Below are 72,089 nucleotides of genomic sequence, written 5' to 3'. Positions count from 1 at the left end.
TCTGAATTCCTTTCCTACCAACCAGTTCATCAAAATATTTGGTCTCTGAAAATATTGGAATTGTTGTACACATGGGCTTAAAGGCTTTTTTAATTCAAAACATTTGCAATGTCATAAATTTATATTTGCAGAAACATCACTCATTAAATTATCTCAGGAACATGCTTCTAGGTTTCAAATTAAAAGGACAAATATACTGGATAATATGCAGTTATGGTACTGTTTAACCCATTTTTAAATACATATATATAATTATCTTTTAACTTTAATACAATTTTTCTTCAAAAACTTAAAAGAAGTACAAATTTAATTAGAAGTGTCTTTGTCATTTTATTCCCTGAATTTCTGTAGGATGTGATTAAATAAACAATCAGGAAGAATAAACTTTAATCATGGACCAAAGAACAAAGAGATATTTCAACTATGAAGAATATATATGGGAAGTTTCCAAATTTCATTAAAAATAGCTTGTGAATTGAGCTTTGCCAGCCAGCTGTTTAAAACAGCTTTTAGAACTTTGAAATCATTGACATTGGTATAACAGGTAACAAGCTAGATAAAATATTCAAAGGGAAGATGTTGTTGTTACAATACAACGTACAATACAACCAACTAATCTGGCCAGGGGTTAGGTATAATAGAACTTGGGGATGCAATTATACTCAAATTGTTATGTAAGCCCTAAAATACATTTAACCTAGTTTTTTATCTAAGGCTCCATCCTGTCCCCCATAAAAAGGGGCAAAGGAATTCCAGATTCTGCATATGTTCTGTGACAGCCTTACCTGTCATTGCTCTACTACAGTAGCCATTTCTCTTTAGGAAAAATAAGTCAAATGTGACCCCAGTCACTAAAAGCTTGGTTATGTTTAAAAACTAAGCATGGAAGAGTAATAAAGAAATACATTAGAATATGCAAAAATACAAAGTAGAGAGATTAAAAACCTAGGCAACTCTAAGGGGATAGTGGAATACTAACAAGAAAGAATTAAAAACTATAAAATCTATTAGCAGTCTTTCTCTTTCTTTCTCTTGCTTCATCTGTTTAGTCACATCTGATATTGAGAAACTTTATAGATTAGTTTTCCCCTTTCTCCTTTCGCTTCATTTTATGTTTCTAGTTTAAAACAGTATCTTACTTGATGATATCTATGTTGGAATTATCAGGGGTCAACTCAGCATTGTCTCATAAGCATGAGGAGGTCCCTCTAGCAAACACATCTCTATTGTGCTTGTGGGATGTCACATGGGTCACCTGATTTCCACTTCCTCCTTCTTCTTGGGCTTGGGGATTAACAATCTCCATTACCCTTCTGGCAGACATGCAAGCAGGAGGTGCTGCTGTGTGCAGCTCCTCCCCCTACCATCGCGCCTGCACGCAGACTTTCTATTCTGCATAGAAAGTGTCTACAAAGAATGAGTGATGATTAAATGCTTTCTACTATGAACCTACCTGTATCCAGATCTACTGAATAAAAGTAAGCTATCTCTATTTTCCTCATCTAACTACTGTGTGAAGACTGGATCTATTTCTGAACGTAATTAAGCTTAATGTGCAAGTTCGTCCTTTGGTTCATGCTTCTACTCTGCAGGATTGCTGTTAGCTGCTTGGATTGCTGTTAGCTCTTTTATTAACCTTTAAAAACTCCATCAATCTATTCAGTATGTTCTTGGTCAGCCATGTTTTCTAGCACCTCAAATCATTTCTAGCATAAATTATTTTTCTAAGGAATTTGATTGCATGGCATGGCCCAAATGAAACCATTAAATCAATTAAAATTAAGCAACGTACAACATAAAAACCAAGAAACTCTAAAGTGTGTGAACCAGCCAACTTAGCTGAGAAACCATGACTGCATGTGATATGAGAAACTAGGCTAAATAAAGAGCAAAGGCTCAGGGTAATAGGTTCAGGATAAAGACCCTATTACATTCTTATTTAATACATCCACTTCACAGAATAACTATATTATCTCTAAAGCAATCACCATAAATTTTATTAAAAATTAGTAGCAATTAGTCCTGCAATGTCTCTGTCCTAACAGCCAGGAACCACGCTGAGACAAGGAATAGGTCTCTAGTGTTTTATTACTGCTACATAACAGAGAATCCTAACAAACTGAAGAAGCGTGGGAAAACTCAGACATATAAACACCAAAGACTAAGGCGGGCCCAATCTGTGTCTCTTTGAATGGCCACCTAATTCCTCAGTACTATGCATGCGCTTTACAGCCTGGATGGGAGCCCCCTGCTCGCCATCCTCACTCATGACAGTCTCTAATGTACTGTATTATAAGGTATCTTGCATATAGTTTGGCTTTCTTCTCATGTCATATTTAAATGGATCAATTTATGTATTGTAGAGAACACCCAAAAGGGGTAAACTGACTTTCAAGGAGGTTAAACCTAACCCCAAACCTACCCAGTCATCCCCAGGGCTAAACATATAAGCCTATATATGTCATGTTCACTGATTCAATGTAGTTTATACATCATAACGTTTCACATGCCATGGCGCTGATGCACGTTTCTGTTTGGGAGGGAGCTGCTGTGAAACCTTGTACCAAGCTCTGTATCTGTGTTCATTTCAATGGAATGTGTTTGGGTTATGTGCTCCGTTCAAGGACTTTTCCCGCAGACCATCAGAAGCCGTTAGGAGCTCCTGGGATTGTGAACTTGAGAAGATTCTACAGGGGAAGGGATCTCATTTGCACCGAGGGTTTTTAGTTTGAATTTGGCGCGCTTTCATCATTCTCAGCTTTCTCTGTGATCCTGCATACTATTCTTTAATAAATCAGATATCTTTGAATTCCTGCTCACGAGTCTGATAGTGTTTTAGAATAGGCAACCATTACAATATGCAGAGTTGTCTCAGAAAAAAAGTTGGAGAGAAAGAACAGTTTAAAAAGCAAGGCTTTCCATTAGTAACTTCACACCGAAGCATGTGGCACAGAACACACTTCCCAGACACTGCTTGCCTGCCATGCCTGAAATATAGCTTCTGCTACCTTTCTGGGAAGTGGGAAGAGAATAGTGGTTTAATAAAGCATGGTCCATACTCTTCTGGTACTTGGAGGAAGTTGGCAGGGACTTTTGACCCACTTAGTATGATTGTGTGCTGCTAGAAATAACAGTAAGGTGATCTGACTGGCTTTAGTGTCTGGCTGGGTTCTGGGTTCATGTTGCTGTACCTCAACAAAATTACAAGGTATCTTTTTCCAATTCTGAATGGAAAAAAAAATCATAACAAAAAAGTATTTTTCCTTTGGTCACTCTCAGCTGTTATTGAGTAAATTAGGCAATATCAGTATTTGCTAAAGTTAGTATTTCGTATTATGCTTTTGTTCTCAGCAATGGTCTATTCAGTATGAAGGATCCTAAGAACATATTTTAAGAATATATTTTTAAAGTTTCCTTTCATTGGGTTTAATCAGACCAGCAGCCTTCCTATCTCCCAATCATTCACAAAACAATTTAAAACCAACTTTTTGCACATTGTCTTCATTATTTCCAGATCTATGCTGAGATTACAAGACTATATTTGGGCTTCCATAGTTTCCAGAAAACACTTTCAGTCAATTTGAGCTCACCCTCTTGATTTCCAAGCTGGCCAATAGCTGAATGCCCCTCGCCCCCAAGCTACCACTAATCATGAAATAACAGATACTGCCTCACTATCACTCCATACATGAAATAAAATAAATCCCTGGTGTACAAGATTCTTGTACTTCCCCCCATGTTTTTTTCCTCATTCATTTTTCATTCATATTAGTTGAGAAATATTATTCTGCAGTTTTATCAAGGATGGCTAATCAGCTAGATTGCTCTATGCCTAAAGTTTCATCTGTCTGTATAATTCATTCATTCATACATACATTCTGGCTTTTCTTAAAATATTTGGTCTAGCAGATGAAAACTATTAGCTGCAGATTAAAAAATAACAGTGGCTTTTAACTGCAGCAAATCAACTCTATCACACTACTTGATTCTACACCCTACGATAAGTATAGGGATTTGATAAAACTAATTCGTTTTCAATTAATCAAAACATATTTGTTGCACTGACTAAGTCTCCGAGCACATATGCAGAATATTTCCTGTTAACTATTTCAGGAAAGGGTTGGTCCTTTTCAATTGTTTCATGTACAGTGATGGTTTTAGCAATTACAAAGTATCTCATGCCAGATCTCAGTTCTTATTGATGCTTTTTTTTAAGTCTTTGTGATCAGTAATAATGACAGACAATAATCTCACAACTATCTCTCTTTCTCTGCTGTTTACACTTCCCAAAGTGTAAACTGTAGACAAATCTGACTTCCCCAACAGAAACATCTGCAGTGTATTTCCTGTAATTGTGTGAATGAAATTAGTTGCCTTATTAATGTACAGATATTTTATGGAACAGAAAGATGGCTATTTATTTGAAGGATTTTTTTTCTGTCATAAGACATAAGATTACAAAGAATTTATCTGAGAGTTATAGAACAAGCTAGTATTCCGTGTAGTTTGTGAAGCTGCTAATCAGGTTAATGAGATTTAGAAGTTACAGTTATGAAGCTCAGTTTTCTGTTTCTATTGTTTAGAGCTGAAATAAAATGTAAAGTTATATTTAAATCCAAGGAAGCATCTTCAACTAGTCATATACAAACATCTGGAAAATATGCCCTATGGATCTGTTAAAGTTACTCCTGTTGTAAGATGGTGTTACCTGTGGAGTCCTTGGTGCTCTCTGAGCCTTGTTGTTTTCTTGCAGACATTTCATTGCCAGACTAGGCAACATCTTCAGATCATCTATAGCCCATCTCTAATGTATAGTTCCAGTCTTCCTGTGGAGTTGGTTTCCTGATGTTGTCTACATCGTAGGGCTGACATCAGACGTGCAAGCCTAATTGTGCTTTACCTTCCCTCTCCCATATTCCACAGTGAACCAGGAAGGAGCCTATCTGAATTCAAATACCACCTTGCTTCCCAGGACTTAAGGAAAGTTTCAGCTTTCTCTCTTGTAAGGAAAGTTACTCCCTTTCTCTATGTAATGGTTCTTGCCTGTTTCCAGCAAGAGCATCTTCCTGACACTCTACATGGGGTGGCTAAGGTGTGTGTGTGTTTCATTGTACAGTCATCTCCCCAGTGATTTGGTAACCCCCAACTTCTGGATTTTGGGATTTCTTTACCTTAATTGGTTAATAGTGAATTTTAACTGTTTTTATCAAGTTCAGTTAGTTTCATTCTTAGCTGCTTTGGATGTTCCTCTGAATAGAAGCATCCAGAGTGAAATATGAATCAAATAAATATTTATTAAAACAATGAATAATAAATGCATAAATAAATAAATAAACTTTTTCTTTTGGGAATATCAACTAGACTTCTGCAAATTATTCAAAGAGGCGTGTTGCTCACTTGCAAAAAATGCATTCTGGACTCATTCCGAAGCTGCAAAGCAATCATAGCTGCTCTACATGACAGCCTTGAAGTCCTTCTGAGCTTTTCTGGGTACTTGTGCCAGTATCCTGGTACCATTTCCTTCCATATAGTGTGCTCAGAAGATTGCAAGGAGGCCTTGAAGCAGCTGCACTAAAAATTTGAATAGCTTTGGCTGCTTTATGGCTTTGAGAAGGTGTTTGCAAAACCATTCATGGAATTATTTGCATAGGTGTAGTCCAAACTCTGAGAAATAAAATTCTCTATCAGTGGAGCCAGATTTCAAGAAAATACTTACCTGAGAAGTGGCAACATGCTTATAAATATATTAGCAAAATATATCCATGATGCAACCATCTTCTATATTGCAAGCAGATAAAGAGCATTCCAAAAATTATCTTATAGAATATAAGCCATTGCATACTAGAAACAGAGAACATATAAACAAACTGTTGATGGATGAAAGGAAGGCCAATATAGTTTAAATAATCTGACCTTTGGAAGATCTTCAAACAGGAAAGGCATGATGCTGATGAAAATATCAAGTGTATTATCTGGGTTTACTCACATCTTAGGCCTGAAATAACCATTTCCTGTTTTGCTGTATTTCCAGTCAATTTTCCCCTGTCAGTTACACAGCATTAAAACTTAAAAGAGTGAAATTGAGATTTAATTTAATTTTGGAATGGTGCATGGACCATAGCACATGCCATCTTTTATCGGTTATCTGTAGGTCCTTCCAGTTTCACAGTATTGTTCTGGTATAGCTGAGCATTTTCAAGACAAAACTTCCTTATGTTGAGTTCTAGACAAATTTAACTATCTAGAGCAGTGTTTCTCAACCTTGGGAACACTGGCTGGAGAATTCTGGGAGTTGAAGTCCACACATCTTAAAGTTCCCAAGGTTGAGAAATACTGATCTAGAGATTGCTGCATTTTTTAAGAATTACATTTGCAGGAAACTTCTCAGGAATGGTCCTGTATAGTGTGCATTCTAGAAGTCATCCCAGTGCCTTCACAACAAATAAGTTGTGCTATTTTTGCCTTCATTTGTTTATAGCTTTTAAATAATTTTGTAATGCATCCAGTGAATGTTGGTTATTAAGGCATGATGGGAACTATATGGAATAGCAAGAATACTGACAAAACATTTCTGTAATATAAAATAAAAATAAAGGTGAGCATGAAAAAAAAGTCTAAAATATTCTGGAGTGGCTGCTCATTGTTCTTCTCACATTTGCAGCTTTTCTGCATAAGCTTCCATTGTATATTTTAAAAAAAATAACTGCAAATTCAGGGTTTTTTTTGCTTTTTTAAAAAAAAGGCGGGGCAATGGGGCAATGCACTAAAGTGTGGATCAGCATTTGTAATCATCAGATCAATCAATATTTTTCATTCAAGGGAACAAAACAGGCAAGCTCAACTCTAACAACAAGAGTTATTTCAGTATTTCAGATTTTCCCACACACTCTCAATTACTGGGCTAATGACTTCAAAGCACAGAAGACAATGGAGCAAAGAATTAGACTGATGGAGGATAAAGCAAGAAGAAAATAGGTGGGAGCATGTGCTCCTATGATCATCCTGCCAGTGGGCCTCTCAAAGGCTTTAAAAAGCCCTATATTAAGTGGGACAGAAAGGAAGAAGTCTGGCTGATTCATTTCACAGCTGCCACTACATCCTGGGGTCCACTTAAATACTGGGAAATTAAATCACTTTTTATTTCTCATAGCAGACAGAAAACTGGAAGCTCTCAGTGACTTCTCTGCATAGACTAATCCCCCATAACTTGACTTTGAAGTCTACTCTGGATTCCTTCCATCTGCTGCAAATTTTTATACATAAATAATTGGTAGCTTCATCACTAAAACTTTATTCTTACATTTTGATCAACTGCTTTTAGTCACATTAGTGCTACTCTTTCAGCCGCATGAATAGTTCTTGAGAAACTTTGGTGAGTAAAAATAACTCATTATTTTACAGTACTACAGGTAAAGAAGCACAGTATCATCCTTCTGGAGAAAATACCATCATTTGTTTTAGTTCAAAGATGTCTACTCCTCCAGAAATAGATCTCAATTACCTACCAGTCCTTGTTTTTAATGATTGCGCTAAATTGAAATACTTCACTTTAAGTGAAGTCTATAACAGCATGCCACCCCCAAAAAAAGGGGAAAAAAAAAGATGGCAGCTGCAATGCGCTATCAAAGCCCCAATCCCACTTTATGCATGTGGCACCACATATAAACATGGATTTGATCACATGGTTGTTGCTGCCATCTCAACTTTTTTGACACCTTCCTGTGAACACCCCTACCCCAGTCCCAAAATAAGCAAATAAAAACCTTGAATAGCATACCACTGAATTTTTGAAGTGCAGGACACTTCTAAGGATGGGTAGGGAGGACTCCTTATAAATAAAATGATTGGCACAATTATACATGTCAGTGTTAAATGCATCTGGTCTGCATTTAAGCTATTTGCTAACTAAAAAAATCACAGATTTTATCAAATGCTTTGTTGAAATCAGGTTTTGAACAGAATGTCTATGTTCAGCCTCATGATTTAATTACGGTGTAAAGTAGCAGAATCTTATACTGACTGGTTTCATGTGTCAGTGATATGAATGAATACAGGAAACAGCCATGAGTCACCCTTCCTGTGTTCGTGCTGCAATTAGAAATCTTCAAAAATGTAAGATAAATTATTTATTGAACTCTACAAAACTCTTCAACATGAGTCAAGTTGAAGAATAAAGGCAAGAATTCTTTTCCTTCTAGTAGCACAACAAAGATTATTTTGGGAAGAAAAGTAAATCAAAATGTCAGTACTAAAAAATAACCACAGTTGGTTGTATCAGCTTTTTGCGCATACAGTTATAATTATTATTTTAATCCTTACAAATGTTTGTGGCTGTCTATATGCCAGGAGATGGCGCTCCTTGCATAAAAAATAAACGGTAAATTTCATTTCTGTTGTTCACTTTGCTTGAGGCAAAATTATAAAAGGATGTTAAAAGTGGCATTCTTGTACTGGGCTGGAAAGTCTGCAGGCTCAGCACAGGGCAAGAAAGCTTTCTCTAAACATCCCAGCAATTGCAGGAAAAGTTGGAAAAAACAGCTTGCCAACAACAACAAAAAAATCAAAAGTATTGAGCAGTGGCATCTCTATAGCTATTATTACATAAACTGTTCATTTCATATTGATACTTTTCCATCAAAATAAATAAATTAGTATGCTAAAAAGCAGTTACCAAGATTTTTTTTTAACTGTTCTAAGCCCTTCAGGGAGTTTGAGGTTCTCCTTAAGACTTTAAAATGAGATTGAATAAATTATTTAAAATTCAGTCATCTTCTGTTCTATAAATCACTCTTCACAGAAAAATTCAAGCCCAATCTGCAATAAATGATTGATAAATTATTTTAAACTATAATATTCATTAAGGAAGATGGTAAAGAAGAAGAGGATATAAATATGATATGATAGACACAAATGATACAATAATAATTAACTACAGTAAAGCATGCTTTACTTGTTGATCCCAATTTTCTAAGTACATATCACATCGCAGCTAAAATATGGTTGCCTAATTTGTGATGCAGGGGATCGTGACCACAACCTCTTTGAATCTGAATTCTTCCAAAGCTTTGTTAGTGATTTGAAGGAAGACAGAAATCCTGACAAATTTGATATATTCCTCCCCAAGTTCTCCCTATACGGGAAGAGAGCAAACAAGCAAGGACAAGAGCAGAGGTCCTGTGGTTTTGTATTGGATAATTTTAGTTTCCCAGCATTGTGAATCATTTTTCAGGACTCTCCAATCACGATGTTTTGGGAACTGAGGTAGCATATCACAGGACTGTACTAGGACAGACTGCTCTCTGCAATTTTTCACTCCTGGGTGAACAAACATCAAAAATAGTTTGGGTGGGATCTTAAATGGTACCTCAGTTGTCAAAACAGGTTTTGTCTGAAACAAAAATATCATTCTAGGCAAAACATTCATTTTATCACAGAAATTGTCCCCAACAGTGACAATTTTAACATCTCCCATCTTAGCATGTCCTTCTTAATTTCATTCCATGTCTTAACATAGTTATTTTGAAATAACATACAATTCAAATTTGTCACAGTAATACCCAAGTATTTTACTTTTTTTCAATCTTACAACCAGTTTTCTCCATTAGTTCTATTTGATCTTCTATTTTCATATTTTTTGTTAACATCTTCGTCTTCTGATTATTACTCTTAAAACCTGCTAGCATACCAAAGTCCTTTAATTTTCCCATTAATATTTCTACTCCCTCTAACAAATCCTCCAAAACTACCACCAATTCATCAGCAAATGCCCTTAACTTAAAGGTTTATTTTTTAATCTTTACTCTCACAATTCTCTCATCTTGTCTTATATCTCTATTCAATACCTCAAGAACTAAAATGAACAAGACTGGAGACAGTGGGCATCCTTGTCTCATCCCTTTTTTGAATCTCACTAGGTTTTGTTAATTCTCCATTAACAATTATTTGTGCTTTCTGTGAGGTATAAATTGATCTACCCATTAAATAAAATTATCTCAAAAGTTCATATCTTCCAGAAGTCTAAACAAGAAAGTCCAGTTCAAATTATCAAAGGCCTTCTCTGCATCTAAGAACAACACTGTAGCTTGCTTTTCATTGTGTTGCTCCAAATACTCCAGAATATCCAACGAATTTCTAATATTACCTCATAATTGTCTTTTAGGCAAAACCCCATCTTCATGAATAATCTTCATGAATAAAGTCCTATAAAATTATTTTCAACCTTTCAGCCAAAGTCATGGTAAATAACGTATAGTCATTATTCAGTAAAGATATTGGTCGATAACTTCTTGTTAAAGTCAGGTCTTGGGCCTCTTTAGGTATTCATGCTATATTGGCCTCTTGACAGCTGTCAGGAATCTTTTGATTTTGTAAAATAATATTTATAGTTTGTTGTAAAGGTTATAAAAGTTCATCCTCAAAACATTTATAATAATGTTTTGAGGCTTGCAGACCATCTGGACCAGGTGCCTTTCCTGTTTTAGTCTTATTAATAGCTTCACAAGCTTCCCTTATTGTTATAGGTCCATCTACTTTCCTTAATAATAATCAACATTCCCATAAAAGTCTTGGCTGTTTTTCTAGTTAATTAGTTAATCTGTTTTTAATCTAGTTAACCTGTTAATCTATATTAATCTAGTTAATCTGTCTAGTTAAGAGCCAGTTTGGTCTAGTGGTTAAGGCAATGGGCTAGAAACCAGGAGTCTATGAGTTCTAGTCCCGCCTTAGGCATGAAAGCCGGCTGGGTGACCTTGGGCCAGTTTCTCTCTCTCAGCCCAACTCACCTCACAGGGTTGTTGTTGTGGGGAAAAGAGGAGGAGGAAGGAGTATTGGGTATGTTTGCCACCTTGAGTTATTTATAAAAATAATAAAGGCGGGATAGAAAATAAATAAATAAATTCCCAACAAGTTATGAAGAAACAGGTTGACGTACAGTATTGTGTTCTCAGTGCCCTTTGGATCCTGGCCAAGGATATAGTTTCCAATGCCCTCCCAAACAACAGAAATAATGTAAGTGTTTAATCAAAGTTAACTGTGCTGTGAAACCAAACCAACAAAAATAAGGGGACTTTATTTAAAACTTATTCAAGCAACTGATGTCTTCCTCACCCTTCTTTATTTTAATTATCTGGTTTTAAAAAGTTTATAATCTACTCCTCCTGAGAACTACATTTACAACTTCCCCACCCGATTTCTTAATTACATTCTTTCCCACAAAGTAACTCTTGTATCTTCCTATTAGTTGCATCCCTGATCTCAGAGTACCATTGAATTCAGTCATTCACTGGAAACAATAGCACCTACAGTTCCAACTTTCATTGCTGGTTTCTTATTTCACTGAACTTGAGCCCGACCATAACCATTTGGGAGGAAAAGTCACAGACACACAAAGCACTACTTTTTTTCAGTTCCAATATAATGATACTCGATACAAGCAAAAATGGAACAAGAAATCCAACTATTCACTATGCCAAAATGTGAACCTGCAAAATTGAGATGCTCAGGGAGAAGAAGGAGAGGCAGATTTGGTTATTACTATCTCATTTGCAAGTGATCACATTGTTGTAAATCCAGATGAAGAGGCTGGGCAGGTCAGCTGATCACAGGTCTATAAATCACACTCACTCTGAAACATCTGTTTCCTTGGGACGAACTTTCACCAACACAACCGATCAACTCTGGTGAGCAAAATCCCAAGTCTTAATATTTTATTGCAAATTATCCAAACCATAATCAGCAAATCAGCAAATGAACAGACAGGAAAAAATTACATGTAGCAGTTTTCTGTTAAAGATTTGTTAAGACAGCCTATTATTGTATATGTATGAACTATAATGGAAATAGATACAAAAGACTAAATTCATTGCATCAACAGACTTACATTTACAGACTTAAAAAATTATATACACACATATGTAGCTTTTAAGGAACATATTATTATTATTATTATTATTATTATTATGCAGTATTAGGAAAAATATTAAACAGCTACTTCTTGGAAGAGTTTGCACTGAGAATCTTGCCTACAATAGTTTGTGAAACTGAGTATATTTTATCCTAGCAAATCAGCTATATTTCTTTAGAAACAAATGTGTTAAAAATGGTTATTGCTAATTTTTTAAAAAAAACATTTCAGATTTCAATATCGCATTTATTGTTTACAATACTCTTACTTGTAGGCTTGGACCCATATTTACAGGAGACCTCCTAAATCACTCTAGCTAGTTTATGACAAACGTGGATCTAACTCATAACCCGGTATATAAATTATACGGAACTATCTTTTTTTTTCTAGGAAAGGATTATTTTTTCCTTTGTTAACTATAAATCACATCATTTTAATAACAACAGTGAGGACAGTTATGTAATAAAAACAACTCAATAATAACATGAGCATGGTATAGAATTTCTAGCACTCAGTGAAATGAATGCGAAAAGAAGCAGTGTCCTGGACTGGCCATAAAGATAAATGCACCCTTACTAACAGATGGAACCCCTGAATTGTAGGTGCTTCTCATGGTTGCAAAGATAAAAGAACAAGCAGCATATAAAACAAATATCAGTGCTGCAATCATATATTTATTTAACCTGGAAGAAAGCACCACTGAACTGCAAGTTTTATTTCCAAATAATCATAATGTACTATAATTCCTCAATATGTTTAATTACTACTTCCCTTAATGTTCCAAAAGCAGCTGTCTGTCTCTTTCTTTAATGGGATGGTAAAGAATAAATAACATGCAGTCTTTTTGTGGGAATGAAAGGACTCCTACAATGCCAGAATTTCCAAATAAAAAGTTTAAGTCACAAACAGTGGAACAAAGAAATGTTGTTGAGAGAACTTACCAGCTATAGCAGAACTAAGAACCCTGTTTGTGGATTCATTATGTAGATGTTGACCTAACCTTACACCTGAATTTCTGACTAGATTTGGAATTACAGTACATGTTCAAAAAAACCCGAGGGCTTTTTGCTACACTGATATTTTTGTCTACCATAATTCAATTATCCCTTTAAAAATTCAAATACTTCCACATAAACATGATTTTAAACTATTAGACTGTTCTCTATTTCTGCTTTATCCAAACAGATCCCTACTTGTAATTTTACTTTTTATTTGAGCCATTGTACATCTTATCTTTTTAGATGTTATCAATACAGAAAATAACTAACATCCTGGGAAAACATATATGGAAATCTACAGTGTAATTTTGATTTCACATTAATCTCACAACAGTTTCTGCTGTGACTTGCATCAGATTTCTAATAAAGGAACATTGAATTTAAATATCATGGACCTAAAACATTCTCTCTGGGTTTCCTTTTGAAAATGTTTCCCTGTCTAATTTTTAAAATCCCAACTTATTCAAAAGATTGAAAGGGGCTCTTATGAGAATATACCACTACAAAAAAGATACAACATGAAGACACTGTCTATAGTCTGTTCAATTCTTGGCCACTGTCAGGTAAAGAACAGTGTTTTAACTATTTAATATCTGTGATTTAAACTTTATAAAATGTCTTAGATACTATCTTAAGTTATTGTTATTGTCTTAAATGAAACCATAATGCATTATGAATTTTTCACTTTATTCTACCCGGTGGAATATACTGAATATATATTTGATAGCATGGCAAGGATGCCTTCTAAAGATACCAGGATATAAAAAGTTGGGTTTATTTTCATTATCAGAGACTGCCTCGAAGAAAGAAGGAAATATGCATTCAGCAGTGAGCTTACCTTTCATGTTAATTGCTGTTTCATCCAATTTTGCAATGGCAATCGGAAAGGAAAAGAAGGTACCCCAGACCCTCTCGAGAGGTATGATGATTTCATTCTGTCTCTACATCTCCAAACAGGCTAATAATACAATAATTTTTAACTCACTCAAAACAAATAATTATACAAAGATGAGGATGTCTTAAAATTTAATTCTCTGAAAATTGTTTTGGAAATAAAACTGGGCTCCTCCTGATCTAAAATAGAGTGGAGTGATACTTCTGATGGTCAAACTCTACATTTTTTTAAAAAATGAAAGTACTAATATAATCCTACCTCTTTGTGGGTGTATTTTGGTACTCCTGCCCCTTACAGAAATGAGCTAAGAATCTAACATACAATAATTTTTCCCTATTAAGCAGTCAATGTACAAAATCCACAGTAAAGAAAGAAATTTTGTTTAACACATTTCAGCGTGTTATATAAAATATATGGAGGATAGTTAAATACATAATAACTCCACCTGAACCTATTATTCTCCTAGGATGGGGAGATGATATAACTTGGGTACAAACATATGAAGAAGGTCTCTATCAGGCAAAACAAAGGTAAAAAAAAAAGTATAATGGTTTGGGAAAAACCAGCAGAGTTTTCTACTTTTGTTTCTGCTCCTGTAATGGAACACTTGTTGTAGCTTGTCAATAGGTTTTAATTTATCACTTACAGATTTTGTATTATTCATGGTACTTATCTCATATGACAGGAAAAGTGTATTTTCATTTAACATAATACTTCTTTTCTCTTTGAAAAAGTAATAAGCCACTGATGGTTATTCACCATTTGGAGGACTGTCAATACTGTCAAGGTATGTCAAACCAATTTGATTTAAAGTGAAGCTCTGGGCAATGTATCTGCAAACATATAACCCTCAACTGTATTCCTCTATGGTGGTACATTCAGGACTCTGAAATTCCAAATCAGTTATTGCTCTATGATAAAGGAAAAATAGTTTGGAGTAACTGGTGCAAGGTTTCTAATAAGAATCTAATTTTTGAGAATTAGAACTACATTTTAGAATATTTTAGATGTTACTGCTAAAGAGGAGAGTACAAGTGATTACTGAGGATGATGCTATAGGCTGGTGCTTTATTTTGCAGCATGCCAGCTTTATATTTATTTATTTTTATTAAAATAATATTTTTAAAAGCTCAGGTGGGGCTATAAGCCTGGTAGGCACCAGGGGATATCTTGGCCATATTGATGCCCATGAGCACCATGTTACAAATCACTGAATTAAAAGAAACAACTTCACAAAATATGTCTTCTGGATAAACGTTGATGTAAGTAGTTCTCATTTTAAAATTAAATTCTTCTTTTAAGTAGAATCCCCTTTACATTTACCAAGAAATAATCCCCATTACACATAGTGCTGCTGAATGTAAATAAAGATACATCAGCCCAAACAATTAGCAAAGCAAAATATATGAGATGCCTCTTCTAATACATATTTCCTTTGTTTTACCAAAGCTAAAAAAATGCAAGGTAGATTTCATTAAGAAACATGGAGTTATCTCTTAAGTACTGACAAAACACGTTCTATGTTGTTCTGTTTTTCTCATCTTGTAACCAAAGACAGAGATGGGTGCAGCTGCATAACATTGATCTCTAAAGAATTTACTGAGAATAATGCCCTTTTGTCTGGCTCTGTCTCAATACCAATTTTAAAAGAAACCCGTCAAGGGGACAGCTTTTAATTAAACTGTAGGTAGTCTCTCTCGACTTGTCATTGATGCTAAGCAATATGATCACTGCCTGCAAAGAAGATACCCATGGACTTCTGTCTTTGAGTCTCAAAGCTTTTGAGACAACCTTCTCTCACCTGAGCAACTTCGAGTTCAATGGACTTCAGTTCCCAGAACTGATGTGACATGTCAGTATCAGTATAGAAAGTATCAGACATTGTTTTAACAAAGCAAAAGACTTGCAAGACTGGCTCTTTTTTCTCTTTAAGATAACAATTGTATTTCATTTTCTGCAGCATTAAAGAAGGTCTTTGCAGAAAGTCAAGAAATACAAGAGATGTGTCAGAATGATTTCATCATGCTCAACCTCATGGTACAGAAATTTCAATATAGATATATATTTAACAGTGTCTGAAGGTAATGAGGATTATGACATCTGTGGTCTTTAGGGACTTATTAAGACAATTTAATAACAATAGCAATTTTAAACTTTTCTTGACAGCATGAAACAACTGACAAGAACTTATCACCTGATGGACAATATGTGCCTCGAATTGTGTTTGTAGGTGTGTATCAAGCATAGCCATGTCCATGACCTGGAGCTTCACCCCTGTGAAATACAGCTTTTATTGGTTACTGGGGCCAATCAAGTGTTTCTTTTCTGAGAAATGCTGCTTGTTTCTATAGAGCAGGTGAGGTACAAAATGGAATTTCAATCTTTACCAATACTTCTCTATAAGAATGATAGAGACTGGAGAGAAATCAGTCCACTCTTCAGAAGTGTGCATATAGAAGCATGGGATAATGAATGGATATCCCAGTTCAGCTTTCCCCGACTTGATGCCATTCAGATGTGCTGGGACTGCAACTCTCAGAATGTTGTGGTAACATGACTCTTAGCCTTCTGGAATTTTATTTTTGAGTAGCATTCCAAAGTGAGATTAAATCCATCATAGATGGAAACCTTAGTCTTCTCTAGATAATGAACATTTCAAACTTCTATTACTTCAATGTTACATAAATACAGTGTGATCTGATTCATACTCAGTCTAAGGCTTCAGGGCCTACTCAATATGTTGAATTAATTTCTTTTTTTTTAATGCACTTAGTGCCATTGCTCAATGACAGTGATGACAAGCCCTTACGTGCAGATATCACCTTTACCTATTCTCACCCTTCAACTGTTTAAATTCCTGCTTTCATATAAAACTATAATTTGCTCTCATGGCCAGATCAGCAAATTATGTTTTTGCCCTATAAACTATTATAGAAAACTTAGGATCTAATCTCAGACTGAGAAGAGAATCTGTTGAAGAATCAAGATCTCTTCTTATCAGTATTGCAAGTGCTAATGTATTATTCTGTTTCGTCCAATTTTCTGTTTTACAGTAAATTGTTGCAATCTGTGCATTTGTAGACTCAGATCTCTAAAGAATTTACTGAGCATAATTCCCTTTTGTCGGGCTCTGTTGAATTGATACAGATTTGATTATATCTGGCCTTTCTTGCAGGCCAGATATATACATAGAGCTTCCTCTTCCTATTTTCCCTACAACAAATCTGAGTCTACAAATGCACAGATTCCAACAATTTAAGAATTCCAAAAATATACAGTAATATTTTTAAAATATTACTAATATATACTTTTTACTCTGAATTCAACTGCTGGTAATATTTTAAAAATACAACTTCCCAAACATATTCTTTTGGGGAATGTATGATAGCATGCATTTTTGGTACAGTTTTTGAGCAAAGCATGAGGGAATTGTGACTGTGACTGTCACTTGTTAATGCACTTTGAATGTAGTGGCTGATTACTTTTACATTCTGAACCTGAATTGCATGAATATCATTAAATTGGTGAAAAGCATCTCTCCGAATTCTGACTGGTGCTTATACATTAGTATGACTTAAAAATAAGACTATTGCAAGCAACGTTTTATTGCTTTTCCAGATCCTTCTCTCACAGTAAGGGCTGATATCGTTGGAAGGTACTCTAATCGACTGTATACTTATGAGCCTCAAGACCTGCCTGTGTGTAAGTTTTTTCCACAATGGGTTGCATTCACAGTGTTTATAATAGGAGTACTTACAGGAGTGTTCTCCCAGGAGTATATTAAATGCATGGAGGGGAAATTAAGTAGCACTGCTAGGCCTTGCTGAGTACATATAAAAAGGTTTAATTCAGGTTTAATTTAATTTTATGTCAGGATAATGAAAAAGCCATATAAACTAGACATTTCGGATTTCATTTCCATTAGCCCCCAATAATGGGCATGGGGACCAGGGAACGTGGCAGAGCTGGCACAGTGATTACATTGAGTATTATTGTTGGATGTGATTACCTCGGCTATGAATTTTATAAATTTGTATTGATTTTTTTATGTGCTTTTATATTTTTTCCTTGTTTTTTAAATTGTTATACTGTTCTTTTTTCTTGTTTTCATATTTGCTTTAATTGTTTGCAAGCTGCCCTCAGTCCTACATATGAGATGGGTGACTATATAAATTTGAATAATGATATCACCCAGGCACCATGCAAAGTACTCATATACACTTTGTTTGCTCTCAAAATTATGGAGAGACCTGGACAGATCTCCCATTCTCTGCAGTGGCCTTTTGTGCTGCTCGTGATAAAAGTGGAGGCAGAACAAACTGGGCTCTGTTGAGCGCAAGGAGGAGGGCTGTTTACTTGGCTGGGTTGAGCTCATAAATGGCTGGGAAGGTTTTCTTTTTTTGCTCTACCTGCAAGGAAAGCCCAGCTGCTGTGTCCAAAGGCCATAAAAGCCGTGGGGGGAAAGACAACTGAACCTGGATAGAAGATAAGATTTCAGTCAGTCATGCAGATTCTTATGTCAGCAAGGAACAGTAAAAAGTGGATTAGGCAGTAGTTTGCAAAGCGTTCATGTTGTACAGTAAGAGGCCCCCTTGTTTTAAGTGTTTGTTGCTATAATCCTACAGCATTAGGGTTACAGCATAGAGGGACTAAGACTTATTTACTTCTGCTATTTGTATTCTATTGTGTGCTTGTACTGTTAATGTTTAACATCTTTCTTTCCAGGTTTTCAGTTAAAAATTAAAGTTAATCAACAATATATTATGCCACATTGCATCTTAAAGCATCACTTGCAATAATCTCCTCCTCTGATTGGATTTATCATCTTGCTTAGCTATAATGTGCCTGAATAGTTTATGGGCACATCGGAATTTGGACTGTAGAACTCCATGTTATTGGTGTTCCCTGAAATGTTCCATTTTTCTTCTAGAACATGCTGATCTAGCTTTTTAATGGATGGTCCAGGATTTTCTGGAAGTGACTCTTCTGGGACAGAAAACATTCCTGAAAAATGATGAATCATTCCTGAAACAGGATTGGACTATGTCTAGAACATCACAAACCATTTCTTGTTCTAGGAGATTCACTTCTAGAAATGAACCATCATTGGAATGGTCAGATTGGCATCTCTGGGGCATAAAACAGAACTGTGCAAGAACCATCAGAACATTCTATGACCACAACTCAGGACCCTACACCTTCCTGATAATCATACAACTTAAGAGCATACAGGTAGTCCTCACTTAACAACCATTTGTTTATTGACAGCTCAGACTTACAGTGGTGTTGAAAAAAACTACTTACAAACGGTTCTCACGCTTATGACCATCGCAGCGTCCCCTCAGTAACGTGTCATGATTTGGGCACTTGGCAACCGGTTTACATTTATGACCATCGCAGTGTCCTGTGGTCATGTGATCGCCATTTTCGACCTTCCCAACTGGCTTCTGGCAAGCAAAATCAACGGGGAACTGTGTGATTCGCTTAACAACCATGTGGTTTGCTTAATGCCCACAGTGATTCACTTAATGACCATGGCAAAAAAGGTCATGAAATTGGGTCAGATTTGCTTAATGACTGCATCACTTAGAAACCAAAATTCTGGTCCCCATTGTGGTTGTTAAGCGAGGACTACCTGTAGTCATTTCTGGAAACACTACATAGTACCCACTGACCTTCTTTTAAAATAAATAAATAAAGATAAATGTCTAAAATCTCACAAGAAATCTCATGAGGTTTGGGATACTTAATTTTTAAAAAATGTTCTAAGTTATGTAGGATTTTAATTTTTTTGGTATCTGCAGCATTGCATGAAATCACATCAAACTGTCTGAAAAGGTCCTGATCCAAAGACATGTCTAAAATCTCACAAGAAATCTCATGAGGTTTGGGATACTTAATTTTTAAAAAATGTTCTAAGTTATGTAGGATTTTAATTTTTTTGGTATCTGCAGCATTGCATGAAATCACATCAAACTGTCTGAAAAGGTCCTGATCCAAAGACATGCTTAAATGAGTCAGTTGGAAAGTTAGTGAATTGAGGAACACCAAATTGATCCAGACAGTTACCCCAAAGTGGGTTAGGCCCAATCTTCTATACAATTAAACTAACCCTAGCCAATCAGCCATGTTGTGTGATTACAGAAACCAAGATAATTGCTTATTTTGCCTACCTAGTTCTCAGAAAGAGTTGGAGAAAAAGAGCAGTTAAAAAAGCAAGACTCTCCATTACACAACTCACCACCAAGGCCTGGCAGCACTGAACATACCTCCTACACCCCAATTGCCTGCAGGGCCCAAAGGATACCTTTTGTTGTCTTCCTGGACCCTGGCAAGACAACAGTAATTGAATAAATCTCTTGGCTCAAGTGTCCATAGGATATCAGAGAAAGTAGGCAGACTCTCCCAAAATTGTGATTTTTGACAAGTTAGTATGTCTATGTGCTGCTAATAAAGCAATTTCACTGGGTTATGGGCTGACTTGGTTTAAGCATTTTAAGAAACAGGGCCTTAGTAAGCTTATAAGGCCTGCCCTACCATTAACAGAGTTAGGCAGGTAACTTCAGTGGCAAATGCTGAAGTGGAGAAGCAAGGCAGAAAACAAACAATAAAATGAAAACAAAATTTAAAAACTACAATGCAAAGATAGAAATTAAAACCACAGATGTGGCAAAAGTGACACGTTTTTATTGCCTTTCCACATGAAAGGGAGCAGGAGGCAAGCACGTCTCCTAGGGACTGCATCCCTAGTCTAGGAGCAGTACCTGGAAAATATGCCCAGCAAGAAATTGGTAACCCAGTGCAGATGTTTCAGTATAGGAATTGTACAGTCCCCAGACCTTGAAGCTGTTAGCCACCCAGCTGCCACCTTTTAAGCTCCTGCAGCTGCTATTATTTGTTTGGATCATCTCTCCCTGCAGCCAAATCCATCCTTTAGGGGCGGAAATCCTATGCCTTTTAGCTAACTTGCCGCCTTCAGGTGTGGTGGAAAATGTCAACTACCTGTCAACTGATTTATATATTGTGTATGGCATTGAAGGCCACAGTATCTCACCCTTTGGCTAAAGAACAGGCTATCTCATTGTTGTCTATCTTGTTGATGTTGTGGAATGTCCTACCAAAAGAAGTTACAACAGCTATTTATTTTCATAATGGTGGCTAAATTTCAGAATTATTTTGAATTTTCTGTGGTCTTTCTTCTGTTCTACTCTGTCCCTTCTCCTGTATAGCATGTCACTTTTTATTTTTTAAAATACATTATAAATATTTTAGTAAATAACAGATTAATAATAAATAAAATACTTGGAAAATTAAAGGCATTAGATTAATCATATAACTTCCCTGTTCTCTCTTTTCCTTGAATTATGACACTGCCAAACCACTTTACCATCTTCTTTTTTCAGTAATTGAGAATATGAAGAAAGCATTACGTCTCATTCAGACTGAACTGTAAATGATTGCTGTATCAATAATCACAACAGAAAAAAAAGCAATGTGGACCAAGAAAAGTCATCTGCCAAAGATGTTCAGCCCACTCAGTTCTCTTCTCCCTTTTTGGAATTTCATCACTGCAAGCTCATTTCACATCTGCTGAAGAAAATAATAGTGGCTACAATAATACCAGAATTCAGTGACGAGAAAGACTTGATGTTGATCAGGATACTTCACTCCTTGGGATTTCATATTGCAGTGAAGAAGAAACACCCCAGGACATTTTCCCATATTACTGGAGAATCTCTAAGTTTTACGCCAAGGATACAAGTACACAGATTTAGTAAAGGAACTGTGTTGTATTGCAGCACATCAAAGTCTTTTTAAATATATGCATCAGTTTATACTGCATTAATAGAGGCCACTGCAAACCTGGGCAAGCTGTTGTTTTTCTGTAGATACTGCTGCTAGAGAGAGAGATGCTTCTGTTCCATGTACAACTGCCTAATTCACAATCCACTGGTGCTTCCAGTTTAGAGAAGTCCAAAGTGAACACTAGCTCCTTGTGAGTCAGTATAATATAGCAGTTAGGCTGTTGGACTGGGACTAGGGAAACCTGGGATCAAATCCCCATTTAACCATAGAGTTTACTGGATGACTAGGGATAGACTTGGACTAGTCATTTTTGCTCAGCTCTACTTATCTCACAAGGACATTGTGAGAATAACGTGAGCGGTGACCACATTTATGCTGCCTTAAGCTCCTTAGAGCAGTGTTCCTCAACCACAGCAACTTTAAGATGGGTGGACTTCAATTCCCAGAATTCCCCAGCTAGCTTAAAGTTGCTGAGGTTGAGGAACACTGCCTTAGAGAAATAAATACAATTGTGTAGAACTGTGTAAGACACAAATGTTTATTAATTTACAATAGCAGTAGTTAACTCCCAGCCTTGCCATGCTGTGTAGAAACAAGCTTATAGGATAGAAAGGAAAAAAAACTCATTTGCTAGAATGCAAGAACAAATTGGTCCTTCAGAAATTAATCTCACCAAGTTCAGTAGGAAGGACTCACTAATAAGTGACTTAATTTGAAGCTCTGGTTATGTTGCAAATGACTGAATGAGCTGCACAAAATATTCCCAGCATTTTGTATTGCCTGACCGTTTCAAAAAAGAAATAAAAAAAACTGCAGCCAAATATTTCACAGGCTTCTTTACTGTCTCATATTTTCAAATCCTCTTTTGATGAAGTATATGAGTACAGCATTGCAAGTGGCAGATCTATCATAGAAAAAGAGATGCATTCTGTTCCCATGTTCGCCAAACCAAGTGCCCATAGAAATAACTCTTGTATCCAAGCATCTGGCATCAAGGGATATATTATTTCTGTTGCTGGTGATAATATGTGGCTATCCCTATTAGGATTGGGTCTTGGATATGGAGCAGAAACTGCAATGGTCATCCTGTAGGATGAGCTTTGACAGGCTTGGAATAGGGGAATTTTGACCTTCCTGGATCTCTTGGCAGCTTTCAACATCTCTGTGTAGAGAGCTGCCATATAACATAGAGTAGCCTTCCCCAACAAAGGTGCCCTCTAGTAACATTAGGACTATACTTCCCAGAATTCCTATTCAGCATGCTCACCAGGAATTCTGGATGATAACAGTTCCAACATTTCTGGAGGGCATCACATTGGGGAAAGTTAGCAGCATTAAGCTTCTGCAGCCCCACCTCACCACCAGAGAGTGGCACTACGTACACATCAAGCGTGTTCCAAGCAGAGATTACTGCTGGAAAAGGCATTATATGTAATTCTTTTTTTCTAGGCACATGAAACAAAATGATTGAATTTATTCAGCCATTTCTCTTGCCTCCATCCTATTTATACAATTTCATTATCATGCTGGCTGTCTTGTTATTCATTGTCTGTTATAAGTTTTTTTCCTTCAATCACCAGTACTTGAATCCACTTGAAGGAGATGTTAAGACTTTTCATGCAGGAAAGAGCCCCTCAGTTTTATACTCTGAAGGTTAATGCCAAATAAACATAAAGGAGCAGGCAAGGCCGGAGCAGGCCTGAGATGAAAGATACAATAGCATCTGACTGTTATTTCAGTGCTAGCCAAAGGATGGTAACCTTCACTGCTCTTGAGAGGAGACGCTAGCTTAACTCCTTGCAACACTCAGCCATTGGTGTTCCCCCCTCCCCCATCCTTCTCTCAGCTTCCACAATCACTCTTTTCTTATGGTAGAACTGGTCCTGGAAATAAAAGGAACAAAAAGAACTTCTGTTGCAATGTCAACGTAAGTTGTAATATGAGTAGGTGACTCATGTATATCTCTGTGTCTATTTGTATTGTGTGTGTGTGAGACAGAGAGAGAGACTACATCTACACTATACTATTTCTATTCCTCACAAAATACAGTCCTCACTTAGCAACTGCCTTGTTCAGTGACCATTCAAAATTAGGATGGTGCTGAAAAACTAACTTTACAAAGAATCCCCGCATTTATGACCTTTGCAGTGTCCCTCAGTCACATAATTACTATTACAATCAGTACGCATTGTCCTGTTGTTTTCTCCCCCTCCCCTTTTGCAGAGCGGAGAGATTGGAGAGAAGGGATTACAAGAGAGTAAGCAGGCACACAATAGGGAATACACTGGGCTGTTTGTGTAGCATGCTCATGGCTGCCAGTGCCAGTGCATTGCTTTCAATGTGTATTCCCCATTGTGTGCTTGCTTACTCTCTTGTAATCCTTTCCTCTCCAATGAATGTAAATACAAACATTAATTCCCTTCTTGCTAATTATCACAGCACCGGGTGAGCAGTCCAAAGAGCGCAGGAGTGGTTACCAGGCAAACAAAAGTGGAACTTGTGAAATTGATTAGCCTTGTCAGTTTCGAGCCAGCTATCCCACATTGGGGTGAGCATTCCAAAGGGTGGGAGAGTGGGGAAAAGAAAAGCACAGTCTCCATCATGTGATTTCCCACTTAGTGACCATTTCACTTGACAACAGAGCTGCTGGTCCCAACTATGGTTGCTAAGTGAGGACTACCTGTAGTTTGAAGCTCACCTGCAATCATCCTCATTTCCACAGCCCTCAAAACACTGAGAACACTCAGAGAACACCATGAGACCATCAGCACTCAACTTCCAGTAGGCCAACAGAAAAATGCAAAAGTTGCACAGCATTCTTCATTCTAAATTACTGCAGGTACTCTGGATCAACAAGAATCTCCTTAATCTCAAAAGGGACATAAAATTGATTGCAAGCTGCCACCTCCATCAATATTTTCATGTTGCTTGGTCACTTGCAAAGAAAAAAAAACCCTGAACCTTTGCTACATGGAATAGCTACCATGCTTTCATTCCTCCATTGTATTTAAAGCTGCTTGCTACTCATAATAGGGAAAGAATAGCATGCCTGTAATTTTTGCAACCAGTTGTATGTCACAGTCACAATCCCCATGGTATATGTTGCTACAGCAGCAGGAGTGGTGGAAATATTGTACATTCAAAACAATAAGTACAAAGAAGCATCATAATCAGAAAGTGAATGTTTCTGAAACAATAAACAAAATCTCTCCTCCCACACCTCATGCATGTTATAATAATGCAGTGATAGAGATGTTGCAACTCTAGTACATCTGCACCATGCAAAACCTTGCACCAATTAGGTGCTGATAGAAAAAAGAATCGGGAAAAAGCATAGGAGAGGAACTTCTATGAACGGGGCCATGGAAATATCTTCGCAGCAATCCAATACTGCAGTCATAAATACCAGCTCAGTAAAGCCAAAAGTATTATTTTCAATTTGCAAGGACTATAGCACACAGGAAGAAGACAGTTGGTTTGATGTAGTGGTTAGGGCACCAGGTTAGAAATCAGGAGACCGTGAGTTCTAGTCCCATCTAAGGCACAAAGCCAACTGGGTAACCTTGGGCCAGTCACTCTCTCTCAGCCCTGGGAAGCAGGCAATGGCAAACCACTTCTGAAAAACCTTGCCAAGGAAACTGCAGGGACTTGTCCAGGCAGTCTCCAAGAATCAGACACAACTAAACAGAGTAAAAAAAAAACTTGCACACAGGAACAAATCTTTGGGAAAGGGAACAGTACTAAATGTATTTCCAAGGGATCTCCATTCAGTACCATTTAAATCAATGTGCAGTATATTGTGCTGCAAAAACAGAAGACAAGGGCAGGGATTTTTGCAGAAGGGAGAGGCTTTCACATGGACTTCCACACACAGCAGCACTGGGCCCCTTTGTTCCCCCACTGGCACTGTCCTTGGGCAGTGGAATCATTTTGCTTTCAGCAAAAAATCTCAAATCACAAAACGTCCAAGTTGCAATTTGGCAAGTTTTAGCTCACTGGGTTTAGGGACAGGCAATAGACAGGAACTCCTACCCAGACCTGCCTCCTGAGCTTTCCCCCCATCCCAGAAGTGCCTTCCCCATGAGAAGGGGAAGTGGCCAGTGTTGGGAGGAGCCTATTTCATCATGCCATCCTTCAATAGACATCTGATGCTCAGGTCAGTGCCAAAAGTAGATCCCAATAAAATTCATATTTATATAATGATTATTTGTTTTATTTGTTTTATTTATCAAATTTATACATTGCCCATCTCACTATGGAAGTGACTCTAGGTGGTTTACAAATAAAAGATCATAAAAACCATTATGAAAAGTAAAAAAAATACAAAGTAAAAAAAATACTAAAAAGGTGGAGAGAGCATCTTCAAAATCACCAACCACCCCCAGGGCTGTCCTACCATTATTGGATGCCCAAACTAGTTGGCAGAGCCAGGTCTTGACGCTCCTATGGAAGGCCAAAAGAGTGGGGGGCAACTTCACCTCGGGGGGCAAGATGTTCCATAGGGTGGGGGCCACAGCAGAAAAGGTTCTCCTCCTTGATCCCACCAGCCGAAACTCTTTAGCCGACAGGGTCCATAACATGCCCTTCCTGCTGGACTGGGTGGGAGGGGTCGATGTAATTGGAACGAGATGGTTCAAGTAACCTGGGGCCCATTTATTTATATTACTGCTTTTCTCCTTTAAAAGAAGGAAGACCGTTACAATAAGAAACACACTGTTCACAAAATCTATCCTTATTTTCCATAACAAGCTAGCAGGTTCAGGACTGCAACTAGGGTCTGTGTCACCCAGGGCAAGCATGGATTCCACACCCATTTTGGCGCCCCCCCAGAGCTCATTTTGGCACCCACCCCAGCCCAGTGCCCAGGGGCCCGGTTGCACCCCCCTAGTTGCAGCCCTGAGCAGGATGGCCCAATATCTATTTATTATGTTCTCATCTCTGCTCTTTCTGATTTGGTCACTTTCAGCCCATGAATTTGATATTGATAATTGCCCATATACTCTTTGCTTCTTTTTTGCTCTCCAGCCCAGGTACCCCTCCCATTAACCTTTCTTGTTCTGCCCATAAATAGAGGGGGAAAGGGTCAAGAGAGACGTTTTTACTCATACAATGACAAGTCACACCCAATTATGCTTCAGTCTCCTTTGTTCATATCCATGCTATGTTGAAGGCAGTGTATCCTGAAAAGTCTTTTGAGGGGGGGGGATGGATCATGTGGGACTGTGCTCATAATTTCTACTATTTTTTTTAACCTTGTCTATCAACCAGAAAACAAACATCTTTACTTCCACACAAAAATGCTTGGGTGTACGTTGATCTCCATGTTAGGAGATTGCTTAGCTTGGGGAGCTAATATTTTTTGCAGGAATCCTATATACTTATTTTAAACATAACCAAAAGACCAAATTCCTCTCAGGTGTTGAGGTTTTAGTCTAGAATACTGGAAAAAGCTTATTTCAAAAGGATTAAGAGGAAGGAGGAACTTAGTTTTCCATCTCCCCCAGCCCCCACATATGACTACAATTCTTATCATCCCTACTGCAGGAATAAACAGGAGGGTTTAGTGGGATCCTACTTTCTCCTTTCACAAACAGCTTTGTGCACATTGCATTTTTCCCCATAATATGAACAGGAAGCAAACAAAGTCCAGCTATGTAACTTCAGGCATCTGACATTCAGAAACTGACGGAACAGGCCCCTGGCCTGTATCCGCCTCCTAAGGGAGGGTAGAAGCTTCCTTAAGCAGATGGCAAGTGAAAGTGCGGCTGAATATTTCCCACTGTACAAACATTTGCTTTGTGAGCTGTAACATAAAGGCGGGGAGAGATTTACCACAGCGACAAAGACTTAGGAACACCTCAGCAGTTAAGCAACAGAAAGAACATGAAATTTGATGAATGAGTATGTTCTTGATTTACGCTTCATTGTTTCAAGGGTTACACCTCTATGTAAGCCTATTAAAGGCCTGTAAGAGGAAAATTCCAATGCTGATGTGTCTTAACTTACGGACCAAGTTAATGAGACACATTGTCTTATTTAAATGGGCGTAGCATTTTGCAGAAAATTTCCAGAGAAGAACCTGGATAGCTGATTTCACTTAAAATTTGCTTTGCCCAATTCCAACTATGTGGTTAATCTGGACATTCCACATTAAGTGTTTTAGGATACTTATCTATCAAACCTATATAGCTGCCCATCTTGCAGATGTGACTCTGGGTAGTGTACAATTTTACTCTGAGTTAATAGTCAAAGGGAGAAAAAAGGCCCACACATTCTGATAACTAGGGGATTGGGCATTTTCAGAGGCTGTGGAAATTTGTGAATCATCACTGAATATCAGGCATACCTATGAGTGTCCATGGAAAGGGGAGTGGTGGTGGTGGAGAGAAAATGACATATTGTGCATGTCTGTGTCATGAATCAAGTCCCTAGATTTACATACTTCTGTCAGATATTGTATGTGTGTCATCATTTTGGGGTCATTGTGGTTTGCTGCAGAAACTGATAGGCATATCTACCCTCCAATACATCACAATGAACAGTCTCCAGTTTCAAAGGACACCTGCTATGCAGACTGGAGAATTCACTGTCAAGAAACACCACGGCCAAATTCCCCTGAGGCAAGTAACATAACCCTTTAGATTATTGCCATAATGTTATAATAGCATTTACTATGGTGACCCTTTCAATTCATCATTATAGTGACATGGTTCACATATAATGATTACCCAATTATCTGAGTTCCAACAACCACCAAATCATTAGGCCTAGGTATAAATAGCCCACAAGTTCATGGAACGTATTGCGGTTTAGCATGATGGATGAACCCACCATTTATATTCTGATTACCTGAGGCTAGCCTGCCTCAATGTTTTCCTCACTGCTGCTTATCTGGCAACTCCTACAGTACTTTTTCTTAAGGTGAGATGCAATAGCTAATCTCCAAGTTGTTTCAAAATGGTATGTGTTTCAGAGAAGTATTATTCTTAATTGCACTCCTTCTTCAGCAATCCTTTAATAATTTAACTGCTGCATAGGGTTTTTGTTTTCTTTTTTAAGGATGGTACTGGCTAAAAAAAGTTTTAGCTGCATTTTACTGCTGTTCTTTATTGTTTAATTACTGGAGGATGTTATTATTATGTTAAACAGTATGTCTTTTTAATTTTGTGGTAGGAAGAAAAGATACACAAGTGTAGTAAAGTCAATTTAAAAGCAGGAACTTTCCAAGCTACATGTTCCACTAGGAATAAGAATGACTCACTGAGGAAAGATGATTATATATATATATATATATAGTCTCACAATGTTCTCTACTGAAGCAAGAAAATACAAAGGCATTAACAATGTCATTAAGAAATAAGGAATTCATATGTAATAAACTGAGAATAATTACCCCCTACAAATGCCCTTGGAATGGAGCTAAGGTAGACTAGCCATCATCTGAATTAAAGCTGATGATTTTCAGGGTGAGGTGGCAGGCAAGAGGAATCTATATCTAAACTGCAAACATTTCACTCTGTGATAGGGATGGAAAACTTCAATTCTTCAGGTGTTGTTTGGCTGTATTTGGCTGTATGGTTGTTTGGCTGTATTCACTACTTTTAGTGAATTTTAGCAGTAATTAGGATTATGAGAGTTGTAATTCATCATTTTAGGGCCCCAATACTGGAAAAGGCAGCTCTAAGGATTAAGTCTGATAATTTGTTTGATCAAGGAATAAGGTAACTGTGAAGAAAGAGAGAAGCAGACATCATTTATTCATTTCATTTGTATCTCACCTTTTCTGGAAGGAGTTTTTGGCAGCATCTCCTACTTCATTTTATCTTCACAGCTGTTGGAAACACAGCTGGTTTATTGTTAACTTATTGACCACTAGGAGCATTAGGAGTAGATAGAGCAATAAGTGACTCTCTTTTTGCCTCTGCTCTGCTACTGGAAGTCTGATACCTAAGAATATTTCTGCCTAACCCCTTCTCCAACCACAGGGACTGCAAACTCAAGGGTGCAGGCTTTCTATTGGTAGGTGTAACTACTTAATACAGATAGTCCTTGTTTAGGGACTGTAATTGGGACCAACAACTCAGTTGTTAAGTGAAGCAGATCCTAAATGAAAAATCATGTGATTGTGACTGTGCTTACAATTTCACTTCAGCATTCCTTTGTTTTAGAGCATCAGAAGGATACAACCCCAAATTGCCAGGTGAGCCAAATAACAGGGAAGGTTTCTGGAACTTGACTTGAGGAAGCCAAGTAAAAGGGCTTATAGCCTTTTTTCTCCACTCCCCTGCCCTTTGGAATGCTCTGCTGGTCACTGGGATAATTAGCAAGAAGAGAATTAATGTTTGTATTTACATTCATTGGAGAAGGGATTACAAGAGAGTAAGCAGGCCACAATGGGAAATACACATGAAAGGAATGTGCTGGTGCCAGCTGTTTGCCAAGCACACTCATGGCTCCCAGCTGCTTAGAAGACGAACAAAACTGATTAGGGTCTTGTCAGTTACAGGCAGCAGCTGCAAGCTGGCCAGAGGATTCTAATCAACTAATTAAGGTCACAGAGCTGAGCTTCTTAACTTGGGTTAGCACTTTTTAGGGATATGCTGCACTGAAGAGAAAAGTAGCTCAGGAAGAGATGCCTTGTTTATGCAGTTTCTTGGGGGTGGGGGGAGAAAAAATGGGTCAGGCAAATGACAATGTGTAATGGCAAACAAGTGACTGAGAGATGCTGTGAAGGTTGTAAATGTTGGCACTGGTTGCAGAGTTACTTTTTTGTCACTATCATAACTGCAAATTGTCACTGTCCAAGGCAGTTGTTAAATGAGGACTACCTGTAAACTTTACTTTTTGGTCTAGATACTCTTAATAGGCTTAGGTCTACTCAAATAAGTATATGCAGCAACATACAGACCCTAGTGAATGAACTGGAGAATTCCTCCAGTTTTACCTCAGAAACATCCCTACAACAACAATCTTATGAAGTAACTTAGGCTGAAAGATAATGATTGGATCATAATATCACTCAATGAGCATCATGGTTAAATGCTGATTTAAATCTGGATCTCCCAAGTCATAATTTAACATACTGGAAGCACTATGTCACAGATTTAACAATTTTAAGATTGACATCCTCTATATTAAAGACATTACTCAACAACCCCAAAGAATTGAATGCATCCATCTGATGCCATGATTATATTTACAGAGTACAAATGACTGAACTGTTAATAGTAGGGAACATTTGGAAAAAATACTGAAAAGTTGGTTGAATTTTCAAGTAAGGGTGTACAAGGACCTTAACTGGGTTTTAAATACAGAAAATGGGGGGAAGAGGGAAAGAGGAGTACATAATTACAGGAAAATTTTCCTCACTGAAAGTAAGATATAATCTTGGAAGAACTACAGAAAAGTCAACTGCTACACTCCCTCCTTGGGAGGGAGATGGGCGGTGATAAAATTTGATAAATAAATAAATAAATAAAGTCAGTATGCCAAGCCATTTTTGTGTAACCATGATCTGTTAAATAAACCACAATTGGTTAGTTTAAAAAAACATTACGTTTTATCCAAAATGCTTTTTCTTTTTTTGGAACAAAGCCTATGTTTGACCTTTAAGTAGTATGTCAAAATCCACAGTTCAAAAAATAATGGATGGAACCAGAACAAAACTCAATTCTCTTTTATTCCATTTACATATAATAGTTACAACTATTACCCTCCAGTTGTGTAGTTAATTTTCCTCTTCTGTCATATTAAAAGTTAACATTCTTAAGGTCTTATGAGGGTTGGAACCAAAGATTTTGGGGGGATCATATGTGGCCTTAGCATTTAGTGCTGTGTACTCCTGCCATAAACAACTGTTTACAAATCATATGTCTATGTTCACCAAATACAGAGCCAAAGGCAAACAAACTACACATATGTATATCTTTCAGCTCTCTTTGCATGGAGCAGTCCTCCTAGTGGTCCACTTCCATAAGGTCCACTGTGGCTGCTGCTTACATAATGCTTGTCATGAGGGCTGGGACCATATGGAAGATTGAAATGCAGAACTGCTCTTGATTCCACAGTGAAAAATAAATAAATAAATAAATAAATAATAGGGCATAATCCTGTGTTCTCTAACAGTAAGGAAATTTGTGGGTGACAGTACCTAGCTGACCTTGGCTGATATAGAAAGCTATGAAAGGTTGGTTCTATTTAGTACTTAGATGGGGAACCACTTTGGTAGCCTAAGGCTGTAGGCTACAGTAAGAAGTAAAACAAAAAAGAAGAAGAAAACAAACCATTTCCCTATCATGTCAAGAAAACAGCATGGATGTGTCCATGTAGGTCTCTGGAAATTAAGTTTGATTTGAAGGTTTTTCAACAGTGAAGAAGTTTCGTACACTTTGTTATGACACAAGACGAACTATGCCACACAAATGCTAGGATAGTAAGGGTTGAAGATTTCCATGGTCTTTATTTTCTCTAGTGGTCTTCAAAAGTAGATTTCATGCTGAAATCAATTCAGTGAATTCTCTGCTAAGCAAAGAAAATGAGCTGTGATGATGGCAAAGTTTTCTGAGCTTACCAACCTTCTCTAATTTTTAAATTTAAGGCACAAATTGGTTCTTGGAAGGAATGTGCAAAGCCCTACCCTCTGATCAATCTCATTTGTAAAACCAGTTTTACCAGACTTTTAACCTGTACTGTCAGACCATTCATCTAGGCATTTTTTGAAAACCTTTTCCTTCTTAAATAGTCACAAGCAAAAAAAAAAAAAACCAGGCAAAAAAAATCCATGCAAAAAATCCAGATCACATTCAGTAACGAGCTCATATTAAGGAAGGAAAGGGGGATTCTGAGGAGCAAGCAGGGTTGTTATATAAAGCTTTCATTCTTTCTGAACTGTGCCCCCACCTTGCATTTAGGAAACATCATCCCCATGTAAAAAACTACTGGTGCTGTCATCTTCATTTTGGCCCTAATATTGGTTCACTGAGATATTTTATATGATAACTTTTTCCTCATTATTTGTTTCACTGGTTTATGAATGAAGGGTCTTTGACACAATTCTAAGGCAACATAGCTCAGCAATATGGCAACTGCTTTTCACGCAGAACATCCACTGTTCCATTCCTGCATCCTTCAGGTACAACTGGAAAATTCTCTGGCTAGTAACCTGGAGAGTAACAGTCAATACTGACAGTTCTAGGATAGAGACAACAATGTCCCAATTCAGAAGAAGGCAACTTCCTGTTTTCCTTTGTATTTGAAGGTACTTTTGTTATATGTGAAGTTGATATATTTTGTTGTAGATCCTAATCCCTGAAGATGGACAGCAGAATATTGTAAATAAATAAATGTGGTTGTTCATGTTAAAGTCAGTCTCTGGCTGTCCTTGTACATCATACTTAACTATGCTTGTTACAAATCTAGTGGCCACATTTGTACAACATGGTAAATTTATTTATTTATATTTCAAATTTCTGTCACTGCCCATCTCTCCCGAAAAGGGGACTCTGGGCGGGTGGTTAGTTAATTTGGTTAGTTTTGATTAGATACATGCAAAATCTACCATTCCAGGAATGGAAAATCCCAGAAAACTCCATGTTCTGTTTCTCCTCTGGACCACACTAATCCAACCATTTCAGATGAGTTAGTTGTTTTTTTGGAAGTTAATCTTCCAAGTTTGAAATTAACATTAATTTCCAGTAAGCTGCAAGAGCACCCCAGTATAGCTGGATCAACATGGTCTGGAGAAGAAATGGAACATTCTTCATTTTGCACATACCTGGTTTTAATCTTGCTTCTTTTTCCCTTCAGGGTCATCTAGACTGAGATCATTTGCTTAGCTGTGGTTCAGCTTATTGGGTGATCTAAGAAAATGCAACACACATTAAGAAAAGGGCAAGGCTTTTCTTTCATGGTCATAGCCCCTTCTAGATTTTTTGGAAACACCCCCTCCCCCGAAACACTTGCCTGTAAGGTAGTTTGGACCTGAGAGTGATTGGCTCAAAGTCATCTCAATAAGCTTCCATCGCTGAAGATCTGAACTTGGATCTCTCTGATTCCAGTCAAATACTGTAACTGTTGATACTGGTGGTGATGGTTATAATATATGAAATATAAAAGCAGTAGCAATGCAGTGTAGTTTTTGAGACTGCAACAAGGGAGGAGCCTTTTCTTTATTCTCTTTAAAAATGTCCATGCTCCCTTACTAACTTCATATTAGAGAAGCAGGTTCCAAGTATATTCAGCAGCAATATATTGATATTGAAACTCTTACATACAACACAATCACTCCTTTGCTACTGTTTTGTGAAAGATTATGAAATGGCAAGTTGAAGAATTCTGAATTGGCTTATCTCTTAATGAAATAGTTACACACTGAACTAACAGCTTAGCAATTATGTTATCTGGTGCCCCATGTCCGACTTCCTATACCATATAGAGATTACAATGATACACAGGTAATTTCAGCAGAGCTGAAATACCAAAGAAATGGGATTTTGCCAATCAGTTTTGTAAGCAAGCAATGAACAGGAACTGAATACAATTTTGATCCTGGAAATTTGTGCCAGCGTCTTGTTTCTATGCACACTCCATTGCCCAGACACTTTTCAGGAGGTGAGATATCTTAAAAGTTAATAATTTATTATGTCTTATGGGAAATGAGAAATGGGAAGCCCAAGTTAGTTTCAGAATGATTTTATATCTCCCTTTAAGACGTATCCCTCCATATTTTTGATTGAGTATGCACCATCAAGTCTCCTTTGCTATGTAGGGCTCTAATCTGCATTGGATGATCCTAAGTATTATTTTCTAGCATGTGAAATTAACAATATTGGACAATAATTTGCACTGTCTGTTAAGTCTCCATTCTTTGGTATTTATAAGTAGACTGATCTCTTCCAATCTGTTGGCTACAATACTGTTCTCCAGATTTGCTGGCATAGTTTGGTAAGAACCTTAACTGAATCTTCTATTGTTTGCCATATTTCAGTGGGTTTCCTATCAGTTCCTGTAGCCTTCCAATTTGGTAATGACTGGAACGCTCATATAACTTCATCTTCTAGTACTAGAGATTCTTTTAAGTAGGGAATATCTTCTAGGGTATCTTGGATGCTAGCATCTCTACTGTAGAGAATTTCACTGTACTCCTGCCATCTTTGTTTGATATTTGAATCAATTACCATCTGTCCACTGGCATCCTTTAGCATACCAATATGAGGTTGGAAACTCAGAAGAGGTCTTTTGGAAGACTTTCCTTGTTTTTCCATGTCTGTTCCCATTTTTGATGTCATTACAGATGTTGTTGTAATATTGCTGCTTGTCTCATCTAACAGCTCTCTGAAATTCTTTGTTAAGTTCCTGTTTGAGCTATATTTGTTTTCCTTGGCTTCAGATTCTCTTCTCTTGGCAATATCCATTATTTGTACTGGTGCTGTGTTTGCTTTCTTCTATTTCTTGGTCTTTGGCAATCTCTTTTCATTTTCATCCTTAACAATTTCTTTCATTTCATTCCACAGTTTCTCTGGTTCCCTATCAGTGAGGTTCAGGACTTCAGAGCAATTCCTGATGATTTCCTTGAAAATGATGGATATATGCACAGTGTCATAGCATGGAAATGTTGGCTTGCTTCTTCTACCTGGAACTTGCAAATAAGCAATCTCTAATCTTTTCCACAGCCCCTGGCCACATCTTTACTGTTATAATTGAGTTCTTCCATCTCCTTGAACCAATAATATAGTCAAATTGGTTTCTGTGTACTCCATCTGATAATGTCCATGTACAGTATATAGGTTTCATTTTGATTGTAGGGAGACTGTTAGCAATAAAGAAACCATTGGATTGGCAGAAATTAATGTCATTCTCCTCCTTCATAATGGCGTCTTAGACTACATGTTCCAACTACGTTTTCCTCCATATTTCCAACTTTGGCATTCCAGCAGCCAACCACAAGTAGTACATCTTGTGCATGTTCTGTCAATTTCAGATTGAACTTGACTATAAAACCTCCTCCTCCTCCGCTGCTGCATTAAACCTGAATAATCATCATACGAAAGGGTTCTCTGTGAAGGGAAATTGATGTTATTTCATCTTTGATTTCATTGTATCAAAGTACTGTGACTTGTACATCTTTCCTGATATGAAAGTAATACTGTTACTTCTTTGTTTTTTGTGACCTGAATAGTAAAAAATGTGGTCTTCTGACTGAAAGTGTCCAATCCTAGTCCATCTCAATTCTCTAATGCCTACATTGTCAGTGTTTAGTCAATTCATTTCATACTTCCTTGTGTTGAGCTTTCCCATGTTCATGACTTTTACATGCCATGTTGCCACTGTAATTCTGTTGTTACAGCTTGTTTTCTTTTTCTGCATGGCAACATCATCAACCATACATCCCAAAGGCTTTAAATTAGTCACATTTTAAACAATATTAGTACTCCAAAAGATCTTCAGCTCTTCCTCAGTAGCACACTGAATGCTATTTGACCCTGAGACACCCATTCTCCAGCACCATGTGATCAATCACTTTATAAGGTCTATCAATATGGTTCTGTTGGTAAAACATGGGAGTTACCACTGCCTTCTCCCATGCCCTTGCCATTGTCCCTAAAGTGATCATTTGCCTCGAATGTATTTCTGTACTGCTGCTCCCAATATATGTGCCAGCTTGCTTTAACTGACAGCTGGAATCACCTTCCTACCTTGGGTGACCCCGCTGGGAGTATATTCTCTTGGTGTACCTTGCAAGCATTCTTCGCTCATTCCTTAGAGGAACACCCTCACCCCCACCCCCACCACAATGATGCAGGACCGCATCATTATTGCTAACATAATTATTGCTAACTTTCTGAAATCTCTTTCTCCCACACCTGAACCCACTATTGCTTCTCTGGTGCCACAAAAAACATCAAGAAGCAAAACATCAGTGTTTCTAAAAAGCTAACAGCATTTTTTTTTTAATTATAGAAAGGGAGAGAAATTTGGTTAGTTAATTCCACCTATCCAGAAGTGTCTTTCATCCTTAAGCTTCACTGGGCTCCTTCCACAGTTAAGAATTAATCTGTGATACAAGAGAACAAAGATAGTGATAAACTATGGAATAAAAAAACAATATTTTATTTTAAACAAAAGGTAGACTCCATTCATCATATTTGAATCATTCGATGAAAATTTATGGAGCCTACATTTGTTATAAACAACTTAATGCCATATTTATTTCAACAGGTTTATTCAAAGTATGTTGAAGTCTGGATTCAACTCAGTGGGTACACATTCTGGCTAAGGAGAGGAAAATATTCCAAAGTATGGAGGGGAAAAAAGCAAGAAAGAATACCATTTCATCTTAGGATCAGCCCTTTTTTTAGTTCAAAAGTTAAGTTAATGTTCCTTTTTGAACAGGTTCGTACTAATAACACTGTAGTTATCTGAAGAGATTTGTTCTACAATGTGCTTCCTTCCATTTGTCAATACCTTCCCCATGTTAATACTGGCCTGAGTGACTGCCTCTCCCTTTACAAACCTGACCAGATGTTAAGATCTGCAGGAAAGGCACTTTTGAAGATGGCCCACCTGGCAGAGCCTCTTTTACCTGACACATGAGAGAGGGTTTTCTCCTGCATCACACCCAGTGTGCAATGTACTGTTTCCAGAATTGTATTTAGTCCTTTTTTCTGTTTTCAGATGAACAGCTGGGCTTACATTATTGAAATTATATTTGCACTGCTTTTATCTTACATTTTTAATTATTATAATCATTGCTATATGTCTTGAGAGATTACTTGAGTAGAACTAAGTAGGGTATGTTCTGAATTGAGCAGAAAAGCAGGCTATAAATCAAATTAATAAACATATTGATTAATTCAAATAAGTATTTTTCAACATTTTTCAACTTAAGTCCTAATATAGCTGGTGGCAAGACTGCAACCTTAGAGCACGTAATCTTTTATTACTTTAAAGACTTTTTGCAGGGAAAATTTTATCAAATGATACCTATTTGTATCAATCAAGTACAGCTCTCCCACTTGAAGTTCCACTGTCCATATAAATCTAGGTATGGGAGGAAAGCAGGTAATCTCAACAATTAGAATATGGAGAACGTGAAAACTTGCTCCCCATAGCAGAACTCACATTATGAAAGCTTTGAACAATAATCAAGTTGGTCTGATGATTGGAGGAAAACAGGAAGTGTTGCAGGTGTAGGGAATGTATTTAAAATTCTGTAGTGCCTATTTTCAGAACAAATAAGTGAAACTCACAAATAAGTCCAACTCTCAAGCAATTTTAAACTGCCCCTTTCCAAAAATCCTCAATCTTGAAAAGAAATGCATGCTGACATTAAAATACAACTTAGGACAACCTCAGAAATTATAGATGATGACAGCTATCTAGGAGAACTTAGAAGGATGACTAGGCCTTAATACTTAATAAAGCATGTGTCACTATTTATTTTTAGGGCAAGGACACACATTGATAGCACAGCAAAACAAGTGCACCGTCAGAGCTAAACACAACAGGATTTGCTGTTGAAATTATGTACACATCATCAAGTGAAATTTCTGGAATGGGTAAAGTAAGTATGACAAATGCTTAACTGTTTCAAGAATATTGATGAAGTTAACCTTGATGTTTGAATAATTTTGCTGATGTCTAACTAGAATGGTTAAAATCGTATTAAATGAAAGGAATATATCAGCTGTGCCCTTAGATGACCTCAATTCTGAATTTTGGGAGTAAAACAAGTTGCTACATGGAATTAATGAATATTTTCATTCCCTAAGCCTTTCCCACATTCACTGAATGCATAAAGAAGAGAAGTTTGGAACCCAACCACTGTCACAGCTCCAGACTACCTTGATTCCAGTAGAAAGTAACTTCATCTAAATATGTGCAAATCTTCTGGGGCCATAAACATTCTCTGTGCAACTAGGAACTGAAAAAAGCTTGGGTCTCCAATCACATATGCCAAACTTCTAATTTGGTGCTCTTGACATGTTGAATTACAAATACAATAATTTGGTTAGCAAGTCCACTACTCATGCTGGTTAATTATGGGTCATATTCCCAGAATAAACACTTTTGGAAGGCACCAAATTGGGGAAAGCTGATATATTATCAGCTATATAATCTGATGGCCCCAGAACCATCTCATGTAATTCTCAACCCCATCCTTCACCATGTTCATGGGATATGGCTATGTCATCAGTGCAGAACATGAGAACATAGCGCCATGACAGAGAAATGTATATCGCTAATACCACACTGTAAGAAAAAGAGGAGGAAACTGCCAAGTACAAAGAAGCATATTGATTGAGCCCAACACATTTCTAGTACAAATCTTTTGGCTTCAGTGTTTGGCTCTTTTTACAACACACACACACACACAAGCAAACACACTTGATTTTATTAACATCTAACCATCTAACCATCCATCCATTATGAATATCTATCCCATTGTTCTCCTGTTAATTCCAAACTACTGACATTCAGAACAGCTACAAGAACTATTAAGTCCTCCAGAATAAAATGTGTTATGTGAAATGGCTTCTGTTGAAACTGGAACATGATCATACTATATGAATTAATGCTGCATTTTGAATGCCACATCTCTAGTAATTAGCTTAACCTACCAATTTCTTCCTGAAAAGATGCCTAGATATCCAATAAACATGGACTAATTTTAACAGTAATTTAAAATCTATATAAATGTGAAAAATAAATGCCAAAATGGTCATCTAGTGATGTACATGTATAGAACACTTCAGTTATTCTATCCCAATCTGTACACTTGAATATCTAATTTAATATATTTGAATAAATATTTTTAAATTATTATGGGCTTATTATTTTGAAAAAAAGGTATATTTTCTAGTACTAGAAGGAGTCTGAAATACTTAAAGCTGCTGACCCTTTTCTAGATAACATCTTTTAAAGATGTTTTAATGGATGGTATTACTTGGCACTTTGGGGCAAATGATACTTACCATTGCAACTCCTCAAAGAACAATAATTCATCATTTCATCCTGTTTATTGATCTAAGATAGATACTTCACAGGCTGTCCAGGTTTGGATTCTCTCCAAGGCTCAAATTCAGATCATAAGGGTAAAGGTAAAGGTTTCCCTTGACGTAAAGTCCAGTCGTGTCTGACTCTAGGGGGCGGTGCTCATCTCCGTTTCAAAGCCTTGGAGCCGGCGTTGTCCATAGGACACTTCCGGGTCATGTGGCCAGCATGACTCACGGAACGCCGTTACCTTCCCGCCGAAGCGGTACCAATTAATCTACTCACATTTGCATGTTTTCGAACTGCTTGGTGTGCAGAAGCTGGGACGAGCAACGGGAGCTCACCCCGCCGCGCGGTTTCGAACCGCCGACCTTCCGATCGACAGCTCAGCGGTTTAACCCGCAGCGCCACCGCGTCAGATCATAAAGCTCAGTTAAATCAGAATTGACATGCTATATACACCACTCTGCCTTTGCAGTAATACAGGAGAAGGAATTTTATCTTTCCAAGGTATGGTAGAGCCTAACATAATCCAATTTATAAGGGGTATCAAATATGCTGATTCTGTGATGGCCACTGACATTCATCCACTTGAAAAGTAAGATATACTTGATGGTAGAATTGCACCAAACATTTTAAACCTGAATTATTTCAAATTTGAAATAGCTATTTCATATTCAGATTGGTCTATTTTCATCACTGAACTCTTTTAAGCTCAAAGAACTTCCAAAATAATAGAGACATCCTATTTTAAATGCCAAATAACTCTTTCACACTCAAAACAAGGTGTTTCAGCTTCAAAATGGTTTACGTTCAAAATGTTTTGCATGCTACTGGGAAATTAAAACTTATTATCTAATTGTTAACTGAAGCAACTTAAATGAAGAAAATGAGGGGGAGAATATCCCCCAATAGACCTCTAAAACAATGCATTGAATTTCCGAAAACATGGAATATAATGGATTGGATAAATTACCCTTAGTAAAACGTTTACTTTAAAAATATGAAGCCTATCCCAAACACTCAGTTAAATGGGGCCCATCCAACTCTTAGTGCTGTTCTAGAATGAATGTGATACTGTATATCATTGCTCTGTTTTTACAAAACGTTGAATCACAAACTAAACAACTACATTTACTGTGTTAAGTGTATGGCTGGTTGGTCGGGCTGTGTGAATCCAGAATGTTGGGTTCCATACACCATGATTAAATTCAGCACAAGCAAGCATGTTGTGAAACACAATTTAATGCAGGTATTACTGCTTTTTGTATCAAAGTGGGTGACAATTTACCTTTATTTTACTTTTTTATATTTTATCAACCAGATGAATTTATAAAACATGCTACAGCAAAAAAGACAAATCAAGTTATGGTATTGCCTGTTGTCTCCCATCCAAACACACACAACCTAAGGGACCGACTCAGCCCCGTAACATCAACCCATCCCACCCAGTCGTGCAGAGTGGGCCTGCTACGGACCCCATCTGCAGGGGAATTCCATCTGGCGGGGTCCAGGAGGCGGGCCTTCTCTGCAGCAGCTCCCGCCCTTTGGAATGTCCTTCCCCCGGAAGTGAGGTTAGCCCCCTCTCTCCTGGACTTTAGAAAACAGCTGAAGACCTGGTTATGCCACCAGGCTTGGAGTGGGGAGAGGAGGAGCCATTCTTGGGGCTGGTTGGTTCCCTAGTCCTACTGGGACATGTCTTATCCCCTTATGGGTGGAATTGGATCTGCCATTATTTGGATTTTATCGCATTTTATATTTATGGATTACTGGCATTATTTATGATTTTACTGAATTTTAAATTGTTTTATTGTGAACCGCCCAGGGTCTCCCATGTCGGGGAGATGGGCAGTCATAAAAATATGATAAATAAATAAATAAAAATAAATAAACCTCCAGGCAATGGGAAAAAAAACTGATGGCATAATTTGGTCAGCCCAGGGCAGAGATGCACAACTGGATGATATCTTACCCCATGTTGATGGATGATCTCACCCAGCAACTTCATTATATAGGATCAAGGAGAGAGTAGAACCCTGAAGTACCCCACAAAGCAGGGACCTTAGGCTCAGTCTGTCACACCTATCCACAACGACTGGAATGGCCCCAGAAAAAGGAAGAGAATTCTAACAGTACTGTGTCTCCCATTTCCAGTCCCCTGAGCCATCTCAGGAGGACATGATTGAAGGTACTGAAGGCTGCTGAAAAATCAGGGAGTGCAAGGATGGATGTACTACCACTGCCCAGAGCCTACCAAATAACATTGACAAGTGAGATCAATGCTGTCTCAGTGCTATGACCTAGCCTGAATCCAGATTGAAAGGGGTTCAGATAATTGACTTCCTCTGGAGCTATAAGCTGACCACTTTCTCAACAAACCTCCCTAGAGTAATGGCTTCTTGAGAAGGGGGTGAACAACTGCCTCTTATAAGATGGGCAGAACCACCCCTTCTCACAAAGAAGTGTTCACCACTGCATGTATCCAACCACATGCCACCTCCCAGGAGGCCTTAATCAACCAGGAGGGGCACAGATCTAAACACACATGGCCAAACTCACAGCTAAAAGGAATGCTGATTAAGTATTAGGCAAATCAGCTGTGATGAAAAATAAATAGAATGGCAAAAGAATAGTGGCTACCTTAACATGGTCAAAGTAGCTTGCTAGGAACAAAGGTCAAGCAGATCGCTGCAGAGATTTCCCAGAATGAAATACCTATGTGACTGCTTTCTAATGGTATTGTATAAGAGGAACAATGACATATGGAAGCAAACCTTTGCATAGACAGATTGCATGTTTGTAATGGCATATATGCAATGACTCCTTTCCATCTTGCCTATTTTCATCCTTAATCTAGAACATCTCTTTGAAGACTATTCAGTTCATCATCTTTTAGTTATTATTAGATTTTTATCTGACCTTTTTGATAGATAACTCAAGGCAGCAAACATACTTAATACTCCTGCCTCTTCTTTTTCCCACAACAACAACCCTGTGAGATGGGCTGGGCTGAGAGAGAGTGAACTCCAAAGCCACCCAGCCGGCTTTCATGCCTAAGGCAGGCCTAGAACTCCCAGTCTCCTGGTTTCTAGGCCAGCACCTGAACCACTACGCTAAACTGACTCTCTAGTTCTGGAACAACCCTGATGCCAGACAATGTCCTGAATATGTAGTGAAAGTAGAAGTTTGAGGAATTAAAAAGTCTGTGGAATTAATATTTATTTAATTTTTTAAAACATATCTACTGATATACAACTACCCAAAGTCCTCTGGGCAGCCATATAAATATGTTAAACGCATAAATAAAATTATTTTATTTTAAACGTGATTCCAAAACATGGCAACAATTAAAAACTACCTAAAAAGTGTGCTTATCAGATTCTTCAGTATTTTGATTTGGAAGCTGCTTTTGTTTATATAATTACCACAGTAACATGCAGAGATTAATGGCCAATCCGGTTTGCATCTGAAAGGTAATCAAATAATCAGCTTCATATTCTCAAAAAAATTATAGGCCTATGCCTTAGCATATAGGCTCCTCCAATCACACAGAGACAAATCAGCCTTGAACAAATTGGAAGTCTCCATTTACACTTACTATACGGACTTGGCCCATTGCCAAATATGTTTCCTGAACAACTCACATAAACATTCTAGTTTTCTATAATAATTATTAAATAAACCAAAGCCTGGAATGGCACAACAATGTTTGAAAAAATCCTTGCTAATACTTTTCTACTTTTTTCCTCAACTTTTTCTTATAACAGCAGCATTCAAATACCAACCTCGTGGGTGGGATCAGGTACACCCAGGTGTATAAATAGGCATTCCACACCTTTCTTGTTCATACTGAAACTGAGAACACTTCAGCAGTTGCTCTAAGAAGAGAGAGGGCAGAAAAGGTAAGGCTATCCTGCTTGCTTAACAAAGGCTCTGTTCAAAGTCTTCTGTGCTTGTGAGTCAGGTTAGTTATTAATAAGCAGGGGTAACAAGCAGAGCTGAGATGAATCGTAGGGGAAATGTTGTATGGTTCTTTTCTCTAGAGAATCCTAACGTTAAATTATCTAGACACTTGCAAAGCAATTGCACAGCAATTTTGTCTCCTAAAAAAAATGGTGATGATGATCTATCTGGAACCAATCCCTCTGTACTGCAATGAAATCTACTTATAAATTAGTGAGTTGGATCTAGATGTAATCATGACTACAACAGACCTAAGACAACCTTCCAGATATGTAGATTTCAAATCCTAAAATTCTTCAGCCAGCTGATAATTCAAGGTTTGGACTACAGTACATATCTCAAAATCAATAGGGCAATTCATGATTAGCTAAGGATACTGATTTCCATGAGTTTATTCTGAGTATGACTAAGTTTATACCCATCCCCATGTGCTAAGGACAAAAGGCCCAGAAATAGCATTTTGTTTCCAGTGTTCCTGACTGGTGATAGAAATACTGATGAGAAGGATATTAAATACTAGAAATATTAAATACCCAAGTTTCTGATTTTGACAGTGATATATATAATATCCCAACCGCACTAGCTGTGCTTAAGTTTTAACACTGATCCTTAGTGAGCTTTTGAGTCTTCAGAAGAACCAGTTTTGAACTAAATTTGGTGGCAGCAAACTAGACAAATGTATTCCTCCCATGACCTATAAATTGACATGTCAATCTAAAGGGTAAAAGATGCTGAACTTACTCTCTTTTTAGCATCAGTGCTCAACAACTTGCGTATACGTTGTTTTTTAATAATTAATATTTTAAGTTGGCCAGTTATGCAATTAGATTAAAATGGAGTACATCTTCCTGAAAACAGTTCAGGGTAAACCTAGATAAGATCACCATAAAAATCAGTATTTCCCAACCTGGGGCCTTGTAGAAATATTGGATTTAAACTGCTAACAAATGGCAAAAAGCTGGCTGACAGATGGGGAGTTGGCATCTAATGAATTTGGGGGGAGCCAGATTTAAGTAAAGGCCAATTTAGATCAAAATGCTAAATGGCCACACTCACATGCTGTAATGGTTGCCTACCCCGCAACGGTGAACATGACACATGCACATGGAATGGTGCAGCCAGTTTTAAATGTGTTTACTCTGATGTAAGTCCCGTTGTGTTGATGGAGGTAATTACCTGATAAATATGCATAAAATATTGCATTCTTAGGGTGCAAAGTGTGATCTAGAAGTTCCAAATTGGTAAAGGCTGGTTGAGCCTAAGATAATATTCTAGCCTAAGAATACCTTGAGGTCCAGTTTGGTTAAGGCACCAGGCTAGAAACTGGGAGACTGGGAGTTCTAGTCCTGCCTTAGGCACAAAGCCAGCTGGGTGACCCTCGGCCAATCACTCTCTCTCAGCCCTAGGAAGGAGGCAATTGCAAGCTACCTCTGAAATCTTGCCAAGAAAACTTCAAGGGACTAGTCCAGGCAGTCACCAGGAGTCAAAAACAGAAGGTACCCCCCCACAAAAAAATACCATACTCGGGAGGAAGCCCCATTAAGTTCAGTAGTGCTCAGCTCCAAAGAAACATACATAGGATTGTGTTATAAGTTTGCCTAGGCATTCAGTTCTTCCATAAATAGAGGAATTCTATACCAATGCATGAGACTTAGAGCACCTTTTCTTTCTTACGTTTTGCTATTGTTCCTTCCCTCTCTAGTATTTTGTTCTATTGGATAAATAAACGTAATGCTTTTTTCTCCCCTTAGCTTTAACGATGGAGAAAAACTTAGCATCTATCCTGATTTTGGTTCTTGCTGTTTTGCATACTCTGGCTAAGGAAACTACTACTAAAGATGGAAGAAAAGACCCAAAAGTAGCCACAGAGACCCGCCCTAAACTTCCACAGACTCTGTCAAGAGGTAAAGCCATGATAGCTTTAGAGCCAGTTTGGTCTAGTGGTTAAGACAACGGGCTAGAAACCAGGAGACTGAGAGTTCTAGTCCCGCTTTAGGCATGAAAGCTGGCTGGGTGACCTTGGGCCAGTCACTCTCTCTCAGCCCAGCCTACCTCACAGGGTTGTTGTTGTGGGGAATATAGGAGGAGGAAGGAGTATTAGCTATGTTCCCTGCCTTGAGTTATTTATAAAAATAGTAAAGGTGGGATAGAAATTAAATAAATAAAATAGCTGAACTTGGTGGGAAGCTGTGTATTTTATACTGATTCAATTGTTATTCAGGCCTACTTATTTTTTAAAAAATGATTTCTGGCATGTATTATTTATCTATTTATTTATTTGCCATCGTAAGATATGATCATTTTCCTTCATATAATTTTCAACTGGAAGAATATTATGTAATTTTAATATTAGTTAAAAAAACTCAGTATGCATGGCAAAGGGGATAGACAACAGCAGTGTTTCTCAACCCCAACAATTCCCTAGCCTGCATGACGTCCACACGTCTTAAAGTTTCTAAGGTTGAGAAACAGTGATCTACAACATGGAAAGTATTTTCTGTCTAAGTTTGGAAAATGTAAAATGGGAATAAAGCTATTCCAAGGATCTAGTGACTCAGGAATATGAAGCACTGTGGAAAATTTACAGTACATATCATCCTTATACATAGATACTTATACATGGCTACTTAATGGCACTTATTTAGAAGTAAGTGCCATTAAGTTTAATAAGGTTTGAGTTAATTTGATAATTGGATATTTGCTGTGCTGGCTAGAGCTGATGGGAACCGGAGCATGTAATCCTAGAGCAGTGTTTCTCAACCTTGGCAACTTTAAGATGTGTGGACTTCAGCTCCCAGAATTCCCCATGCTGGCTATGGAATTCTGGGAGTTGAAGTCCACACATCTTAAAGTCGCCAAGGTTGAGAAACATGGTCCTAGAGGAATGCCAGAAAAAAGTAGATATTGTATAAACAGCATTCAAGAAATGTCCTTAAAAAAAATTAGGAACTGAACAATTAAACATGTATCAGTCTTGCTGGGTTTAACAGTCTTAGCAGACGGTAATTACTAGAAGCTACTTATCCAAAAATTCACTCTATGATTATGAGCCTCTAAATTCACATTAATGAATGAATTCAAAGAAATGCTTGCTGGTAATTGTCAAAAATATTTCCCTAAAAACTTGGGGGAAGGCTTGGGCTAAGAAGTGCATAATGTGAGAGATCTAATGGGGGATCCTTTAGTCTTTGTTCAGATTTGAGTGAAGTTACGCATTTAAGACTTCCTCAACAATTACATATTTAAACTAAATTCAATTCATCATTTACCTTCAGGCTGGGGTGATCAACTAATCTGGACTCAGACTTATGAAGAAGCTCTTTTTAAATCCAGGACAAGGTAAGTTAGTCCCATCTCCAAGTGCTTTTCATTGCCTTGTGCAAAATTATTTGACTTCTAGTGTGAGATACTGACAAAATATTTCAGTCTTTTCCCAGTATATTACAATATTATTATAATATTATTATTATAATGATACTGTGCATTATCATTGCATCATTCTCTCTTTCTCTCTTCACTCTTTCAACTGTATGCAAATGAACTTGCTTTCATTTTTTCCCCGGAAGGATAAGAACAATTTAGGGAAATTCTTATGGGTGGGTTGCAGGGCTCTTGCTCTGACCTTTCTTTCTTTCTTCCTTTCTTTCACAATACAATCACTGCTACAGCAGTCTTCCGCTTCCTGAGGTCCCATATTTCAAATAAATCTAAGATTACATCATGAGGAAATTCGTCTTTAGGAGCTGTTTTGGATCAGGAAGCAACAGGAAACAGGCTTCAGAGTAATAGGCAGAAGTGATTAAGGAGCACTGTAGAATTTACTGCGTCTTGCAACAGTACAGTCATCTCACAACACCACAAAAGAAATGCTAAAGAAATTCTAAAGCACTCTGGGAATGAGATAGAATACAGAAACATCTTTTGCAGGAGAAGAAATTTAGGGAAAATATATTTCAGCACTATGTTAGATAAAACCTCAGCCCTGACTTAATACCTGTCTTGAGTTTTGCTTTCTCTATAGTCAGCTGAAACCTTTCCCAACCTGATGCCTTCCAGATACAATGGTCCTAATTCTCATCACTCCCAGTCAACATAATCCATTGACAGTGCTGTCTACAGTGATGGGAATTGTAGGCCAACACAATGGGAGGAGCTTAGTTTGGAGAAGTTAGCTAACTGTGAAGTTCTATCACGGAGCACTTTTTCTTTTTCAGCAACAAGCCTATAATGATCATCCACCATTTAGAAGATTGCCCTCATAGTCAAGGTACTGTTGTTTCTAACTAATGAAGTTTTCATTCCATCTAAAGAAATTAATTACTTCCTCTCATCAGTTGTTTTTAAAAATCACCTGAAAAAGCAACCTGTTTCACCTTTGTAATTAAAAGATGTAGGATATAACTAATTTGAACAAAAGTTTTTAGAGCAGCCAAATGGTCATAATTAGATATGAAGTGTCATGATTTGTAAAAAAAAATATTAATCATGTCCTTATATTATATTATATATAAACCCAAGTTTTAAAATCCAAAGACAACTAACATGATAGGTTTAAGTATTTTTTCTTAAAAACATTTTTTATGCTTAATTTCTATAGTATTGTGTGTGTATGTGCCTTTGAGTCAGTTTTTGACTCCTGGTGACTGCCTGGACTAGTCCCTGCAGATTTCTGGGCAAGATTTTGGAAGTAGTTTGCCATTGCCTCCTTCCTAGGGCTGAGAGAAAGTCAGGTCACCCAGCTGGTTTCACACCTAAGGTGGGACTATAACCCCCAGTCTCCTTGTTTCTAGCCTGGTGTCTTAACCACTACACCAAACTAGCTCTCCTCTATAGTATTACTCTTTCATTATACATTGAGTTATATTAGACATTAACACAGTTTACAAGTTTGGCTTGACTTGTACTATCAACAGATATATGACATTCGTTTCTATTTTTTTTTTCAAATAGCATTTCTAATTGTTATTCCATTTTAGCATTGAAGAAGGTATTTTCTGAACACAAAGATATACAGAAATTGGCAGAGAATTTTATTCTTCTCAATCTTATTGTAAGTTTTGATGTTTGAATTATTATTATATCTGGATATTTATCTAATGCTACATTGATCTATTTTACACAAGGCATTTTTCCAAAATTTTTTATTTTTGTTTATTTATTATTCTAATTTCTATCATCGCCCATCTCCCCACAAAAAGGGGGACTGAAGATGACCTGCAAATAATTTGAGATGGAAGCTATTACTTTATTAAAAGTTCCAAGCACATAATTTGCCTTGATTTCCTGAGCTGAGAATTCAGTTCATGGAGCACATTAACAAATAGTAATCTTATAATAATTCACAATATGTTTTTTCAGTAATATTGTTACTTACATGAATACACATACAGGAAAAGCACTGTGAAGAAAATGTGGTGTGCGAACCTCAGTTTTTTCCAACAATGCCCTCCAGTTGTTGCTGTCAGTTTTATTGGCTGGAGGATTATGGTAGCTAATGTCAACAACATTGGCTGAGGAATATGGGGATTTGTCCACAGCATCATGTTGGGCAACGCTGCTCTATCTTGAACAGCTTGCAATTATAATTGTGAATTATGTGAAATGTGAAACATTGGAATAGTTGTGGCCTAGTTCCTCTCCACCAAATGTTTAACTATATTGAGGGGAATCTGGTTTTGTTGTAAGTGCATGAGAAAGTGAGAGAGAGACTGCAGTGTAAATGATAGAAAGGTAAAGGTAAAGGTTTCCCTTGACGTAAAGTCCAGTCGTGTCCGACTCTAGGGGGCGGTGCTCATCTCCGTTTCTAAGCCTTAGAGCCGGCGTTGTCCATAGGACACTTCCGGGTCATGTGGCCAGCATGACTCACGGAACGCCGTTACCTTCCCGCCGAAGCGGTACCTATTGATCTACTCACATTTGCATGTTTTCGAACTGCTAGGTGAGCAGGAGCTGGGATTAACAACGGGAGCTCACCCCGCCGCGCGGTTTCGAACCGCCGACCTTCCGATCGGCAGCTCAGCGGTTTAACCCGCAGCGCCACCGCGTCCCTCCTATGATAGAAAGGAATATCAATATTCTTCTTTTTCTAATTCTAGTATGAAACTACAGACAAACATCTTGCACCAGATGGTCAATATGTCCCCAGGATTATGTTTGTAGGTGAGTGCTTTGGGAATTGAAAATATTTACTTGAAAAACTGGTACCAAGCTGATAAAAACAGTCCCAACAAATATTCCTTGTGCAAACAAGTTTTGTTCACTATTCAACATGAATGTGGAAAAACTAGAAAGAACACATACATGTGGTATCATTTCCTCTGGTATCGTCTGAAAGTTTTGACATCAGTTTTCATGCTCCTCAGCATGTACTAATTCATGATATACCTCTCATTAGGAATCTGTACTTCATCAGAGGAGGATAGGAGAAATATGAATGGCCTGATTTATAGGCTGTTTGTAGGATGTCCAAACTCATGTTCATTATTTTGAGGGAAATTTTAATGCAAGGATGGGAAGAGTTGTCTCCTTTACGGGCAGAGTTTGGGGATCAAGATGGAGAAGGCTGCACTGGGGATAGTTTTGATTTCTTACAGTTATTCACATGACAGCATATTCAAAAATGTTTAGGCCATGCTGTTAGAACATTCAGATGTTATCCTACGGCAATGATATTATCACTGATAATATGTAGGCTTGGCTTACACAATAAGCCAACCAGGCTCATTAATTGAACTGTCTGCATTGCCATCTTTTCCCTGTCTACCTTCGCCTTTAACCATAGTCTATAGTTTTTCTAGGCTAAATACCTGTATATCATAGAGTCAGAGCAACTACTTCTGATTAGCAAGAACTGAACTCTGAAACCAAAATCCACTGTTTTAAATGTATATTAAGTAATTTTAAGAAAGCATTTAAGGGTTACATTTCAGATGGTATTCTTCTTTTAACACTTATAATTTGCATTCTCTTGTTTTTTCATTGGGATAAACATAGGGAACCTACTGTTTTGAGACACAATTTGAGCCTGGTGCTTGGCTATAGCTATGAGGTCTGGCAGGGGCTGCACCACTGACTGGAATATTTTCTGTCCAAGAATATTGAATGCAACAAGAACAGAAGGGTTTTTTTAAAAAAAACTTTTTAAAAAGTTTAAACTATAAGTCTCCTATATAGTTACTAGTAGAAAATGACCTTTCCCACCTTTCCCTGTCTCTAGATCCTTCACTGACAGTTAGAGCAGATATTACTGGAAGATATTCCAACCGCCTGTATGCATACGAGCCTCAGGATACTTCATTGTGTAAGTAATTTCTCTTTCATATCAGCTTTTAGCAGATTTAACAAAGGGAAACCCACCTGACTTATTCTATAAGCAAATATTCTAATTCACTCTTAGAATTCTGTCACCAAAAAAGCATCCATAATTAATTTGGCATCATTTCCATTCATGTGTTACAGACAAAGAGAGACTACTAAGATGTACAGTCTTACCCAGTAGTAAATACCTCTGGAGTTAATGATGTATGTGCAGGATTTGTGCATGTGTGTACCTTAAAGTCAGTCTTGACTCCTGGCAACTACACAGACAAGCCCATGCAGTTTTCTTGGCAAGATTTCAGAGGTGCTTTGTCATTCCTTCTTCCTAGAGCGAGTGACTGACCCAAAGTCACCTAGCTGGTTTTTGGGTCTAAGACAGGACTACAACTGGAATTTCCCTCCTCTAAGCCTAGCACCTTAACCATTAAACCAGTGCTTCTCAACCTTGGCAACTTGAAGATGTGTGGACTTCAGCTCCCAGAATTCCCCAGCCAGAGCTGAAGTCCACACATCTTCAAGTTGCCAAGGTTGGGAAACACTGCACTAGATCAAAGTGGCTTTCATGTGTAGCATGACACAGCTAAATTATCACCAGCGATTTCCCACTCTAAAACTCACTTTAATTGCAAAAACAAAATAAATAAATCACTTGGTTGTCTAGCCTCTGCCCCTTATCTCTATATAGCAGAAATGAACCACCTATGGTCTTGAAGCTCTTTATTTTTATTTTTTTATTTTTGCAATCTGCAAAGTCCCTTCATACTACAATTGCTGAAACCTGAGAACAAGGTTCCTCACCATTCTGGCTCCACTCACAAGTGTCTCCATACCTGAGCCCCCTTTGCACTACTGCACTGTCCAATGTTGCTCTGGTCATAAGGTCAGCTTATTGTTATCTATAAGCCCTGGTACTTATAGATAACAATAAGCTGGCCTATTTTACAAAACAGTTTGTTAATTATAAAAGTTATTGGGACATTTTAAAAGTGTGCAGAAGATCTGAAAAAAGTGGTTTATAAATTCTTATTTGAACAGATGTTACAAGAATTTATACATTTGCTAACTTTAAAACTTATTTTAACTTAATGCTGTTATTCATCCATAGACCAACATGATTCAATCACACACTGTATTATAGACGTGTTCACTTTTAAATGTTGGCAATGTATTGTTACATGACCACATCAATCTACATATACAGTGTACAAGTAAGGGTCAATATTTCCCCCAAATATCTTCCAAAATAGAACAGTTAAAACCTTAGTGGCTTGGAAATATCTGCCAATCGAGGAAGATGATTGTTCATAGAAATGGACTAAATGGCTGATGAAAGCCAGTTGAAAGGTCTCATCCTGAGAGTTAACCATGTTGCATTTTTGTATGACTCAGTGTGGTATGAATATTGCCCCGCACCAAGGATGTGCAACTTCTATAGGATCAAAGCCTGTGTCAGGCTTTGTGTGGCATGTTGAGGGCTACACCCCTAAAGTACTATGGCCAGGCCCCATTTTGGGAGGGAGCATTTTAATGGATAAAGCTCCTGAAGCCCCCAGCATGCCATATCAGAAAGAAGAGCCAGTTTGGTGTAGTGGTTAAAGAGCTGGATTAGAAACTGAGAGACAGGGAGTTCTGATCATCCCTTAGTCCCAGAAGCTGGCTGGGTAACTTTGAGCCAATCACTCTCTTTTAGCCCAACCCACCTCAAAGGGTTGTTGTTGCAGAGAATGTAGGAGGAGGGAGCATTGTGTACACTGCCTTGAGTGGTACAAAATAAAAGCAGGATATAAATCTAAAGAATAAAAAAATAAGAAGCCCACACAAGGGCCTTCAGGAAACCTCCGGGCTACCCTTTTTACACCCCTGCCCTGCAGTGTGCAAATCACAAGCCATTCCTAGATAAAGCATTTGTGTTTGAGAGAAAGAGAAAATGGTCAAAATTAGTATAATTAAATTTAACCAAGCTATGAAACTGACCTTCTGTAATAAGCATGCTGTGGAAAGTTTTGCCTGCTCAGGCTACTTTAAGTCAATTTAAGGTGAGATCTTTATTATTTTCAGCTGAATTTTAAAAAAATCAAATTGCTATCTGTAAAATTGTTTAGTAGCAAATGACTTTGTTTTTTTTTTAAAATAACTCCAAGTTATTTATTCCTAGTGTATTCGAATATGCAGAAAGCTCTGAATCTGCTAAAGACAGAATTGTGAAGAAAGAAAACTGACCCACTCCCAGGTCCTCTGCTCCTGACAATCTAGAAATGCTTAGTTTTCTCCCCACAATGGAGACAAACTGGGCTTCGGATTTGCATAGGATATTATTTGCTAATATGCTATCTTTTAATACCAAAACTATGTTATAAATATTCATTTGTAATGTTATGACATTAAGTATTGATTGCTTTTATAAAATAAGAGTAAAGTATGGTATCCCTTTTTCTATAAATCAGGATTTAAAAATAAATCTATATTATATCTTTACCAAAAAAAGGAGCCTGCCTGCTTGTCATCTTTTATACATCTGAAAGATTCTTACAGTGAAATATCTGACAGAGGTGAGAATGAGTCAGAAAATGAACTGTATAAAACCATAAATGCCAAAGTGTATTTGGATCAATCCTTGGTGTCTTCAGCCCGGATAAGGAAGATTTCTATATGAAAATTGGAAGATCAATACCTAGCAATGTAATATATCAAAAAATCTGCTTTGACTTCCTTTTTCAAACCACTTCTATTATGAGGAAGAAACACATGCATTTAAATAACTAAGTCAAGTGAAACAGATATTTTCCATCCATCTGTGAAGGCTCCATTGGCTCAGTCTCAATTTACCTAAAATCTGTTGAATAGTTAATGGCTGACTTGCCTGCTATTTATATTACACATGCTACATTGAAAACGTGTAAGAGAAAACCCTGTAACTGAAGTATGGTCATCTATTAAATATTAGCCTAACTTGTTTAAGTATTAATGCTGGACATTTACCTTCCCACAGTCATGGAATCCAGGCAGAACAGCAACCTTCCAATTAATACACAAATGAAATTTGTCAGTCAACTGGCAAATCGTAGTTTTGTTCAGTACAGAGAAGTATTTTATGTACATAAAAAAAGGTTCACACACGTTTTTAGCTTAGCACGCTGCATAAATCACATAAAATATGGTGGTTTATTTAGCTAATCTAAACTAAGACATACTATGGCAAAGTACGATATATGAAAGTAGCCTCAAAATTGTTTGGTATGATATGCTAAGCTGGGGAAGAACACTTGTGGCCCCCAAGCCTCTTTTTGGGGCTCCCAATGCAACCACTGACCATGATTGCTGAATACTGATGGTAGAGGGTGATGATTCATTAAAGCCATTAGTTCTCCTGAAAAATAATGATGCAAAGTGGAACCTCTCTTGCAGTACCATTTCTACTGCTCCTTTGTTGTTTCATTCACAGATGTAAAGGAGAATTGGGAACACAAATAGGTGAGGAGACTCAAACTTCCCCAGCTTTCATGCAACTTCAAGGTCTTTTATTTTTATGCTTTAAAACAAATGGGGAATGCTAGTAAGGTTGCTGCCATTCCAAAGAAAGAGGATGATCAAACCATGAATAGTTGTGGTTTGCTATTAACCCCGGTAGGGCACATAACACCATTGCTTCACAAGCTGCACTGGCTCCCAGTAGGCTTCTGGTAAAATTCAAGTGCTGGTTATCATCTTTAAAGCCCTACATGGCACAGGACCAGGTTATTTGCAGGATTTCTCCGGCTCTTCTGCTTGTCCCATCAGATCCAACAGGGTACGGATAGAGTACTGATGCTTTTGAACCTTGGTGTTGGAGAAGACTCCTGAGAATACCATGGATAGCCAAACAAACAAACAAACAAACAAATGGATCATTAAAGAAATCAGCCCAGAGTTCTTAAGGCACAAATTACCAGGCTCAAATTATCCTACACATTATGAGAAGACCTAGCTCTCTGGAGAAGTCTATTATGCTGTGGAAGGTGGTAGGAAACAGAAAGAGGCCAACCAGCCACAAGATAGTTGGACAATTACAGGAGCAATGGGTGCCCCAGTGGAAGACCTGAAAGACCAGGTTGAGGACAGATGCTCCTGGAAAAATGTATGTGGTTGCTAAGAGTCAGCATCTACTAATCAGTCTGTGAACCAATGCCATCTAGTGGGACCCAGGAGACTTGCCTTCTCTGGCATGTCACACGCCCTATGAAACAGCATCCCCCACCCCCCAATTCAGATAGCCCCAGTCCTGTTGAACCTTCTGTAGGGCCTTGAAGATCTCTCTCTTTCCTCAGGCATAGACTCAGGATGTTAGCTGAGCCCGGTATGTAAGTTTGGTTAGGGTTTTTTCCCCCCCAGATGGGTTATTAAAAGCCTCAGTTGGATTGTATTAAGTGCATTTAATTATTATGTTTTTAATGTATCTGTTTTACTTCACTGTAGATAAATAAATTATCAGTTTTGCTTTTGTGTTATATTCTTGACATGTTTCTATATATTGTTAGCTACCCAGGCTCACTATGTTGAGAAGGGCATCCATATCAATCATATGATATACATTCACAAATATCCTTAAGTTCCTCTCCGACACAGAACTGTAATGAAGCTGAATGTCTGAATGTCATCAGTGTAAAAAGAAAAGGCAAGGAATAGGAAGAATACAAGAGAAAAAAAGAAAATCAAGTCCAGACCACTGAATGCCAAGAGAAGGCAGGGGATGTGCTTAAATATTACTAATTTTTGAGTGATTCCTCACTCAGGTGCAAACTGTTTTAAGACTTCAGGATAGTCCAGAGCAAGAACAGGAGACACAGAAGAAAAATCTTTCTACCAAACTTTAATGTGTGTTTATTATGGACTGTTATTCTTTTTAGCTATGTTAAACAGAACTTGGGCTCCTCAAAAATCGGCTCCACCAGATTAAAGAGGTTTTACTCCCAGCTACATAAATGAATATCAGACTGCAGCCTAAGATCTGAATCAATAGATCTTAGTTCAGATCAGATCTGCATAGCACTTCATGGGAAGTTTTAGCTCTTCAATGAAGTCTTGCCATATTCCATTCCAGTATGTGGACTTTCAGATGTTTTTGGACTCCAGTTTCCATCAGTCCCAAGCAGTGCTGCCAATTTGCAACTCCCCAGAGATTATGGAAACTCTACACTATAGCTACAAGATCTGGGCTGCAAGAATCTAGACACCATGAGATGGTAGCAAAGGGTTAAGACAAAACATAATACCTTGCTGCTCTCTAATGACTGTCTGGATTTCTGCAGCTCAAATCTGATAGTCCTCTTGAAGAGCAGTATCTGGAGGGTTACAAGTTCCCCACCCCATCTTAAAATAAATTCCCATAGATGCTGCTTCTTGGTAATCTGTGTCCCCCCCCCACCCCCATCATGCCACCATTATGTTTCTCTGTAAGCTTTCTACTCTCTATCCAATTATCCATTTGTAACTAAAATATTTCATTTGCTTGAACAATCTACATTTGTATCATTTTAACAGAAACACCACAAATGCTTTACAGTTTGGCAATTCAGCAAGGGCTACGTTATATGATACAGGCTTGCATAATTCTTCAAAAGTTTTATTTTTAAATAGAAGAATTACAAAGATAACGTTTACAGTAGTCTAGTACACACACATGGTCAAACATTTTAGATAACAGGGAACAAACATAGTTAAATCTAAAGGCCCATGTCAGTACCACAGCTAACTCACTACACTGATGAAATGTAATCTATTGCCAAAAAAACCCCCCTCTGGGTGTCAATTTCTTACTGTGACAAGCCAGCTAGACGCTATCCTTCCACATCTATAATTTTAAGTTACACAACTTGTACAAATTTTGTATACTGTGAAAATTCATCTCTCTTTCTTACTAGTGTTCATATACAGGGTACAAAGAAAGTTGATAGCCAACCTACTGAAAATTATAATGTTGAATAATATCCAATCACCCCAGTCAAATGACTTTAGTATTTTTACAGCTGAGGTAAATCAGGAGGTTCACACACAATCTGTTCTTGGGCTGAAAGAGAATCACTATTTATCTGGCCAATACTGAAATCAATGGATGACACTGAACTCACTTGCATTCACATTTTAAACAGATCCAAAAACTGGAGGAGAATTGATAGGCACAAAAAAGTCATAAAAAATGATGAGTTTTCAACTCGCAAATGATTACTTGAAGAGGTTTCTTCCCAAACTAATACCAATACTGGAAACAAAAGCAAAATTCCTTTATGGTAAATTTCAAATGAAATGCATTGAAGCCAATAAAATTCTTCTTTCAAAAAAAGAGAAGAAATAGATCAGTGAAGGAATTTCTGACAAATGGAATATGTCATAAGAAAGAAATACATCCTCTTTTAAATTAAAGGTAACACCATCCCATTGACAGAAAAATGACATGAATAATTCTACTGAATCACTACATTCCTATAGCATTCATATTGTTTAGTTACACAACTGACAACAAGCATTTCAGACTAATTTCTTCAAAGAACATTAGAAAATAAGATGAGAAGCAGCTCTAGATCTTTATTCTTATCTCAAAGGCACAAGCCTCCAGTTAACAAAGAGAGTAGACAGATCAGTGGAGAATTCATCTTTTTAAAACCATAGGAAAAGAAATGTTCAGTCCCTGAGAAAGTTTCCAGGTCAAAGAAATGCACTAGGATTTGCACGTGGATCTTTCTGATTCCGGTATCTGTAGGTGAGCCACACCCCTAAGATCTGAAGGAAGGGAAGAAAGAGATCATCTGCTAAAACTTCATAATATATTGTAATATCAGCTTTCAATACTCTACACTTCATTTATAAACATTCTATATACCCAATGCTCCTGACTAATCATGTGTTCATATATAAAGGAGTAATATTTATGAGTAAATAATATACATATCTTCAGCCTAGGACTTTGTTTAAAAATCAATCTACAAAATTGAACTTTTACTTTTATTGACATTCCTGAACTTGGAACATCCAGGATACCATTTTATACATAGAATGAAACTATCTTCATTTTTTGCTATGTGTATATATGTGTGCGTATACATATCTGTATGTATTTGTTTCATAAATACAGGTAGTCCTTGTTTAATGACAGCTCATTCAGTGACCACTGGAAGTTATGTTGGTGCTGAACAAGGAGACTTGTTCAGCACCAACAAGTCTTGATCAGTCCTGAAGTTGAGGCTGTCACAGTGTCTCAGCAGTCACGTGACTGCAAATTGGGCACTTGGCAACCAGTGTGCATTTATGATGGTTGCAGCATCCCACGGTCGTGTGATTGCCATTTGTGACCTTCACTGCTGGCTTCCGACAAGCAAAGTCAATGGGGAAGGCAGCAGGAAGTTGCAAGTCATGATCATGTGATATTACGCTTAATGACCACAAGTGATTCTCTTAATAACCACAGCTAGAATTGATGACCTGCAGCTAAGCCGGATGTGGTCACGTGATTTTTCACTTTACGACTGTGTCGCATAGCAACTGAGTAGCTGGTCCCAATTGTGGTCAGTAAGTGATGACCACCTGTTGTCACAAACAAGATTGCATCATTTTATCACTGGATTTTTGCTTTTTTCTACAACTTTACTTAAAAAATGATTCAGAAAAAGTGGTTTGGACCTCACTGCTGTTCACTAAAGGTGCTTTCTTTTTTTCAGGCTTCTGCACAAGCCTGAAGAAAGACTAGCTTATGTTTTTTCCAGGATAATTGGAAAATCTGGAAAAAAAGACATATCTGCTTTTGTGAGAGGTGCTGTACCTGCATGAGATCCAAAACTAGTATTTTCAGAAATTTTTGAACAGCCCTAAGCTCTACTCATTATAGTCTATGTTGCATAAAATTAATTAAGGTTGCTATTATTCACATTTTCTTCATTTTGTCTTCTCCATCCTCTATAATTACTGTTTGCTGCTTCTAAGAAAGTTGAATTATAAAAAGAGGCTACATAAACTATGGATGGATAACTTCAGCAGATTTGGAAGATCACTGAGCCGTCCCTGGTTGATCTTGAAAAAATTACTAGCCAGGCCCAGTGATTTTGCACTTACCTCTGTAAAACTAAAGAAGAGACCAACGCCTCCTACAAATCTCAACACCATTCCGGAATATTCCTTAATTATAGGTGCACAGGGTTTACACAGCTGTGTTTCAAAACACTTCTGTAAACAATCATTGTTTAAATTCATATTAGGATGTTATCTATGCCTACAAAGACAGATACATGTGTATATATATATATATATATATGTATGTATGTATGTATGTATTTAAAAGATTTATAGCCCTCCCTCCCCCCGTCTTAAACAATGTAATGCTAGGCAGCTAACAGCAATCAAATCAATGTATTACGAAATACAACACACACACACCCCAAATTAAAGACCATCACACTCTAACCAGGCACCATAACAACCTCACACCAACTGCCCGTGGCCTGGGCCAACACCTAGAGGAAGAGTCAGTCTTTCATGGGAGGCCAAGAGAGTAGGGGCCATCTAGATCTCAAGGGGGACGCTGTTCTGTAAGGCAGGCACCACTATAGGTCCTGCCAAAAGACACTGTTTGACAGAGGGGATCTTCAGTGCATCCACCCTGTCAGATCTGGTGGGATGCGCAGATACCCTTGACAAAAGGCAGTCTTGTGAATAAGCTGGCCTTGTGCCAAGAAGGGCTTTTAAAATGATAACCAGCACTGGGAGGTAATGGGGAACCAGTACAGCTCGCACAGAAATGGTGTTACATGGGCAAATCTCAGAGCACCAGAATTGTGAACACTGTTGCATTCTGGACCAGTTGAAGCTTCTGGGTGGTCTTCAAGGGCAGCGAAATATAGCGGTAGTCCAATTAGGAGTGACTAAGGCATGAGTGACATCAGCAGGACCTCCCAGTCCACAAATAGGTGCCACTGGCCCATAAGATTGATTTCTGCAAAAGCCCCTTGGCCACAGCTGCCACCTATACCTTGAGCAGAGGCCACGAATGGAGAATTCCCAAATTGCATACCAACAGTGTCTGGGGGAGCACTACCTCACTTCACCACCCTTATTGCCACAAGGTAAGTCCTAATAAAGGCTCTCACTTGTGCCCTGTCAGATTTGTTCTGTTTTCCTCCAGCAGCACTCTAGGTGTCTCTCGTGTTGTTTCATGTCCCAGAGCTCCTGTGAGGCAGGGGGCTCTACAGGATCCACAATTACAATGAGTCCACATAGTGCAATACACTAAGGCCTTGGTCGAACTGTGCATAGAGCTTTGGGAATAACCCCAATTCTCTCTGAAACCCCATTGGGTATATCAGTTGCCTGAAATAGGCCAAATAAGTAGGCCCTTCATCCCTGAAGAGTTCCTTCAAGAACTCCAGGGCCAAGATCTGTCCACAGCAAAGGACCAACCACAGATCACATTACTGCTTTCCCAAGACAAAAAACAGATCTAGGGTGTGACCTCTGCTGTGAGGTGGACTCCCAACAAGCTGGATCAGGTCCAGGGTTGCCATGGTGCCCATGAATTCTGCTTTTTACACAGATCCTGAAATAAGAAGATATGAATGCACCTTTTTGTATTACAGGTTGTCCTCACTTAATGACCACAATTGAGAGTAGAATTTTGGTTGCTAAGTGAAGCAGTCATTAAGCAATTCAGACCCGATTTTACGACCTTTTTTGCAGCAATCATTAATTGAATCATTGTGGCTGTTAAGTGAACCAGGTGGTCATTAAGCAAATCACATGGTTCCCCATTGATTTTGCTTGCCAGGAGCTGGCTGGGAAGGTCGAAAATGGCAATCACATGATCATGGGATGCTGCAATGGTCATAAATGAGAACCAGTTGCCAAGCACCCAAATCATGACCACGTGACCACGGGGACACTGCAACGGTCATGTGCACCAATTGTAAGTCGGTTTTTCCAGCAACATCGTAAGTCTGAACCATCACTAAATGAATGGTCATTAAGTGAGGACTACCTGTAATGTTTTCTCTCCAAGAATTCTATCATAACTGTATCTATTATAACCAAATGCAAGAAATGGATTATGGATTTCAAAGACAGACAACTACTGATCCAAGACAGACAGACTGACATACAAAGTAGGTATGTGGTAACAAAATTCTTCTAAAACAGAACATACAACATTGCCAACTTACAGCAGAACAAGAGGTATCTTCACTGGTATTATGGAAGCCACAACAGTTTAGATTCCGCTCAATATCCTGCCTTGCACTGTTTGTGTTGTTCCACCCAACCTCCAGCAGTTTGATCTAGAAATAAAAGGAAGTTGTTTAGTAGCCAGACCCACTCTCTGCTATTAGTTTGGTCTGAACCTTTGCACACACAGTCTGGTTTGCTAATTATATTGGAACCCCCCAGGCAAAAAGGATCATTTGTCCTGTAGTTTCATGATTCATTCCCTTATTTCATTCATAGCTTTATAAGTCTTTCACTGTCAGATCTGTTATCATTGGCAGACAGTATCAATTTTTTTCTTACCTAGAAAATCACCCCGTTTCTTGCTACCAATGCTTCCTTTTGTATCTTAGGTGCATTCTGCACTCTCCCCATTTTTTGCTTGCTAACAAAAATTTCTTATGCTGCTGCCGCTGTTGCATTTCTCTGCCACTTTCCCCATATACGGTGTATACGTGTGTATGAGGGAAAATGACTTTATTCTGGTTTCTGTTTGCTCACATGCTTATTTTAAACCAGTGTTTTTTAGACGTGGCAACTTTAAAATGTGTGGACTTCAACTCCCAGAATTCTCCAGCCAACATACTGGTTTAAACCGAGGCACAAACTAAGGATGTGAGGAGATGGGGATTACCTTAAGTGGTTGCATGTGTTAAAACTGCATGTGTTAAAAGATGCTATTCAAAAGCCTGTGTGATCTTCAGCCAAATTAAAGCTGTATGCACAATCCTATTCAACTGATTTTTCTATCACATTAAGGTAAAAAACCTCAGTCCTCAGATGACTGGATTTCCCTATTTTGTAACTTCATTTTTTCCCCTAAACTGGAATAACCAAGGTTTCACAAAACAGATTAATAGTAGTAGTATACAACATTTTATGAGGGAGGGGATCCATTCCATGGGATCCTTTTCATGTTTTCCTGCTTTTTCATTATTTTTTCGCTCCTAGCCTTCCGGAGGAATTTGAAGACCTGGCTCTGCCACTGGGTTTGAGTCAGGGAGGAGAACAGTTATACTTGGGGTTGGCTAGCATCTTGAAGTGCCCCTCCCACGCAATGACTGAATGAGACCACAGTCATTTGGATTTTATTATATTTGGTAGCCTTGTGAAATTGTTTTATAGTGTATTTTATACTGGAATTTTATAATATATTTATTGTTTTATATTGTAAACCGCCCAGAGTCCCTCTGGTTGGAGGAGATGGGCGGTGACAAATTTGATAAATAAATAAATAAAATAAAATAAATTTATTATCAGGGAAAAAAACTTTAAGTAGAAAAAATAAAGTACCTCCACAATACCTTTTGACTGGTCATACATTGGTAGATTCGAGACCCTAGCCACAACTACCTGAACCTTTCATAGTCCAACCAGCTTCAATGGATCCAACCCATAAAATGTACCATGAACTATTACAGCAGTATTGTGCTGTCTACAATTTTTCTTTCAGCCCTTCAACCAGCAATTCCTAATACTGCATTCGCTTTTTTTATGTATGTCTTTCAGGCAGCAGGGTCGCCTCAGCATGAAACTGCATTTAAGATATTACACTAGTGAAGTTTCAAGGCCTCAAGCTGAGCTGTAAAAAGTCTAAGATTTGCATATCCTAACCCTTGTTTATTCTATTCTAGAATGTCTTGAGCTGTTACAAGTTCTGCCTTTTACATATAAAAGATTCTTTGGTCTTTTTCTTAGGATAAATCTGTGTTATTCCTGTTTAGCTCTGAAGTGGTTCTGAGTCCTGAGTATCTTGAACTGGGAAGAGAAGTTAAGGTTGTTGGATGAGCGTTTCACGGCACACTTCTCTCAACCTAATTAAACAGGCCTATCCTCTGCCTTCTCTTCCACTGAGGCTCAACTGCTGCCTGTATTTTCCAACTACTGCACAGATACATGCTAAGTTCTATAACTGTTGCTTTTTCCAATTAACAAACAAGTGCTCCTCTGCAGGCCCACCACATCTTTGCCTGTGAGCATCCTCTTCATTATCCTACTGATAAACATAATGGAACTTTAATAATAATGATGATGATGATGATGTTTTATATAATGAAATCATAAGAAACTTCTTACCTGCTGTTCTTTATTCAATGTCAGACAAGCACAGGAGACTGAGAACTGTATAACAAACACCAGCAAGAGTATAATCATATACTGAAGTCACTCAGTTAAGGTCATCAAAACTGCATTTGCAGAAGTGCCGCTTGCACATGATAACCTTGTGGACAAAATGGAGATACCAATTCAAAAGGCCAAGATATTTTGCTTTGACTGAAAGGAATCCCAGCTGGATAGGGAGATGAGGTGATGGAGGGCAATTTTGATTATGATTATGGTAAAACTTCCACCTGCTCCATCAACCAATTCAGGGGTAGCCAACCTGTCAGCTACATGCAACTCCACAGCATTCTATCCACAGCCTCCAAAACACTCTGAGCTTGTATTCTGCTGCTGTTGCAATTTTCAGTCTGACTCTGGACTAGCTTCTTGTATCACCAGCCCCTTGTTTGCCTTGCACCCCTTGAATAATCCTAATTAGATTATTTCCTAACATAACAACTGAAATTCCTAAATTTGCAGGTTAAAAAAAAGTGAGGAATGCTACCCTCACACATTATAAGAGGAGGTGGTTGTTAGAGTTCACTAGAATGTGAAACAATTTACCTGCCATGCAGTAAGCTTCTGGCACCTTTTGTGCAAGCATTCTTTTCTGGATTTAATAAAGTTTAATTTGCATAAAACTGGACTCTGCAGTCAGATGATGGCATAAGCTGCATGAATACTGAAAAACTGAGCTCTTTTCTTCTTTCCTTGTATTTAAGGAGTCATAGGAATGTTAGACCAATAATGGCGAACCTATGATACATGTGTCAAAGGTGACACGCCATGACGTTATGGGTGACACACCAGCATTCACCAACACCTGACAACTATTCTTCCTGTTTGAGTTACAAAAGAAACTGAACGAACAAAAGGCACTGCAACTCCCCCCCCCCACCTATCCCTCACCCATCTCTGTCCTTTTGGCCATCCAAAATTGGATTCTATTCTTTTTAAATAAATGAATATGTAAAGAATTGTTTCTCTTTCGTTCAGTGTGTTCGTGTGTGTGACATGCCAGCAGAGTCAAGTTAGGCATCTTCCAAAGTTTTGACACGCTGAGCCCAAAAGGTTCGCCCTCACTGTGTTAGACACAGGAGAAGCAAAAAGACCAAAGGTCCACATAAGAACCTTTCTTATATTGGAGTTCTAAAGTTCATATACATCCTATAGCTACTTTTTGACCCTGGGGGCTGTATTAAAAAAAGAAAAAAGCTAAGAACAGCGTGCAAGGCAATAATAATGTTATAGTGAGCCGTCAGCACTTTTTCTACATGTTTATCTTTTAAAAATCTGGTGTCTAAGACTTACTTATTCATTCAAATGTATTAGCCTGTCATGCTCCCCAATCAAACGTTCCCAGAACATCTGGTTGGCCTCGCATGCATGAATGAAGTCAACATGTGTCGAGGCTGGCGAGTTGGTAGAAGGGAGGAGGAACATGCAGGAGTGAGAAGACATCATGTTTGGACTATCTCTCATACCCAAGGTCAACTGGCTGAGCCACTGGAGATGCCTGCAAGGGACTGGCACGAACTGAAGGAAAGGGGGGCTGCATACCAGAGCGAGGGAGAGGGAATCAGGTACTCATTGGGCTGTTTAAGTTAGAGAAAACTTTCATTTGCAACTTTTTTGCCATTCTGTATGCTTCTTCCATTAAAAAGATTTCTACTGTATTTATGTATGAATTGGATTTAATGGTAATAGAGTGTTGCAGTCATTACATAGCCACTCAACTCCAATGGATTCTTATTAGTTGGCTGTCAAATCAATTTACTCTCTGGAGACTCTGGGAGCCAAAAACACAGGATTTGGAGGTGCATACAGCCTACCTCTCCCTTACAGGCTCTCAAAAACTTTGATTTTTAGTAACATGTAAATACTTCAGAATGCTTCTGTTGATATAGGAGATATGCCAGGAATCCATATCCATGATCTGCAGCCATTTGAAAGAAACCAGTTATACCACTGGAGAAATATTTATTCTACCATCTAGTTTTTAACAGTGTTATAACTAGGATAGAAGTCAAGTGGTTTAAAAAAATAACAAAACTTTTTTCCTTGCATTTTAGATGATTTCACCAAAATGACTGCCCTCCTTTTAATGAACTTGCCATGAAATACAAGAAACCATTATGGCGTATTCAGAGGAGTTCCAGAGAAATAGGTACCTGTGTTAGATTGTTCTCAAGTCAAAGGATACAAAGAAAAGCAACACCTGGTGGTGTTTGATGGCCCCAATCAGTCCCACCAGAGCAATCAGGAACAGAAAGATTCCTACTGCCACTGCTACTCCAACGACCCGGAAACTGGAGATCAGGCCAAAGCCAATGCCCCAGGCTGCAATTCCAATCAGCAAAAGGCTGACCAACTGTAAGACAAGAGTATTACTGACATGTTAGAGCAGCAGCACGGTGTTCCCTTCCTAGCCAAGTCAAAGATCAAGGTTTTCCAAACCAGCCACATTATTCTGGCACACAAATTCCCACAAACATTCCTCCAAGGAATGAAATATATTGACAATAAAGTAAACAGTTAAATTTCATTTTCATGACGTTGAAAACCTCCTATTTGAGGTGCTACTTTATTCTACATTGATTGGTATGCCTATGGCAGTTTTAAAACTGTGCAGAGTTCCTTTGGGGTTAGTCCCACCAAACACAGTGGGATAGTTATAAACAAAGTTTATAGCACTTTTTTTAATCAGAAGAAAAAAATCAGAGGAAAAAATCAATTTCATATGTTGTTTCCCACGTTTTATGGGTAGCAGTATGGAAGTGATTTCCCACTGTTTTCTTCCAGAATATTTTTACCTCCCTGTCTAGCTTACAGTCCTGCAATTTTCTGGCAGTCTCTCATGTGCTCATCTGGTCTGACCTGATTAGTTGCCTTTTTTTTTAAGATCAACCAAGGTCAGATAAGTGCCACCTTCTAGTTCCTAAATTACTTTTGCATTAATCTTCATAAGGCCACCTTGATGATCAACCTTTGAAAAACATGCAAAATACCATGTATCCTTAATTAATAAAAAAGGAAATATTTTGACACCTCTAAACAACTGAAAATTAATGCTTTAATCCACAGCCCTAAAGCCATATTGAAGCTGAATTGCTATTTAATTTCCAAACAGCTTCAGAAATCTCACACTATTATAGCAGGTGGCAGGTAGTAAGTGTATCAGTATATTATCATTGTCACACTTTATATTTCTACCACTAGTGATAGAGAGCAAGAGATTAACCTGTGTCATTTATATGATGCCATATCAAGTTCTTGAGTGGAATACAGGTAGTCCTCATTTAGCCACTGCCTCATTTAGCAACTATCTGCATTTAAGACGCTGGTGAAGAAGTAACTTTACAACCATTCCTTGCATTTATGACCTTTGCAGGTCTGTAAAGCAAAGGAAAGCTAAAGTAAGATCATAACCACATAAGATCATTAGCAACCACTTCACCTAACAACTGAGTTGCCGGTCCCAATTGTGGTCACTAAACGAGGACTACCTATAAGGTCTTTACTCTTGCCAGGCCTTTAATCAAAAGCGCACAGCCACTTTTCCTCTCTAGCATCACATTTCAAAAAGGACAGCTTTGGCTCAAAGAAACACTTGACAAGCCATGTTTTAAATGGAGGAAATTACTTTTCATATGCAGGAAGCCCCCACCTTTCCTGTTTCTGTTTTAAAAAAAAGGGACAAACATCAATGCACTGAAAAACCGAGCTATCATGGTACAGAATAGCACTCTCAATCTGGTGCCATCCAGTTGTGATGGGACTCTTAACTATCAGAAATAAAAGCCAACATAGTTGTCAGCCATGCTGGCTGGGAATTCTGGAAGTTGCAATCCCAATACACACGGAGTGTATCAGGTTGGACAACTTTTTGACTCTTAGGGCATCACATGACACACACTGTAGCCTCCCAAAATGATGCTTCCATTCTATTCAGTATAGACACCAAATGGTTGGCCACCTGTGTGCAAATGTGGCTTGTACAATTATGCAGCATATCACCAACTTGCTAGAAGCTGGTAGGATTATGCAGTGCACAGTATTGCTTTGTTGCAACTGATGCACAACAAAAGGGCACAAACACCCTGAGCAGCTTCTTGAAATGCCCATGAAACCATACTCCACTGCAGATACACTCTAGGATTCTTTCTAGATTTATAGTGGTACATCTATTACTTCCATTTTTATTATTCTACTCTAGTTTTCAATGTTTTATTAGTCTGATTGAGTTTATGGTTTCAAACTGCTGAAATTTATTCAATAAATTCATAGCCCATCTGTCCACTCCAGGAAAAAAAGGAATTACTCAAAGTCTTTGACAAGATATAAAAAGCGGGAAAGCAATGCAATAACAGTTAAAACTCATTTACAACTAGCCATGTGCAGTGAAGACACAAGTACAAGAAGTCAATAACACAAATATTTATTTTAAAAGTTGACTTGCTCGGCTATTAAAGACGAATGAGATAAAACTGCCTCCCAGCTCTGCAATTACAATGGAAGGTAACATATACATTCTTCTAATTAAAAACCTTTCTGCTCACCTAGCAGTTCGAAAACATGCAAATGTGAGTAGATCAATAGGTACTGCTTCGGCGGGAAGGTAACAGCGTTCCGTGTAGTCATGCTGGCCACATGACCACGGAGGGGTCTACGGACAACGCCGGCTCAGCAGCTTAGAAACGGAGATGAGCACCGCCCCCTAGAGTCGGATACGACTGGACTTTACGTCAAGGGAAACCTTTACCTTTACTAATTAAAAACCTATTCTCAAACTCTGGAATTTTATCTAATATGAATGTTTAGTTTCATTAGGGTCCAGTAATTGTCTGCAAGCCCCAGTAACCCCCATCGCTCTAATCCCATGTTGACTTGCCAACTTGATCTTGTTTCCCAGGTTCTACAGTTCCCTAGTATGAGGACATAAGGGCATATATTGAAACTGACCTGTAACAGAGGCCTTGAGTAATTAAACCCTAACAAGAACGTACATTATTCAGCCTCCAGGATGCTTCACACATGATGTGGCAAGATACACAGTTTTCCATTACTTCCTCATCTGTGTGCCTGAATCACATGGTCTGACTGCATGTGATGTTTTTTCATCTATGTGTTGATGTCAGAGGCTACAAGGCTTTCAAATTTACTGCAAACATGACATTGCATAACTAAGTTTTATTTTGAAAAGCTTAATAATTTCATGCAAAGTTAAGGTATGGTAACAACGTTTTTAATGTTTTTTTTGAAAATCAGAACTTTAATGTTCTTTTTAAGTTAATCTAAGAGGAAAAAACCTAGCAAAATATGATTAAAGTTGCAATAACTGTAGTATGGAATAGTCTGTAGCTCAAAAGTCACGGAGAAAGTAATTTCATGTTGAGAATGATCCTGAAAAGTTCTATTCTGTCTTTATCAAACATGCTCCAATGACAAAACAACTTATTGCAACCTGTAATGATTGCCTATTCTAGAACACCATCAGACTCATGAGCAGGATCACAAAGATATCTGGTTTATTAAAGAATAGTATCCAGGATCACAAAGAAAGCTGAGAATGAAAAAAGCGTGCCAAATGCAAACTAAAAACCCTTGGTACAAATGAGATCCCTCCCCCAGGTAGAATCTTCCCAAGTTCACAATCCCAGGTGCTCCTAACGGCTTCTGATGGTCCGCGGGAAAAGTCCTTGAGCAGAGCACATAACCCAGACACATTCCATTGTAATGAACATAGATACAGAGCTTGGCACAAGGTTTCACAGCAGCTCCCTCCCAAACAGAAACGCGCGTCAGCGCCATGGCATGTGAAACGTTACAATGAACATGACACAACCTTAGTGGAAGTGGTCATACATGGAAAAGGCCTGAGGTTGCAAAGGGATGTTTTGAGGCCAGGATTTACTGATCTGAAAAAGTTTCACACACCTCCAGCAATGGACATGAATATTACTGGATCAGATCAGACTAGAAGTCTACCTTAATCCACAATCTGGATACCCAACCAGCTGCTTCCAAGAAAAACTTCAGGTACAACAAGGCAATGGTAGTAAAATAAACAAAAACATTTAGATACATATGAAACACATGAAAGTCATGAAACACACTAAGTCAAAATGTGAAATGCAAACTCAGCCATCTGGTCGTAAATCACGGTTCATGGACTAACATAGGGGTATGCATGCTCTTTTACATTGATGACAGCATATGGCCCGTCCATAGTGTACTAAAACTCTGCTCCAAAATTTTAGAAAATAATTTTATTTCCATGTAATGGTAATTTAATCATAGCTAATATGATTCCTTATGTATTTAATAATTGAGTAACAATTTTTGAAGAACTTTGCAGCACGTACCCAGTTTTTGGCTGCAGGTTGCTCAGGGACCTCAGGTGTGTACTTCTGGCTTAATATGCTGTGATTTATTTAGGAAACTATGGTTAAGCAAATCTTTGCTGAACTTGTTATGTAAACTTCCTAAGAGCTTCCTAATCTAAACTATTAAAAATCGGAAAAAGCAGTTTCTCTATCCCTGCTTTTAAAAAAACAAAAGTGTGGGAAAAGAGCAGTTTAAATTACACTTCACAAAAGAATATTATCCTATAAGAGTTTGAAACGGGGTTAAAAAGCCTGAGGCCCTCTGGATATTGTGGGATTCTAGCTTCCATCAGTCCCGGCCTGTGACCAGGGAAGATGGAAATTGTAATCTAACATGGTTGCGGTTATGATGTCCTCTGTAGTTGTGGGGGGGGGGGTGTAAAGAAGTCAAGATGGCAGCCACATCCATGCAGCTGAAGTCTGTATCTTGACCCCTGCAGATAACCCTGCCACTAGTAGCCATGGTTACTTCTCTTTGCAGCCCTCCTTGCCCAAAGGATCCTGTGGCTGGTCCATATCCTGCAAATTGCCAATTTCTCCATCTTTGGTTTGAAAGACTTTGTTAACACCTTCCATGAGGGGGGGGGCATGATAGTTTGCTGCAGCAAGAGGCAGACATGGGACCTTACATCTCCCTCCTCAGAAGCAAGAGATAGGGTTTATTTCCAGGCGCTTGTGCAGATATGCAGCCAGAGTCTTGTAGAGTTATAGAAGCTAAAACAACACAGCATAAGCTTTTATGGATTATTACTTCATAATGTATGCAAATATTGTCTACAGTTAGTGTGGACATGCATAGGCTTGGATATAAACTAAAAAAACAAAAAGCTCAAACTTTTTTTTTAAGGTAAATACTAACCTGAGAGGTTAGATATTTCAGCTAAATTATCTAACTTTGCTATTCTATCAGCAGTGATCCGCCTATACCGCTAACCAATACAGAACAGGAAGACGTTCAACAAGTCAAGCTTTCCCCACCCGCTGGATTTCTATATCGGGAGAGGAAGAATGTCGAATTACCGCCCAGTGTGGAGCTCCTTGGATAGACGAACCTGCTGAACGAAGTGAGACGTCGCCCCAAAGTCCACACTGGTGGAGCTCCCAGCGCGTAATCTCGGTTTCAGCAGAATCGCCCGTTGCCTAGGCACCAAAGCCAGCCAGGGAAGGGGCTTCTGGCAGATTCGAGGCCCCCGCAGCCCCTCGCGTAGGCTCTTCCGCACCGCCGCAGGTGCGTCGCCTCAGCCCAAAGGGCCACAGCGGCGCGCGGGGAGCCTTTCGGCGAAGGCAGTCGCTCGCTGAGCTCTAGTTCTCACGGCTGCTTCCCACCCCTCGCAGGCTCGCCCAGGCCTACGGCGGTGGGAGGAAAAGCCCAGGCACTTCGGGGCGGCGGCAAGTAGTTCTCCAATGGACCCCCACTGCGGGAGGCTTCCATTCGGTCCCCACCTGGCTCGTGAATCCGGGCGGCGGCTGGACCTACCGTGTAGAGCAGGTTGAGAGCGCAGAGCCAATTCTTGGAACAGGAGAAGCCGCCGCAAACCATCGCGCCCCCGCGGTTGTGGTCGCTGCTGCAGCGTCTCCTAATGAGGCTAATTCAGCCCTTCTTTCAAGGGAGGGAAAAGGGCGACCCTCGTTTCGCCGGAGGGACCTTTCCCTCCCCTGCCCGGAGGCGGAAAAGAGCAGGTAGAACCAGCGTGACCGCGACGGCACTACGAACAGCAGCCGCAAAACCCCGATTTCCCAGCAAGCCAACGAAGCGGTGCCGCCAGCACCAGCTCAGAAACCTCCGAGGCGGGGGGGTGGACCGCAGGCAGCCAAGTCGCTCATTGGCTGCTCTTCGGAGACAAAGGTAAAAATATGTAAATGCACCCAGCCCGGCGACCTGGTGTGGAATGAAGCCCTGGAGGAGCGCGAGGCGATTGACACCATCCCGTTGTCGGTCATATTTTATTTTAGGTTTAGGGCAAGACTGAGGCTTCCTGGGGAGACATTGGTCACCCTGAAAGTCAAAGTCTCACTGACGCACTCCCATGCACACGTACCGGTTGGTTGGCTTTGGGTTAGAGTAGATTTAGAGCAGCTCTTTGCCTTCCGGATGCATTGAACTACACTGCCCATTATTTCCAGTCTAAGATTGATGGGCATTGTAGTCCAATATGTCTTTGAAGAATTTCTCTGGAGAGGTCTGGCTTCTAATGAAGTAGATGTAGCTTGCACTATGTGGCTGGAGGTTGTAATGAATTGTAATGAAAAATGTGTGTGTGTGTGTATAATTTTTAATATATATATATATATTAAAATTAATGATTGCTTTTTAAATTCTATAATAAAAGAAAAAACCAAATAAAATAAATACAGAAAACCAAAACAAAATGATCAAAAGCAAAAAAAAGTAATACATATTAAAACTATTAGATTAAAAAGGAATTCAAGTCTTAAAGCAAGCAAATAAATCTTAATTACGCAAATGAGATTCCCATGATGTCAGTAGAAAAGCTGTTCCTTCACAAAAAGGG

The 72,089-nt window shown here is 38.3% G+C and overlaps 3 protein-coding genes across 3 annotated transcripts; 2 read left to right on the top strand and 1 right to left on the bottom strand.

Annotated features, from left to right (window-relative positions):
• The first annotated feature begins 13,716 nt into the window (after positions 1–13,716).
• Positions 13,717–21,341, top strand: AGR3 (anterior gradient 3, protein disulphide isomerase family member). Its single transcript, XM_063303723.1, has 7 exons — positions 13,717–13,819; positions 14,262–14,325; positions 14,530–14,582; positions 15,756–15,832; positions 15,962–16,025; positions 17,414–17,497; positions 21,199–21,341. Exons 1-7 carry the CDS (start codon positions 13,717–13,719, stop codon positions 21,246–21,248), a joined length of 495 nt encoding a protein of 164 aa, XP_063159793.1. The 3' UTR covers positions 21,249–21,341.
• Positions 21,342–43,391: 22,050 nt separating this feature from the next.
• Positions 43,392–53,356, top strand: AGR2 (anterior gradient 2, protein disulphide isomerase family member). Its single transcript, XM_063303722.1, has 8 exons — positions 43,392–43,494; positions 45,307–45,459; positions 46,831–46,894; positions 47,770–47,822; positions 48,532–48,605; positions 49,651–49,714; positions 50,772–50,855; positions 53,028–53,356. Exons 2-8 carry the CDS (start codon positions 45,315–45,317, stop codon positions 53,075–53,077), a joined length of 534 nt encoding a protein of 177 aa, XP_063159792.1. The 5' UTR covers positions 43,392–43,494; positions 45,307–45,314; the 3' UTR covers positions 53,078–53,356.
• Positions 53,357–56,459: 3,103 nt separating this feature from the next.
• Positions 56,460–71,360, bottom strand: TSPAN13 (tetraspanin 13). Its single transcript, XM_063303721.1, has 6 exons — positions 71,054–71,360; positions 65,394–65,561; positions 63,164–63,244; positions 61,048–61,161; positions 58,952–59,062; positions 56,460–57,625 (listed from the first exon to the last, which is right to left on the bottom strand). Exons 1-6 carry the CDS (start codon positions 71,114–71,116, stop codon positions 57,551–57,553), a joined length of 612 nt encoding a protein of 203 aa, XP_063159791.1. The 5' UTR covers positions 71,117–71,360; the 3' UTR covers positions 56,460–57,550.
• Between the last annotated feature and the right edge of the window lie 729 nt (positions 71,361–72,089).

This window comes from Candoia aspera, chromosome 4 (genome assembly GCF_035149785.1).
Source record: "Candoia aspera isolate rCanAsp1 chromosome 4, rCanAsp1.hap2, whole genome shotgun sequence".
Classification (NCBI taxonomy): Eukaryota; Metazoa; Chordata; class Lepidosauria; order Squamata; family Boidae; genus Candoia; species Candoia aspera.
The sequence above is the reverse complement of the archived record's forward strand: the minus strand, read 5'-3'. Positions and strand labels throughout refer to the sequence as shown.

Bases quoted from the DNA above. Each gene is read 5' to 3' on its own strand.
- AGR3 (XM_063303723.1), top strand. From the start codon at position 13,717: ATGCATTCAGCAGTGAGCTTACCTTTCATGTTAATTGCTGTTTCATCC. The intron at 13,820-14,261 runs GTATGATGATTT...TTATTCTCCTAG, and splicing joins ACCCCAGACCCTCTCGAGAG to GATGGGGAGATGATATAACT. The intron at 15,833-15,961 runs GTACAGAAATTT...TTTTCTTGACAG, and splicing joins TCATCATGCTCAACCTCATG to CATGAAACAACTGACAAGAA.
- AGR2 (XM_063303722.1), top strand. From the start codon at position 45,315: ATGGAGAAAAACTTAGCATCTATCCTGATTTTGGTTCTTGCTGTTTTG. The intron at 45,460-46,830 runs GTAAAGCCATGA...ATTTACCTTCAG, and splicing joins TCCACAGACTCTGTCAAGAG to GCTGGGGTGATCAACTAATC. The intron at 48,606-49,650 runs GTAAGTTTTGAT...TTCTAATTCTAG, and splicing joins TTATTCTTCTCAATCTTATT to TATGAAACTACAGACAAACA.
- TSPAN13 (XM_063303721.1), bottom strand. From the start codon at position 71,116: ATGGTTTGCGGCGGCTTCTCCTGTTCCAAGAATTGGCTCTGCGCTCTC. The intron at 59,063-61,047 runs GTAAGTTGGCAA...GATTGTTTACAG, and splicing joins AAGATACCTCTTGTTCTGCT to AAGTGTTTTGAAACACAGCT. The intron at 57,626-58,951 runs GTAAGTGCAAAA...CCCTTCCTTCAG, and splicing joins TCTTCTTTAGTTTTACAGAG to ATCTTAGGGGTGTGGCTCAC.